The sequence below is a fragment of the Diadema antillarum genome, unplaced genomic scaffold (genome assembly GCF_040938485.1).
Source record: "Diadema antillarum isolate AM-2024a unplaced genomic scaffold, OU_Dant_1.0 scf00000014, whole genome shotgun sequence".
Lineage (NCBI taxonomy): Eukaryota > Metazoa > Echinodermata > Echinoidea > Diadematoida > Diadematidae > Diadema > Diadema antillarum.
This window is the reverse complement of record NW_027270903.1, coordinates 4882602-4954690: the sequence shown is the minus strand read 5'-3', so window position 1 is coordinate 4954690 and position 72089 is coordinate 4882602. Positions and strand designations below refer to the sequence as shown.

Here is a 72089-nt window from a genome sequence, read left to right as displayed (position 1 = left end):
CGATGGCACATGTAGATGACCGTGGAAAGGGGATACATGTACCGCCTGACTGCTTTCGCTTAGGTGGGGATTGCCAACCTGTCCGTTCTCTGTCGACGGGGAAAAAGAATCTCGTTTGGGGGTATTTTAAAACTCTAAAAAATTGCGGAAGGAACGGGTTATTATGGAACAGTATTAATGGAGATGAACATTTGGCTTTTAACTTTTTGTGAGATACCAAGAAAACACTTATGATAGTACGGAGCATACCATTTTAAGAGGAATTCAATTTTATTTGATGAAAATCGGGTTTGGAATGACTGAAACATCCAAAAACAAAGTAAAACAGAGCGATCGTAATAAAGCGTGGGTCCCACACTTTATTAAAATCGCTCTTTTTAGGATATCTCAGCCATTTAAAAACCAATTTTCATCAAATAAACGTTGAATTCCTCAAAGAATTACATGCTCTTTCACATTTCATAAGAGGTTTCTCATTATCTCACAAAAAAATTTAGAAACATGAAATTAGGTCTCAACCAGAACTATACGATCCCTTTAACGTATTCTCATTTATACTCATCACTTTCACCCAACAGGCACAAAATATGTCTAAGAAAGAGAAAAAGATGAGAAGCTGGTCTCGAATGAACAGACTTTTCCTGATACCGTGTGTGCTTTCTTCACTCGTTTCATCGACTTTGGCGGGAAGGATATGTGAAATATGTGACTGTGTTCCTGCTGTCAGAAGTGTCTCCTGCACAAAGGTTTTTGATGTTCCTTCTTCAAGGTGTCTGAACAATAGTTTATCAAGTGTCTACAGCGACGTTCAGAAAATGCCATCAGAAAAATCTCTGGAGCTTCTCCAAGAAATACCAGAAACCAGATGGCTTACGCTCGACCAAAATTCATTGCGGGATGTTCCAAGGAATATATTCTTGCCTATGAGAGAGCTTAACAGTGTATCGCTGGCCAGAAATCTACTTACTACGATACCGACGTTTTACAACAATACTTCCCTCCAATCACTACATTTGAAAGACAATGCAATTAGTGAGATTACGACAGAACTCCGCAGTGATGTTCCTAACCTACTGAACCTTTACCTCTCCGTAAATCGCATCAAGCATGTAAAGGCTAGCAATTTTCCTATCTTTCTTCGAACCCTTGATTTAAGTTTCAATTTGATTGAGAATATAAGCCAGCCGACTTTCAGTGATATGCTCCAACTCGAAACAATTAGGCTAAGGAAGAATCGATTAAAGTACATCCTTCCTGGAACCTTTAACCTTCCAAAATTGGGCAGAGTGAATTTGGGAGAAAATCAAATATCATGGATTGCTACCAATGCATTCCCACCAAACTTAACATACCTGTATCTCCGCGAAAACAAATTAAGCGAGTTTTCACCGATTAGAGGACTCCCTAATTTGCGATCCCTCAATCTCGCAAATCAAAGAGGTTCTCTAGTCCACATTTCGACTGACTTTGGGCGTCTAGAAAGTATCTATGTTGACGCGGGCCACAAAAGCATGCACCTTCTATCTCTCCTCCACAACATTCCAAGTCTAATATCTGTTTCGATTGCTGAAAGTCATCTTCAAATGATTTCCTTTAGTAACCATTCCTCCTTAGAGGTTTTCATGCTCTACTCATCTTCGGTAGAAGAGCTCCGGCACGTGTGTTTATTATCTAACTTGTCTGTTTTACAGGCTTTGAGCAATAAACTCCGCACCGTACCAGATATTGCCGGCTTGAAAATGCTACAAGTTGTTGATTTGACAGACAACAAAATTCAGTCGGTGCAAGCTTCGACTTTCCAAAATCTTCCCAGACTTGAACATCTTTTTCTCGGCGGGAATGAGATAACCTCAATAACTGGACAATTCCAAACTCCGCAGTTACAGTCATTCTCCGTCTATAAGAATAACATTTCTTCCATAAGTTCGGATGCATTTTCTGCCGTTCGTCTTCAGGTTCTGGATATCGACAAGAATAGCATTTGTGACTCGTTAGCTCTACCAGATATGATGTTTGTTAAGCGTCTTTATATATGCGATAATGAAATTGGTGTCCTGGATCAGCATACGTTTGAAAGGATCTATAGCCTAGAAACACTGGTCATGACCGATAACATTGTCATCGCTATTATGGAGATGCCGGTCTCGCCACAACTCAAAACAGCAAACTTTAACAACAACCCAATTACCTACATTCACCCGTTAGCGTTTTCTACGACTCTCCGAATGACTCACATCCACCTGCAAAATACGGGGCTTACGGAGATGGAAAGTACCATTCCCTCATTGATATCTCTAGATTTACGCGGTAGCAGGTTGTCACAGCTACCTCCTAAACTTGCATTTAATTTTCCACAACTATCCGTCATAGATTTCTGCAAGAACCCTATGGAGCACCTGGACACACGGGTTTTAGAGCACCTTCCAATCTACTCTGCCTGCCTTGGTAGCGATGGAGCAGTGTTTACATTTTCCGGGTTAATTAGGAATATGGAGCATATAACGTTGCTTCGTCTTGAGCTCTCATCCAACGTAGAACTCACCTGCAATGATATTACCGGCCTCACAAGAATACACTTTGCCTTGACAGGGGGAAGGATTAAAAAAAGCAATGAAAGCCGTTGTGTGTCGTCAGTTCCAAATACTATTTCCCTGAAGAAAACTGTTATCGATAACTTGATTTTTATTAACCTATTGACATATGGGCGTGTCATTTTGCTAGAAGAAATAACACTCTTTTCACCGCTTAGATTTCAAGCTACGTTGCCAGCTTTGTATGGAGCAACTTTGGCTGTGTTACAATATTCAGCCAGTGGACTGACTGACATTCCCAAAATATTTGCTCCGTTAGCTCTTTCTTTGAACCTATCCGGCAACCTGCTGAAACTTCTTGACATTGACATTTTCAGAAGTCTCTACCCACAAGTTCTGAGTATTGACTTATCCTACAATCAAATTACCTTTTTACCGAAATATACAAGGGAAGACTGTTTTCATCCATTAGAGAAATTGATCTTAAAAGCAAATAATCTTTGTCTGCTGGGGTTAAGGGATGATGAATCGTATCTCAAGATTTTTCCTCACCTCTCCTTACTTGATATTTCAAGTAACAATCTAACATATCTTACGCAAGGCATGGTTCCTACGAGTTTGAGGAATATGCCTTTGTTATACCTTACAGTGGTCTCAGAGAATAATCCACTCGTTTGTGATTGTAGTCAACGTTGGCTAACAAACGTCGAAGATATTTTGGTTTTCCAAAATGCTGTTTGTTCCACGCCATCTGTAAATGAGGGACGCTCTGTATTTGATCTGGTTGAAGAAAATTTTCCATGTCCACCGTTCATTGCGAGTGGACAGGTTTGCATTGCCAATAATTCGACAATATCAGTGACGTGCCCTATTATGTCATATCCTGAACGCAATATCACCTGGTCGATTACGAAATCAATTCCATCGGGTGATCATGTTGGTAATTTCAGCATGTATCGTCACACAACGGCTATAGATTTAGATGTATCAATCGTTGACCAAGACATCAATTTATCTTGTAGCACTGCAGACATTAGCACACACTTGGTGGTTGATATTGCCATATCTACAGACTTACCTATAGCAGATATGGACATAGAAGGTTTGCAAAACATATCGTTGGTCTGTACGGTAAAGAGGCGGTTCGATGTTTCCAAAACACATACCAAGATTGCTGACGGTTCGGAGATTGACATGAAAAGCTGTGCAATGAACTCCGCATTTTACACTTTGCAGTTTCTTCTTGCCTCTCTTATATGTTTTATATTTGGCGATATGATACTGATTTGAGCCATGGTACCAAATATGCTATGAATCATTAGGATATTGTGGGACCTAACGGCTTCCTAACTTTCAGGCTGCCGAAGCATCAATTACACGTCAGTAAAATTCAGTAAAAGATAAATCTTCATTTGGAAATTGAACGTTGTTGTTGTGCTTGGTACTTTAAGCACGCACTCCGTAAAAGGAAACAGCACGTTTTGTTTAGTATTCAAATTATGTGTATGGCCTCCTGTAGTGTAATCTCATGACATTGGCATGTGTAAAACGATTTCTTTTTTTTCCAACACCAGTTACAAAATAGGGACAACAAACTAACATGCACAAAACTTATCATAAACGCACCTAACTACGAAGTACATGTACGCGACGAAGAAAAAAATAAATCAAATTGTGCCATGGCAACATAAATCAAATTGCCTTTATCAACATGACAGCAGTCTTATTTATCTATGAAAAAGTTAAGTGTTGTGTACTTTTTTTTCTGATGTAAGAGACCGAGGTTATGGTAATTAATAACACATGTACTTTATGTCACAGATGTATGTGTAATCAAAATTGTTAAAATTGTAGAAACTAGCTATAATAAGTATGTATGTTTTATTATGTTGATTTAAAAAAAATGCAAGTGATGCCATACGGAAAATGGATTAATCGAATCAAGTCGAATCAATCAAACCTAAAATGGATCTACTTTATGAGTGACGGACTCTTTAATCAATACAGGTTTGAATTCATGCAATCTGAAATTTATTGCATATATACTGAACCGATGACATTTTTCAATGACTAGTCATGTTCATTCTATCATTTCCTGTCACTGTTATAGAAAGTGAGCAGATTTTGAGATAGATGTTACTGTGGAAAAATATGATGTTCATATCCTGGTTTTGACATAAACCTGGCTTGATGAAATTACACCGATTTAGTATTTTCCTCTTTCTGGTTTTATTTCTTTTTCTCGATCACGTATGAATAAAATGGGTGGTGGAGTCGCAGCATATACATTGTATAAAACACAATTTTCAACCGAGATGTCTCTCCGTTTCAGTCCCTGTTGGTATACAAATTGTTTGGATTTATATGCAACCTCCTTGACTCCCTCGGTCAATTTCAAGTATTATTTTGTGTACAGTATACTTTCCTCCCAAAAATCCAAACTCTGAATTATATTGATCATATCTTAACTAGTTTGGATTTTTTAGCTACAAAATATCCAAATACAAGTTTTGTTATAGCTGGAAATTTTAATGATTTGGGTGTCACCCAAATACTTTTGTTAGGGAAATTTAAGCAAGTTGTGAATAAACCCACAAGGGGTCGGAATATTTTAGATAAGATTATTACTAATTTTAGTCATGTTTATGACCCAATTGAGATTTTGTCGCCTCTTGGGATGAGTGATCACAATTGCATTCTGTGGTGTCCTTTACACCAACATTTTAAATCTGGATATTCGCTCGTTTGTGATTGTAGTCAACGTTGGCTAACAAGCATCGAAGATATTTTGGTTTTCCAAAATGCTGTTTGTTCCACGCCATCTGTAAATGAGGGACGCTCTGTATTTGACCTGTTTGAAGAAAAGTTCCCATGTCCACCGTTCGTTGCGAGTGGACAGGTTTGCACTGCCAATAATTCGACAATATCAGTGACGTGCCCTATTATGTCATATCCTGAACGCAATATCACCTGGTCGATTTCGAAATCAATTCCATCAGGTGATCACATTGGTAATTTCAGCATGTATCGTCACACAACGGCTATAGATTTAGATGTATCAATCATTGACCAAGACATCGATTTATCTTGTAGCACTGCAGACATTAGCACACACTTGGTGGTTGATATTGCCATATCTACAGACTTACCTATAGCAGATATGGACATAGAAGGTTTACAAAGCATATCGTTGGTCTGTACCGTAAAGTGGCGGTTCGATGTTTCCAAAACACATACCAAGATTGCTGACTGTTCGGAAATTGCAAATGGCATCAAAAGCTGTGCAAGGAACTCAGCGTTTTACACTTTACAGTTTCTTCTTGCCTCTCTTTTTTGTTTTATATTTGGCGATATGCTCCTGATTTGAGCCATCGTACCAAATCTGCTATGAGTCATTAGGATATTGTGGGACCTAACGGCTTCCTAACTTTCAGGCTGCCGAATCATCAATCCCACGTCAGTAAAATTCAGTAAAAGATAAATCTTCATTTGGAAATTGAACGTTGTTGTTGTGCTTGTTACTTTCAGCACGCACCCCGTAAAAGGAAACAACACGTTTTGTTTAGTATTCAAATGTATGTGTATGACCTCCTTTAGTGTAATCTCATGACATTGGCATGTGTACAATGATCTCTCTTTTTTTTTTGTTCAATACCAGTTACAAAATAGGGACAACAAACTAACATGCACAAAACATCATAAACGCACCTATAATACTACGAAGTACATGTACGCGGCGAAGAAAAAAATAAATCAAAAAGTGCCATGACGACATAACTCACATTGCCTTTATCAACATGACAGCAGTCTTATTTATCTATGAAAAAGTTATGTGTTGTGTACTTTTGTTTGTAATGTGAGAGACCGAGGTTATGGTAATTCATAACACATGTACTTTATGTCACAGATGTATGTGTAATCAAAATTGTTAAAATTGTAGAAACTGGCTATAATGAGTATGTATGTTGTGTTATGTTGATTGAAAAAAAAATGTAAGTGATGCCACACGGAAAATGGATACATCAACTCAAGTCGAATCAATGAAACCTAAAATGGATCTACTTTAAGAGTGACGGACTCTTTAATCAATACAGGTTTGAATTTATGCAATATGAAATGTATTATACTGAACCGATGACATTTTTCAATGACTAGCCATGTTTATTCTATCATTTCCTGTCACTGTTATAGAAAGTGAGCAGATTTTGAGATAGATGTTACTGTGGAAAAATATGATGTTCATATCCTGGTTTGACAGAAACCTGACTTGGTGAAAGTAAACCGATTTAGTATTTTCCTCTTTCTGGTTGTATTTCTTTTTCTCGATCACGTATAAATAAAAAGGGTGGTGGGGTCGCAGCATATACATTGTATAAAGCACAATTTTCAACCGAGATGTCTCTCCGTTTTAGTCCCTATTGCTATAGAAATTATTTGGATTTATATGCAACCTCCTCGACTCCCTCGGTCAATTTCAAGTATCATTTTGTGTACAGTATACTTTCCTCCCAAAAATCCAAACTCTGAATTATATTGATCATATTTTAACTAGTTTGGATTTTTTTAGCTGCAAAATATCCAAATGCAGGTTTTGTTATAGCTGGAGATTTTAATGATTTGGATGTCACCCAAATACTTTTGTTAGAGACTTTTAAGCAAGTTCTGAATAAACCCACAAGAGGTCGGAATATTTTAGATAAGATTATCACTAATTACAGTCATGTTTATGACCCAATTGATATGTTGTCGCCTCTTGGAATGATTTGCATTCTCTGGTGTCCTTTTCACCAGCATTGTAAATCTGGATATTTAGGTAACAGTAAGAAAAAAAAAAAGAGTTGTTCGACCTTTAACTGATAGTTGTATTCATGAGTTTGGCAGCTGGATACCACATCATAACTTGGGAAGAAATTTATACTACCACTGATGTTTCTGAAATATCATGTAGTATGTTTTTGCAGGTTTTAAAGCACTGAATAGATCAGTTTTAAGAAATAGGTATTCATGAGAATGATAAACCATAGATAAATTGTGAAATTAAGAAATTGATGAAAAAGGACAAAAAGCGTTTGTTGATAAGAATAAAAAATAGCCAAGGATAAATTTTATAGTGAAAAAATACAAAGGTTGAAAATTAACAAATCTGCTGTTTGGTACCGACACATTAAACTGATGACTCATGGAGTTAAATGTTTAATGCAAATTGATGTACCTGATATTAGTGTAAAGGAACGTCACAACTCTAAGTATGTGACGAATTATATAAACGGCATGTTTTTATCCGTAACAACTGATCTTCCTACACTGGATATCTGCCTTCATATATAATTGCGTAAGTTGAGTTTGCGAAAGACAACTGTATCCTATGATTAATCAGTGAGAATAATTCGTGAATTTGCATATTAGATATGATTGTTTTCCTTTATGTCACATTATTAATATTGCTTGCAAGCGAGGTATTTTCCCAAAATTCGTCCAGGAAAGTGTGTTTATTTAGCAGTTTATCTCGAACATTTTTGGTAGAATAGTGTCATTAGATGTGTCACAAAATACGGGACAGTAGAACTACACGACATGTATTGCACAGATTTTTCCCCAAAGCACTAACACTCGGTAGAAATATCCAAAAGGCATGAAGCAAGGAATGACAATTTGGAGTTTAGATAAAATGTGACCGGCCTCATAAAACTAACTAAAAGTCGCACTCCTTGATTTTACGTGAGGGCCCAAAAAAAGTTGACATGGGTCATTCTAGTCAATCTTGAGTTTCTTTTTTTTCATATTTTCTGAAAGAGCTATCCTTCTTCTACATTACTCTTTAGTCTAAGATCATAACATGAATGGGACAGTTTGTGCATTCGTTGTGTGCGTGCTTCTTTTCCAAAATTTAGATAGGTTAGGAGTCTATTTGACTTGACTTGTAAATCATTAAACATAAGCTTAGGGTCTGCTCTTTCAGAATCTGCTCTTCACTGAAAATTCATGTTTGGCACGCTTTTGTTGGTTTTGTGATGCAGGGACACAAATGTGAGAGAATGATATAATAATTATTTATTTAAAGATTGGTCAGAAATTGGTAAGTTAACATCTGCATTTATTGGTATTCAAAAACTGTAACTTTTCTTCGTAATTCTCTTTTCTGGCAGTTTCTTGAACTGTATCATTATTTTTTTTTTCACATAATGATGAAAGCATTATATAATGACCGTGCATCACAAAACAAAAGAAAAAAAGAAAAGAAAAAGTAGGAGGCAGTGATTACATTGTATATGTAAGGAGTCTGAATAAGGGAAATGGGTCAACCAAGTCAATCTTGAGCTTTTTCATATTTTCTGAAAAAAACCCAAGACTTCTATATTTTGGTAAAGTTTTGGATCATAAAACGAATGGAAAGTTATGTTTTGAGCAGCTCTTATGAAACACAATCTTGCAGAAGATTGTGATTAGGTGTGTCTAATACTCTCCTTTATATTACCCCCCCCCCCCCGGACAATTACCCCCAGCTGAATACTGGTTAATGGTAAGGTTAAAGTAAAGATTAGGGTTAGGGTTAGGATCAGGATTGGGGTTAGCAGTATGGGTTAGGGTTACGATTAGGTTCAGGATTACGATTATGATTAGGGCCACGGGGAGGGTCCGGGGTACTTGCCCAGGGGGTAATTGCTCTCGACCCCTTCCATGGCTTGGTAAGATTAAGCGCTTGTACAGCCCCTACACTTTCGAGCTACTTTTCTTAGTAAACACTTTTCAGAGTACGCATTTTTGTTTTCTTTTTACTTAGGCTATAGGAGAGTCCATTGAATTGAGTTATGAGTAATTTTAAAGCTTGAATTCTGCTCTTGTACAATCTGTCCGCATCATGAATTTCATATCTGGTGATTTGTTTTTCTGGTTTTGTGGTGCTGGTTCACAAAGAGTTCACTTAATATGTAGTAAGCTTATGTATGTTGTCTTTGGATAATACCGTCACTGACCAACTATCTTTTCATTCATTTTTTGAAGTTGTGATGATATAATGAGATCTCGTTTGATTATATTTTGCTTCACTTGAAGAGTTTGTTCGCAAAAACAGATAAGTGCATAATTGTCAAATGGAGATATTTGCGATTAAATGTCAAGAAAAATAAAGGGAATAATAAGAAAAATTTTCCTTCTTTTGAGCATAACTTCAAAAATATACCTTTATATGTAGTGACCAATGTATCACATGTATCGCTTTGTACTTTATGACAGAGACCGTACTTCAAAGTCTTCAAAAATGGACTTCTCGGTTTTTGCGAACAAACTCTTCATTTAACATTAGCATGTAACATCGACTACACTGGTTCACATTTTTAGAGTGGTTGTATTTATCCCCTAACTCACATTTTATTTTGAAGCACTAATGCTGGGTTTTTGCTTCATCTTCAAATGGTAAATAATGCCTTTAAACGAATGTAAATCCTAAAAACATATGTGTTCGTATTGTACAATTATCATTGTTTTGGAATTATCCCTGTCTCTTTACAATATAAGTCCTTGTGCAGTATTCGGTGTTATGACCACGAGACATGAATATCTCAATAAAATAATCATTTATCGAGCTATATGTGACCCTGCACCTCAAAACAAACAAAAAGTCGCCAGACATGAATTTTTAGTTAAGACCATATTCTGAAAGAGCAGAATTTACGCTTTAAAATGATGTATAACTCAAATCAAATGGACTCTCCTAACCTATCTAAATATTATAAAGAAAGCACAAACTCAGGAAAACTGTGAACTGAGAAAAGAGGCTCTGAAGTACAGAGTCTATTCAAGCGCATAATCTTTACCAAGCCGTGCTGGCTGTGCGATGAATGGGACAAAAAACAGGAAGTAAACCCCAGAGTAACAACAATGAAGGGATTATCAGATTAAACTGAAATTAAGCATGCCTCATTAACACATTCTGTCCATAATTAATGCAAACTTTCAAAGCAGTAGCGCTATCCTTTAAAAAGTTATTAGAGTTGAAAGTGAAGAGTATGGACAAGGTTTTTCTGAAATGAAAAAGGGATTTTAAAGACACACCTGACCACACTATTCTACCAAAAATGTTCGAGATAAACTGCTAAAAAACACACTTTCCTGCCCGTTTTATGATACCACATTTTAGGACAATGTAAAAGAAGACCCGCTCTTTCAGAAAATATGAAAAAGTCAAGTTCGGCTGGGTTGACCCATTTCACTTATTTTCAGTCCTCACGCAAAATCAGTGTGTGCGACTTTATGTTCGTTTTGAGGTGCACGGTCACATAATGTCTATTTACTATAACGATAACTATGATATCAAGTGTTAATATTACGCACGATGCTTTGTAACCATTACTTACAGTGATTTACTTTGTAATGAGTTTCAAATGTTTTTGGACTTTTGGAGACCGACAGAGAAGTACTGAGCAAATAGTGAAATGCGCGAGCACGCAGTATGCAAACACGTATGTGTGTGTTTGTCCGTTTGTGTGTGTGTGTGTGTGTGTTTGTGTGTGTGTGCGAGTGCATACCTGTAGGGTACAGGACGCAAAGAATGCTATCTGCCCAACCACGTGATGAGGCAGCATTGATGCACAACACCCACACCCACAGATGAAACACATGTATCAGTTACATGTAAGTATCACTGTTCTTTAAACGTATTCTTTATGAAATAAAAGGTAAAAACAAGTGAAATGTCGTGTACTTAGGGATTTTGTCGGCCCGATATTTTTCCAAAGGCCTTTTAAAACTGAGATCATACGATAGTAAGAAAACAAACAAACAAACAAACAGTAACACTAACCACCCAACCAAGAAGCCTCAAGTAAGGGTAATAATAATGCCATGGCCCTGTGCTAGTTTATAAACAACACTGAAAAGGCTGCGGTGGCTAATAAAAAAGAACAAAGAATAAGAAAAAAAACATAAAGCTATTCATTACAGTGTTGAATATAGAGAAAGCGATTCTGATGGCATTTTCCCCCTTTCATTAAAATATTAGTTATATTCACTTATCATCGTTATGGGATTTTGTCATCACCGTGCAGTACAAAGATTCTATTTTTGTGTTATTGTTTCTTGTTTCTATTTGACAGGCAAAAAAATTATATTGAAAAAAGAGAGGCTCTTCAGACCGGAGATAATCACTTTCTTATCACTCATATTCACCGGTGTCCATTTTTATTGAGTGTCGTTAGCATGACAACGACATGTACACTTGTGCGCAAACTGATAAGAGTGGTCTACACATTTTCAAAATCTAATGGAAAAGGCTACTTTGTCCTTAATAGTAGAGCAGATTTCAAACTATCGGTCGCTGGCTGCAGTTGGTGAGCAATTAGTGATTGTATCTCCTGGTAGATGTATACTGTTGCGATGGTTAGACAAAAGTGGTCGTAAGATACAATAAGAAAAATCCAGCGAAATTTGAAAATGATTGCATTTACAGAATTTGGCGTAGAATAAACAGTTCTGAACCAAATTTAATGATTTTGGTATCATTGTCTTCTGCGGAAGATGCTCTTTCTAATGTTGTCATAAAATGTATCACTTTTAGAACGCAAGGTACTGAAAATCCACCGTTCCGGTTTTTTTTTAGGACACCCGGTGTGTATATATATATATATATATATATATATATATATATATATGACCGCGCATCACAAAACAAACAAAAAGTCGCACTCCTTTATTTTACGTGTGGACTCAAAAAGGTGAAATGGTTCAACCAATTAAGTCAATCTTGAGTTTTTCATATTTTTTGAAAGAGCTATCCGTCATCTATATTATTCTTCAGTTTGGTATCTTAACATGAATGGGAAAGTGTGTTTTTAGCACTTTCCTACAACCCCTTCTTTTTTCTTTTTCTTTTTTGAATGGGGGGGGGAGAGTAGAATGATCTGGTATGTATTAAAGGTCGCTTTTCATGTCGTGAAATCCTTTGCACTCTCTTCACTTTCAAGTCTAATATCTTTTGAAAGGATGACGCTACTGCTTTGAAAGTAAATCATGGGCATTAATCATGGGCAGAATGTTTTAGCACATGCTTAATTTTAGCTTAATCCGATAATCTCTTCATTGTAGTTGCTCCGATGGTTTACATCCTGTGTTTTGTCTCTTTCATGGCACAGTTAGATTGGCTTGGTAAAGATTAAACGCTTGAATAGACTGTGTTCTTCAGAGTCTCCTTTCTTAGTCCACACCTTACCAGAGTGTGTGCTTTCTTTCCAGTATTTAGGTACAATGTAGGTTAAGGGAGTCCATTTGAATTGAGTTTTACATCATTTTAAAGCTTAGAGCCTGCTCTTTCAGAATCTGCATTTAACTGAAAATCCATGTCTGGCGACGTTTTGTTGGTTTTGTGGTGCAGGGTCATTCATATAATGAAGAGCTCGTTAGCAAAAACCGATATTTTGGTCCATTTTTGAAGATTTTGCAGTACGGTCTCTCTCATAGTGTACAAAATAAAACCTTTTAAATGATATATTGGTCACTGCATATAGAGGTATATTTTTGAAGTTATGGTCAAAAGAAGCAAACATTTTCTTATTATTCTCTCTATTTTTCTTGACCTTTAATCGCTAATATCTCCATTTGGCGAATATGGACTTGTCGGTTTTTGCGAACAAACTCTTCATATACATATATCCATAGAGAGAGAGAGAGAATGTCCCAAAAAATGATTTTGGATTGTTGCTTTGATAACACACAATGTGTTTAATCGTCTTAATGCTACTTCAGGGTCTTAAAATATAACTTCTTAGCTCTATTTTACAGAAAACCCCATTCAATTTGGTTAAGCGGTCACAGAGAAACGTGGATTGTTGTAAAGCATGTCATGAGTCTGATTCTTCCAAGTTTAGCACTTGGATGCTCTTGGAACTGCATATTAATGCGAAAACACAATAGACAGAACTTAGAGGGAATGGATTCCTGACATGCTCTACAAAAATCCTGATTTCCCTTTAACCACTAAAGCAAATTTAATGGGATTTTCTGTAAGATGTGGGCAATGAGGTATAGTTTCATACCCTGAAATTGTGTGTGGATTAATGTACTAATTTAACTTAAAGCTACAAAACCAATAAAAGTCGCCAGACATGGATTTTTCAACCAAGGGCAGATCCTGAAATTGCAGACTTTACACTTTAAGTTGGTTATAATGGACCCGCCTTTAACCTACATTTATATGCTCAAACAAAAGTGCTCACTCTGGGATGGTGTGTATAAAAATAAAGGAAGCCCTAAAGTATCCGATTTATTCAAGAGGTTAATATTTCTATTGAAGCCAAACGACTCTCTGCAATAATTGGAAACACTACCAAGCAGGATGTAAACCTTCTTAGGAACAACAATCAATTGATGATAAGATTAAGTTGAAACTGAGCAATTCTTAAACACATTCTATTCACGACTGATGCAAACTTTCAAAGCTGCATAATCATTATTTCAAAGGCGGGCACACTTGATTGTAAAGAATGCGTTGAGGGTTTTCGTGAACTGAAAAGGATACTCTCAAATAGTACCTCATCGCATTTTCTTTTAAAAAAAAAGGTGTTACAAAACCGCTGAAACGCAAGAATGGCTCATACGCAAGAATATAGCTCATTCAGAAACTAAACTAGAAATGTCGCTTTGGCGACTGGTATGCCTCCGCCATAATGTATGATTCTCCTAATGGGTCTATAGTACATGTGGACAATGTGTGATTACATATTCACAAAATTGGCAAAATATTAAAATGACATATTTGTCACAAATGTATCGAATGTTCACCTTCCTTGACCTATGTTTAATTGGATGAATAGGAGAGCATGTATTTGGGGATTTAAGAACTTTAACTTCGACTTTGACCCTTTCATAAGTTTACCCACTTGAGTAATTTTCAAGGTATGGAGAAAAAGTGCAATTTCTATCTTGATCTTCAGTAAATTGTTATCATTTTCATCTGGCCTTTGATTCATAAGAGAATCACTGTCAGGCAGAACATACATAAGTATATACTAAGTTTAAAGATAACTTGAGCCACTTCCGAGATATGGAGAAAGAAGTAAGTTCTGCACTTTCACTTGATCTTTGACCTTTTGACCTTTGACCTTCCTGGCCAAAAAAAAAAAAAAAATCCCAGAGAATCTCTGGTGGGTTATACATGCATACATCAAGTTAAAAAAAACTAATCCTGCTGGCATTGCATAAATATAAGGAAAATAGTTAAATTTTGAAGTATTGCCCTTAAACTTTGACCCATGACCTTTGACCCCATGAACCCCACATTCCCTAGATAACCACTGCCAGTCAGTACATGCATACATACTTTGTTTCATAAAGATACCTTGAACAATTTCCAAGATACAGAGAAAAAAGTGAAATCTTAACATTTTACTTGACCTTTTGACCTTTGACCTTTTGACATCATGGCCCCAAACTTTCATCAGAGAATCTTAATTGGGTAATACATGTATACATTAAGTTTCAAGAAAATATCTTCAGGCATTGCATAGATATGGGGGAAAAGAGGAAATTTCAAGCATTTGACCTTGACCTTTTGACCAAAAGTTGATAGGCACAACTTCATCCCCTAATACACATACATGCAAAGTTTCATTAGGATACCTCAAAAGGTTTTGATAGTTACCCTGTCCACACAATTCATTACGGACGGACGGAAGGACGGACGGACGGAAGGACGGACGGACGGACAACCCGAAACCATAATGCCTCCGGCACCACTTCGTGGCGGAGGCATAAAAAAAAATACAAAACTGAAGGTTGAGTAGGCTGACCATTTAAAGACCTTGTTCACCTTTATGAGTCCTCACACAAATTCAGTGCATGCAGCTTTTTGTCGGTTTTGTAATGCACGGTCACAAATGTCTGAACACGATAAGTAAATTCGCGGCAAGACCGCTATAATAAATTCATGACTTAACGTTAATAGTAAAATGGAAGACTAATGACTAATAGAGATGTTGAACTAATGATCAAAACAGTGATGTTTTCGTATAAAAGATAATACAATATGTACATAATATGCACATCTCTACCAAGTTCAAAAAGGGTTCAAATGAATAGAATTATTTGAATCAAACGTCGTGGGACACACTTTTTCTGTAGCAAAATCACATGTGATGGCATTTGTCATTTTCATAGATAAAGCAAGAACAAGAACTTCATCTGTTGCCACAAATGTTACTTTGCCGCTGCAATGAAAAGAAATATATAGAAGTGGATGCAGTCACTAAATAATTTTCGAAACATAAACAATTTCGCAATTTGTCTACTTACCAATGCTTAGGTTATTGGTTTTATAAGTTATTTTGACGAACGTTGCGTAAGCACGTGATGTCAAGCAATTCCGTTAAACTCATTGGAATTCAGAATTTCGTTTCTTGTTATTCTCTGTGCTTAAACAAAATAAAACTCTTGTCTGTGTTTGACTAATGGACTCAGTAAAAAAAAAAGAAGGCAAAACAACGTGTGCCATTGTACTATATCCGTGAATAGGCATATTCTTCGATCACATTCCCATTTTTTTTAAAGTTTTTGTGATGAATATTTCTCTATTTTTTTGTTGTTGTCCACATTGTCATGATATGTATAATTATTATACAGGGATCGATAAAAAAGGGAAACACGCCGTATAAGTGTGTTTGCTACGGTGTTTCTGTACTCCTTCTTAACATTTTTTTTTCTTATTCATTTATGTGCTTTTTTGTTTTTGTTTTTTCAAGAGCCTCCCACAGTCGCAGGATGATGACGGCGATAGGGAAGCTTTTTATCATCGCATTCCTAACAGGTATATCTATGTTAAGTAAACACTGACAATTATACACTTTCGTTTTATGTGTATAAAGAGCTTGCTTCCAAAAAGCGCTAAATCAATAATTGAAAAATGATGGATTTATCGAATTTAGGAAGCAAGCTCTTCATATAAAGAGTTTGTTTGCAAAAACCGATAAGACCATTTTTGAAGATTTTGAAGTACGGTCTCTGTTATAAAGAATACCTTTTAAATGATATACATTGTATTGGTCACTACATAGAAAGGTACATTTTGAAGTTATGGTCAAAAGAAGAAAAACATCCTTATCTTTCCCTTTATTTTTCTTGACCTTTAATCACAACTATCTCCATTTGCCAAATATGAATTTATCGGGTTTTTTTTCAAACAAACTCTTCATATATATATATATATATATATATATATATAACATATAAATATATATAATACACTCAGCAAAAAAAAAAAAGAAAGTAAACACATTCGAGATCATATTTTACATAGAAGATTGTGATGAAAATTAATGTATTATATACCATATTAAAGGTAATCTTATTGGCTATTAAGCGCATAGGTTGATAAAAAAAAGAAAACTTCACGCATGAGTGAGCACATTCGTTTTTGTCCTTCAAAGCACAAAATTAAAAAAATGCAAAAATTGGCATGTTCTCTTTCATTGGCAAATGCCCTTCACAATAACGTTGACAACAAAAGACCACTTTAATACAATGAGAGACATGAGTGGAATAGCAAAAACAAGTTTTCATTCTCTTTATAACCTCTGAGAAAATCAAAATGGGAAATAAAAGGGGGAAAATAAGAATTTGTCTGCCAAATCAAACTAGCATACAGATGATAAATTGAACAGAATTTCTTTATTTATTTCGTTTAATCTAGTGGTTTAAGAATTTATGAGACAAACTCAAGAACCACATTTCATATACAATTTCCTAATTTGAAAAAAAAAAACCTTCAAATTTTTACCATTTTTGTTAATTATTACATTTTTTTAATTTCATTTAAATTCAAATTTGACATAAGATTCTTTACTTTCCTCCTTTATTTCTAGCCTTCATTGAATATTTGGGCTTAAAAGTTATGATGCAGATAAACAATTTATTTTCGCAACCTAATTCATGATTCCATTTGTGTGAAATTTGCTGTTACGCAAGAATGACAACTTGTTCAGTTTTGCAATTTTTACTTTTCTGCCCTGGAAGAGATAAACAAAGGTGTTCACTCATGCATAAAATTCCCCTTTTTGTTGACCCACCAGGTTGATAGCAAATTAAATTACCTTTAATATGGTATATAAAACATCACCTTTCAGCCAAATGTTATATTTGAAATATAAACTTGAAAAAGCGTTTTCTTCCTTTTTTTGCTGAGTGTATATATATATATAAATATATATATATATAAATATATGTGACAGTGCACCTCAAACCGAACATAAAGTCGCACACACTGATTTTGCGTGAGGACTGAAAATAAGTGAAATGGGTCAACCTAGCCGAACTTGACTTTTTCATATTTTCTAAAAGAGCGGATCTTCTTTTACATTATGCTAAAATTTGGTATCATAAAATGGGCAGGAAAGTGTGTTTTTTAGCAGTTTATCTCGAACATTTTTGATAGAATAGTGTGATTAGGTGTGTCTTTAGAATCCCGTTTTTATTTCTGAAAAACCTTGTCCACACTCTTCAATTTCAACTCTAATAACTTTTGAAAGGATAGTGCTACTGCTTTGAAAGTTGGCATTAATCATGGACAGAATGTGTTAATGAGGCATGCCTAATTTCACCTAAATCCAATAATTCCTTCATTGTTGTTACTCTGGTGGCTTACTTCCTGTTTTTGTCCCATTCATCGCACAGCCAGCAAGCGGTTTGGTAAAGATTAAGCGCTTGAATAGACACTGTACTTCAGAGCCTCTTTTCTCAGTTCACACTTTTCCTGAGTTTGTGCTTTCTTTCCAATATTTAGATAGGTTAGGAGAGTCCATTTGATTTGAGTTATACATCATTTTAAAGCTTAAAGTCTGCTCTTTCAGAATATGGTCCTAACTAAAAATTCATGTCTGGCGACTTTTTGTTTGTTTTGAGGTGCAGGGTCACATATATATATATATATATATATATATGTGTGTGTGTGTGTGTGTGTGTGTGTAAGTGTGTGTGTGTGTACGTGTGTGCGTGTGTGTGTATAATGACATGATTATATAGGCAGTAACACTCGAGACCGCATATGAACGTAGCGGAATTACATTTTGTACAAACTTACGAACCAATAGCAACCGTTTATTACGTACTGTGCTACAATACGTAAGAAACTTAATAACATACTTTCGACCCCATTCCTTCAGATCTAAGCAGGAAATATCAATTTTGAAATGATTGTCCGTTCTATGAAGGTTTGGATTATGTTAACTTTATATCAATATATTCATAATCCCCAAAATACACAAACAGATATCAATATTGTATACAATTTACCATGCTAAGTATTACTTTGTAGAAAGGTATTATGCCATCATTATGTTTCAATCCACTTTTTTGGTTTCACGTCAAAATTGCTTCTTTTAAATAGCGGAGAAAAAATGAAATACACGCTATAATTTCATGCACTACTTATCATTCAAAAAGAACATTATCTTCGCCCTGTGAGGTTCCTTCATTTATGAAAGTCCTCTCCAGAGAGTTGTTGATATTTTTGATGCGGATAATTTAAGGAAAATTACCTCTTGAGATGTGTATCTTTTGATGTTTTAGTTTGACTTTTCTCTCAGAGTGCTCGTAGCATTTGCACATTTTCATTTCTAAACGAGGAATGGTTTATTTTCGTCTTTTTTTAACATTTAAAACAGACCGTGCATCACAAAGTCAACTTGAAACATTATGATCTTTCCCGAGGAATCAAAATAGATGAACAGTTTAAGCTATATTATCTAGAGTTTTAGATATTTTCTTATAAAGGATTATTTTTTTTTTTCCAATACTCCAACCCTTCTTATAAGGCAGTCGGGTTAGGTATGGTTGAGTGAAAATTTACCTTTCTGATTATGAACAAGGCAAAAATGATGTCAGGTGATTTTTACTCCGCATATGAGCTTGCATTCAGAAGGCGATAAACGCATTGGTAAATGATGGATTTACTGCCTTTTGGAAGCAACTCTTCATTTTTTTCATTACGTATATATACATATATATATATATATATATATATATATATATATATGTGTGTGTGTGTGTGTGTGTGTGTGTGTGTGTGTATGTGTGTGTGTGTGTGTGTGTGTGTGCGTGTGTGTGGATATGTATGTATTTCATAATTACCTCGACAATCATGGGAATTGACGGCTGTACAAGCTTGCTTTTACGCAGGCTCCACCATATCTTTCGCATCATGACCATAGCTCAATCTTAATGTATGCAGACCTTCGTGTTTATATCGGAACAAACTGTTGTACTTTCCGGTAAAGTTCCATCCTATTCGTGGCTTATATAATGTTGGTATTATATAATCATTTGTTTATATTTTTTTCTATGCTATCAGTGAGAAATATAGAAATGATTTGAAATTTAATTTGAAATTGAAAAATCTTTTTATCATCAATCGTGGAGAGCATTCAACAGCAAGCACCATCAAATATCAAAGCGGACATCCTATATCATGCCAGCCGATGCTCTGCGATGATGATGACAGCTTCGAACCGGTTGTGAAGCAGATGGCAGGATTTAGCCATCGCTCGCTGGTTTACTGTGAACAAAGAAAGTGCGGGAATTTATCAGGTATTCTCAGCTTCACTGTGCTCTCTGATAATGAAGTAATTTAAGGTGGTTTTTGTTATCGTTCTGTTGTTTTATTGTTACTGTTTTTGATCGAAAACATTAAAAAAAAAATGTTTATATGCCGATCATTATTTTGCACGTAATTTCGACATGTCGCATTACCAAGTGATTTTTTTAAAGGAGATTTGCAGATCGTTGATTGCTTGTAGAGCAACTGGCAATATTACCGGGCAATGTAAAATACGAATCACAGTGTCAAACTTGTTTCTTTGTACAACAATGAACTTGCTACGCTCTCAATCTGAAAATATTATCATTCTCATATTCATTTTCGTTACGATACGACGCATTTCATATTCTGTGTTTTCCTTATCTTGATGAGAACAAACTACTTATATCGTAAATGATCTGCTAGATTTCTTATCCAGTCATAATCTAATTAAAGCAATCGTGATAAGTATTATAGTTGAAAGGCCGATGCAAGTACAGACCAGTTTATTAAATCGTCATAATTTTTTGTTGGACTTGAGGCTCACTTTTATTTTTTCATCGTCAGCCTTATTTTGGTAAGAATATTACGTCATCCACCATTTGTGTTTTCTTTTGAAAATAATTAAATGATTTCCCTCAACACGAAATAGCTTAAGCTATACAAAATACCCTTGAATTTAGGTGTGGCAAGTTCTGAAAACGAAGACTTGGTGATTTTGGCCAGTAAATCTGGATTTCTCGTGAGTAAGCCAGACGGATCTGTCGTCAGAAACATGTCCTTCCCCACGTCGCATGTTTGGGACATCGTCGTTGACCAGAAAGAACAGAAGCTGTACTGGACCAGTCAGGATTTCGTTATCTTTAGAGCTGGAATTTTCGATGATGACTTTGAGATTGTTTACCGTAAGCCCGGAGATTATTTTTCTATGCATTTACAGGTATTTACATGGTGAGCTTGCCTCTTTATATGTAGTCCCTGCTAATTGTTGTACATTTTATAAACAATAGTAAGACCCGCCAAAGGATCCGAAAATCGCTGACAGCTAATCCAAGAAAACCGTTAGAAGTCAGATCATGAAAATCAGTGAAAACCATCGAATTCATCCATTTTCAAGAAAATAACGTGTTTTTTTTCTGGGTCATGATTTTCTGACTTTCTGACTTTCAGCGGAACTTAAAATGTCCGAAGATTTGGATTTAGTGCTGTCGGTAGACTCCCCCCCCCCCCCCCTAGCAATGTGACAGTCGTTTTATTGGTCAATGAGTGACATCCTGGTTACTGATTGGTTGTGCATAGACCGCTAGCGCTATGCTTGAATGAACATCGCGGAGGTTGCTAGGAGCAGACCTTCTATTGTCAAGACGTAAAAGCTGTCTTACCTCCATTTGATCACGATTGCGTCTGAAAGAAAACTTTGAAGGCAGCTTTCTAGTAACGCTAATTTCTAAGACCACTCAACATATAGTCTCATAAAATCATTGATATCTCCGCAACCGAGCACTTGTATAAGTTGTGTTATTTATGAAATTAAAGCGGAAGAGTACGGAAATAATGTCATGTAATTTTCAGAAAATCGACCTCTCTCTACTTTCGGACAATTTTGTTGTAGCGGGTCGCATGTGATCCTAATCACAAAAACAACAAAAAGTCGCTAAACATGGATTTAAAGTTAAGGGCAGATTCTGAAAGGGCAGACTCTATTAAAGCTTTAAAATGGTGTATAACTCAATTCAAATGGACACTCCTAATCTATCACTCTGGAAAAGTGTAAACTGAGAAAAGAGACCCTGAAGTACACGGTCTATTCCAGCGCTTAATCTTAAACCATGCTAGCTGTGTGATGAATGGGACAAGTGTGTTGGTGTGTTTTGGGGTCTGCTTCCCTTTAAATTGTATACACGGTCTCCTATATTTTCAAGGCTATTTACACGTATTAAACTTTGCTTTCGTTACTTTTAATGTTTCCTTTGTGGCTTTCTTTCAAATTTTTGTTATGGTAAGATTGGCAAATGTAAGAATAAACGTGAACTTGAGAACAAAATTGAGAACAATTTTCGAAATCAGTATAACGCTACTGTATGTTTATGTGCGTGAAATATTTTCAGCCTGAAGTCATTAAATATGTTTCATGATTTTAATAAAATGTTTGAAAGGATTCCTATCCTAGTATATACTTTAATATTCTACTACCAGAAGGGCACAGTGGCCTGCTTGCCTTGTCCGAGAAGAATCGAATCATCTTTAGCTTCTTTGGGGGCAAGATGACCCCAATCACTTCGGTATCTCTGGAGAATATGACGGCACTGGGAGAGTTCGCCATTGTGAGACATGACGTGATGTCCATGGAAGCAAATGATAAAGATGGGTAAATTGCAATCAATATTTATTGGGAAGAAATCATTTTGTCGGACCTTCGTGGTGGTCATACTTGGCTACGACGTTGTGATCGGCCATCTGGCATATAATTATATCCATGCCCTATGAACACCATTGGGTATTTTTGAAAAAAAAAAAAAACGTGCTTAACGACATTGAGAAACTAGAAAAAAAAAGCAATTTCATTTCTGTTTTTTTCTTATAGAGAACGACTGTATTTTCATCAGGAATAACTTTTACTTTGACAAGTTTGGACTGACATCCACGTCGAACAGTTATTCAAAACCTTTCGGAGAAAAATTCTACCCATTACGCCCCCCCCCCCCCGTCTACTCGAATGGCATGCATCTATATAGAAGTTTACGTGTGTGTGTTTTGTTTTGTTTTTTTAATGGATGGAGGTAATGGAATGAGTTATGATAAACATGATGTATTCCTTATATTCCCCTGTGAATGCAGGTACTTGTATTGGACAGACGGAGGAGCAATCTACCGCAAAAGAATCACAGGCCTCAGTACCTCCGAAAATAGTTTCTTATATGGCCTTATGGACTATTCTTTCTACGGACTACATATTGGAAGTGGAGGTAACGTTTCGAAGAAAAATGTGTAACTATTATGCTGTTTCATCTTTCCATGCAAGGTGAGCTCTGGCTTGCAACGTGTACAACCTAATATAAGTGGCACTTTATAACTAATTTAATGGGAAAAATTAAACTGCCTGCTGGTTTTTACACCAAACCATATGGACTACAGCAACGTCTTCCTTGATTAAAAGTAGCGTTACGAGGAATTAAAGGGATAGTACAGTATTGGTGGAGATGAGAATTGGGCTTTTAAGCTTTCGCGAGATACCAAGAAAACACTTATGATACAGTACAGAGCATACCATTTTAAGAGGAATTCAAAGTTTATTTGATGAAAATCGGGTTTGGAATGAATGAAACATCCAAAAACAAAGTAAAACAAAGCGATCGTAATAAAGTGTGGGTCCCACACTTTATTAGAATTGCTCTTTTTTGGATATCTCAGCCATTTCAAACCCAATTTTCATCAAATAAACGTTGAATTCCTCATAGAATTGCATTCTCTTTCATATTTCGTACGAGGTTTCTCATTATCTCATCAAAAAATGTTAGAAACCTGAAATTATGTCTCAACCAAAACTGTACGATCCCTTTAAGGTTAGAGAATAAAATGTATAATGTAAGAATATAACACATACGAATAAATTGTTGTGTGTAGTTGTAATTGTTTGACCTGAGTGAAAATTGATGTTTCTCTAGTGAGTGTATGCATATATTTCATAGGTATCCTTTTCTACGGTTTTCTTGATTATATAATTTACAGGGATCAATGAGGTTTTGATAGGTATACATGTGCCGGGAGTTAGGGGAGGTATTCAAGGAAATTATTCCTGAAACATGGCAAGTCTACTATAGTATCTCTGTCAAATTTGCAGGACGTCATCTTCTTTACAACACTCTCGACAATATGTTCTTGTACCCGAATCTATCCACATTGACAAATTCTGGTTTCAACACTGATGAGATTGAAGAGCTGGACTATCTATTCCCGTCGAAAGGAATAGTAGACTTCGCCGTATCCCATGAAACACTCTACGCTATTGGCTATGACGCTGGCAAGGTGATTCTCCGAGTGATGCGAAACTACGCAGAATCTAGCACCTCCTACCAAGTGCCCCTACCGGGCGAAGACAAGTGGCAGGCCATTGCCATTTCGAAAAGAGATGACATGCGCGGACCTGGTCGTGAACATGACAGATCTTAATGATCTACGAACCTGACGCTGTTACGACATCTGCGCTCTACTATGGAACGACGCTGCGCGCAAGACACGTTGATAGGCTATTGAGCTCGATATCTAGGCGCGCAATTGGTGTTATTAAAAGCAGCCAGCGGCCATTTTAAAACTCCCATTCCCACTATTTTCTCCCTTTCCAGGTATTTTCGAAAAATAACGAATGCACGCAGGTGCGCTGCGTGTGATTGTATGCTTTTGTGTACACCCGGCCAGTCAAGCAGTTAGTGAGTGTGGTCTGTACGCTCGCTTTAATAGATTAAAAACAGCGAACGCCGGCTTCAATGTACTGCAGGCTATGTTCGTTCCACAGTAGAGTTCATTGGTGCCGACGTATTATGTATTATATCCCTCATGTAAAGCTTCTTACCATAGGATTGTGCAGAGCACGAACATGGTGTAGTTTTACTAGCTAGCTACGAGCAGCTGGATGCGGTGCAATTGGTTACTAGCCAGCGTGATATAGTACTTTTGGGAACATAGCACTGTTGAGACATCACCTCGGTGCAAATAGTTTTACCATCTCCCTCTGCAGCAGTCGATATTTGTATACTACAACACGGCTTGGAGGGCAACTAATGCACAGAAAATAATGTTATCACATCGTTTTGTCAATATATCATAAGACACCATCCATTATGACCACGTATATTATTTTGTTTTGGTTGTTGTTGTTGTTGTTGTAATTGGATAGAGTTACAGAATTTTAGAGTGTGCACAATAGATGAATTTAGCTCGTGAAACATGTAATCAAAGATACATCCGAAATCTGAATCATTAGCATTGAATTGGATTGAATGTAAAAGCATTATTGCTGAAATGCATGTTTAGATATGAATGACGCAAAAGACCAATGCTGATTGCTTGGATAGTGAATTTCAATGACCGATTTTTTCATTTGATAGCTGATTCTGTGCTTCGAGAGTAAAACATTCCTAAAATTAAAGCTCAGAATAAGAACAAGAATGACAAAATCATGAAGTTTACCTGGAAACCAATATTGTAAACACTGTGTTGTTAAAAAAAAAAAATGTTCAAACGTTTAGGACTTAATTCAGTTCAGTGTATTTTCGGTGATGTTACATAATGCTAATCTAGTAATTTCTATATGATTGAAGAAGTTTAGCTATTTTCAGTGTATGGCTTGCTTTGTTATTCTTTTGTAAAAATAAAATATAAAGTAGGTACTAATTACATGTTATTCCTCACTTTGCGTACGTAATATTACAATAACTTGTTCATATGATTTCAGAAAATTAAGTGACTAGGTTCTTTGTGAACGTTCAGCGACAGGATACTATTTACCCCCAAAAATGACAGTTTCATGACATTGCCATTATCTCAAATGAGATTACTTCCTCGACTACAGGAGTGCGTGTTTTGTTCTCTCTTTCTCTCTCTCTCTCCCTCTCTCTCTCTCTCTCTCTCTCTTACTCTCTCGCTCTCTCTTCATTGCATGATGTTATGCTTTCATTTACAGTCCACTGTTGTACCGGTATTGCAGTTGTTAGTATCGAATAAAACACATTTCAGCAAACAATGGCTGCGTTTATCAACTTTCCCCAGTTTAAACGACTTTCGAAAGCCCTTTCGATAGCCCTTTCGATAGCCCTTTCCATAGCCCTTTCGAAAGCCCTTTCCATAGCCCTTTCGAAAGCCCTGTCCACTCCCTGTACTATTAATGTGCCGCTTGTTTTCGTCGGCTGCGTTTATCAACTTTCGATAGCCCTATCGATAGCCCTTTCCATAGCCCTTTCGATAGCCCTTTCCAAAGCCCTGACTGCCTGTACTATTAATGTGCCGCTTGTTTTCTAAGAAGGGACGGAGAAAAGCAATTACCATCATAAAGACATAATCTTCCTTTGAGAGTGACGAGTCATGATACAATGCCACATGAATCAATTGACTTCCTATCTGTGAGGCAGCTCCAGTTTAGCACATACTTCAAATATTTCTGAGTGGCGGCATGAGACATGGGATCAAAGGGAATGAGACTGTTGTTACTCTATTTCTCAAACCTTGTTGGTGAGAGAAACACCTCCTTGTTCCAAGCATATGAGTGCATTACACCATTTCCTCTCACCTCCCTGATTACACACAGCTGTATGTATACACCTGTGTACACGTACTCGTGTGCACTTGCGCGCGTCTTTTCAGAAACCGGAAACGCATGGTTGCGTAACTGCAGTAGGGCGACCTAAAGGGCTTTCAAAACAGCTTTGCGTTTATCAACTTCGAAAGGCTTTTACAAACAGGTTTCTGAGAACCTGTTTAGGAAACCTGTTTGGATCGTCACAAATTTTGGGCTTTCGAAAAGGCTTTCCTAAAGGGCTTTCAAAACAGCTTTGCGTTTATTAACTCGTGAAAATTCCTTGAAAGCTGTTTGGATAACCTGTTTCTGCCAAGAAAGGAGAGTTGATTAAATGCACCCTTTCGTAAAAGGCTTTCCTAAAGGGCTTTCAAAACAGCTTTGCGTTTATCAACTCGTAAAAATTCCATGAAAGCTGTTTGGATTACCTGTTTATACCGAGAAAAGGAGTTGATAAACACAGCCAATGACGAAAGAACAAGTTTCGTTCTCATGGTAATCAGCAAACGTTTGGGACTCCTACAGAGAAACTAATTATGTATGGTTCATATTATAAGTGACCGACCTGTCACGACAAGAAGGATCAGAAAGTCGCTGAGTACGTGTGAGCCTAAAATATCGAGTTTGAAGGCAGATCATCAAAATCGGTCAAAATCATTCAATTTCTGTCTTTGCATAAAATTTTAGAGTAGTGTTTTGTGTATCATCTGCCGAACTTTCGACCCTAAATTCAATGATCACAGGAATGGCAAGAAATTAGCGGGTTTTTTTTTTTTTCTAGACCATGATTCTTCGACTTTCAACGGACCAGAAGGTCCGAAGATTTGAATTTAGCGCCGCGGATAGACTCCGTCCCTAGTAATGAGGGAGTGATCTTATCTGTCAGTGCGTGGCATCCTGGTATCTAATTGGTCGTGCGATAGACCGCTGGCGCTTAGCTTCAATGAACATCGCGGAGGTTGCTACGACAATCTATTGTGAAGAGGTGAAAACTGTCTTACCTCCCTTTGATCACGATTGCGGCGGAAGTAACTTAGAAGGTTGTGTCCTCGAAACGCAGTTCGCTGGTCTAGGAAATCAGCAATATCTCCCCAATCATCAATATCTCCGCAATCGAGCGATGTTCATTCAAGCTTAGCGCCAGCGGTGTACGCAGGACTAATCAATAAAATGATGCCACGCACTGACCAATAAGATCACTCCCTCGTTGCTAGAGACGGAGTCTAGATGCGGCGCTAAATCCAAAACTTCGGACACATTTTTCTGTTCCCTTGAAAGTCGGAAAAGCATGGCCCAGACAAACGCTACCCTCTTGCCTTTTCTTTGATCATTTAGATTCGGAATTTTGGCAGATGATGGAGGATAATACATTCCACTACAAAATCATGCCAAACACAGAAATCCGATCGTTTTGAACAATGTTGATGATCTGACTTCAATCCCGACTTTCTCGGGTCAGCCGACAGGGACGTAAAGATCATTTTGTTGTAGCAGGTGATATACAATATATATATATATATATAATATATATATATCATATATATGAAGAGTTTGTTTGCAAAAACCGATAAGTCCATTTCTTGAAGATTATGAAGTACGGTCTCTGTCATAAAGTACAAAATAATACCTTTTAAATGATATCGGTCACTACATATAAAGGTACATTTTTGAAGTTATGGTCAAAAAAACAAACATTTTCTTATTATTCTCTTTATTTTTCTTGACATTTTATGGCAAATATCTCCATATGACAAATATGGACTTATCGGTTTTTCAAAACAATAACTCTTCATATTATATACATGTATACAAGTTTAGAGATGCAAAGCACAGTTATTTGCGTGTGTGTGTGAGTGTGTGTGTGTGTGTGTTTGTGAATTTCAGCTTGATTAGCCGAAATACTACGTGTACATGTATTTTTTCTCGTTCGCTTCACGGTCAACCCTCACCTATATAGTTACGAAATTTCATCTGTGTTAATTTATGATAAATGTAATAATGATATTATCAAAGCAATGGAAAAACATGTTTATGCTTTTCAAAACTTGAATTTTGCAAAACCAGTGTCTGCACCGGGTTCAAAAGTAACTTATCATACCTTCTAGCCACCACCCTCCCCCCTAAAAAAAATAAAAATAAGTAAACCAAAAAATTGAAACGAAAAAGTTGGTGTCGAACTTCAAAACACGTATATATATATGACCGTGCGCCACAAAACAAACAAAAAGTCGCACCCCTTGATTTTACGTGAGGGCTCAAAAAAGGTGAAATGGGTCAACAGAGTCAATCTTGAGTTTTTTATATTTTCTGAAAGAGCTATCCTTCTACATTATGCTTTAATTTGGGATCATAACATGAATGAGAAAGTGTGTTTTCAGCAGTTTTTATACAACCCTTTTTGGGGGGAGAGTAGAATGATCAGGTATGTTTTAGAGGCCCCCTTTCATTTCTTGAAATACCTAGCACACTCTTCAATTTCAAGTCTAATAACCTTTGAAAGGATAGCGCTACTGCTTTGAAAGTTGGCATTAATCATGGACAGAATGTGTTGATAGGACATGCTCAATTTCAGCTTAATCCCTTTATTGTTGTTGCTCCGGTAGATACATCCTGTGTTTTGTCCCTTTCATGGCACATCTAGCACTGCCTGGTAAAGATTAAGCGCTTGAATAGACCCTGTACTTCAGAGCCTCTTTTCTCGGCTCACATTTTTCCAGAGTGTGTGCTTTCTTTCCAGTATTTCGATAGGCTAGGGGAGTCCATCTCAATTGAGTTATACATCATTTTAAAGCTTAGAATCTGCTCTTTCAGAATCTGCCCTTAACTAAAAATCCATGTCTGGCGACTTTTTGTTCGTTCTGTGATGCAGGGTTACATACGTGTATTGTGCTGCAGTTATCCAGCATCGGCAGATGCGATTGTTAAGTAAAGATTATTTCATTTCCAGATTTATCAAACTAAAAGTTATGATAAAAAAAGAAACAGAACAAAAAACAGCTAATTTTACATAGAACTGAAAGACATTTTCTGATTCCAATAGACTACTTCTGCAGCATTAATGACGTTTACAAGTTTATAAAACCCCCTTATTTCTATGCATCCAAAAGCGGAAATTGTTCTCTTTAGCGTCTATAGTCAATTTATGTAGTAACAAAATGTATGCAGTGTCTCCCTAAAGGTGACACGCAGGCCTATGTATATTGATATATATGAATATAACAATCTCCCACAAAATCATCAAAAAGTCGCCCCACGGGGAGTATTAGTTAGCACAAATTCTAAAAGAGCAGATGTTAAGCTTTTAAGTCATTTGTTACTTTTGATTTCAGTGGACTTTCTTCATACAAAATCAAAATAATGCAAAGAAGCAGACACTTTGAAAACGTGTGTAGAGCTCACTGAGAAAAGAGGCTCTGAAGTTTAGGGTCACGCAATGCCGTGCACTGTGGCATTACTGGAACAAAAATATGGATGTGTATAACTCCACAACAACAACAACAACAACAACAACAACAACAACAACAACAAGAACAATAAAGGAATTATAAGATTAAGATGAAATCACGAACGACTTATTAACACATCCTTTCAATGACTAACAGAAATTTTCCAGGCGGTAGCATCTACCTTTCAAAGGAATGAGTGTAAAGTCAGGAGTGTGTCATATATCTTTAGAAATTGACAGCGGCCTCTGAGAAATAAACTTGAAAAAAAAAATCTTAAAACACTATATATTTTTTGAATCTCCGCGTCATAGTTTCTTTCAAGGCGTTCTTATTTTGCAGCGATTATTCAACGAAACACAGGGACGGAGTGTGTGTGTGTCTGCAATGCGCTATGCATGAATCGCGTTAACACAGTGCACGCACGTACCGTGCGTACGTGAGCGCTGTTACCGCTGAGCTTCAACGTCTATGGGAATTGTGGTAGCCTGTCATGTTTTTGCCGATATTTCTATCAACAATTCAGTTATTTTTTCGTCAAATGATCAGGAGTTGGTGAGAACTGGTATTGTACTTTGATAGTCCGGTCCCGTAAACTCCTGGTTTGCCCGTATTTCTGTGGAATGTCCGAATGAAAAGAGCAAGAGACGGAAGGCACCGCCATCGTAGGTGTTGCATGACGCTGGAGCTCTCGCACAGCCGTCGAACGTCAACTGCGGACCGCCGGAGCTCCGGGGTTCTTTCTTTTGCTACACGACCATCAGTGTCCTCACACATTCTTGCTCTCTTGCGATCATGCTCACTGGGTTAAAAGTTACAAGCCTCATGCAACCACAAGGTTACCTCATCTAGATCATCACAATATCACACGTACACTATCACGGTAATGAACCAGGGAACTATATTGCGACATCCACCCTCACCTTGTCTCTAGAAATGTTTGATCAACACGTCACAATCACATATCCTTTTAACTAAAATAGTTGAAATTGAAATAGAGTTAATAGATGATAATTACCTCTCACTATTAGTCTTGTCTTGTGAAGGTTTTTGTTGTTCTTCAAACTTGCATGTCTCTTCCTCGTGCTCTATCATAACTTCGATCAAAACTTAGGTCTGCACGACCATGCTCCGCCTTCCATATGTCGATGTGCATGGTCAATTCACTAGCTGTTTTGTTTTGTTTTTTTGCCATGGGGGTCGCGAAATAAGGTAAGTGATTGGGGATTTTGCTTATCAGCATCATCACTGATCACGGGTATGCAGCAACAGAACGATGGAGGAGAGAGGGGGAGAGAGAGGAGCGCTAAAAATAGCTACACACAACGATCCGTCCTCCAACTCGATGCGGATGACCCTCCGTGTGTGTACGCTCGCGTGTGTGTACATGTGTTTCTCTCTCTCCCTCTCGGTGAATTATTCTCATAGCGACTGGAAAAAGAACATCTGTAACGGTTCGCTCTGACCACATCGCGTCGCTCCGTTACGTAACATCTGCTCGCGGTTCAATGTTCCCTCTTTCGGGGGATTTCATTCTTCCCTCAAAATAGGTAGTCTCCCTGACTGGTAATGAACACAAAGCATCCGATGCAAAGAAACCCTGAGATTTGGGTAAATGCTACTTTGATGATTTGTGCAAAAGTGTTCATGCCGTTACCATATCAACCACCCTTTTAATGGATCCTTGTTGTTGCTGCTGTTGTAGTAGTAGTAGTAAGTGTTGGGTTTGTGTTTTTAAGTGCGAGTATTTTTTTTTATTATTATTATTATTTTTTTTTTTTGGGGGGGGGGGGTCAGACTCATCACGCTATTTGTGTCTCCTTTCCGCAGGATATTGGCCTGCTTCAAATATCGTGTCCCCTGTGAAAAAACAAACAAACAAACAAACAAACAAACAAGAAAGTGCTCATATCATCAAGTTTCAGGGAGATGGCGATATTGCATCGCATAGAGATATTATTTTCACGAAACTGACAGTTTGCCCTTTGTGTATTTGTTTGTGTGTTTATGTAGGGTATTATTCACTTGTAAAAAACCTATAATTAACAAATGAAACGTCTAAATGTCCAGGATTTTTCAATTCACTGCAATTACTACCATAATTATGTCCTACGATAATCACCTAGATTTCATAGTCTTATATATGTATACATTAGAGGGATTTTCAGAATGGATTGCACAAATGCCATTTTCGTCAACTGAACAGTAATGAGCATTTTACCAGTTGTCAGAGAGATTGATTCAATCTAATCTGCTTTCCAGTTAATGATAAAAAAGTGTCTACCGTTCACCATCAAGCAATATGGTGTGAAAGCGACCAAAAAAAAAAAAAAAAACATGAGGCGGGGGTGAGGTGGAAAACGTAATACAGTGTACAACATATTGTTGTGCTCGGAACATAGCAAATTGCATTTGATAAAGTTTGTTTGTTTGTTTGTTTGGTTTATTTCTGCATTTTCTTTCTCCGAATACAATTGCAAATGAAAACAAAATGATACAGATACATACAAATCAATACAAAGAAAAATCATTTGCATAACAACATTTGAATGAAGAATTATGAATCAAAATAACATATTAAGGCATACTGTATCTATTAACAAAGGATAAATCAATACAGGGGACCGTCATCGTAAGCAGAGCTTGACGTGGATGAGGCCCTATCTGAATATGTGATACCAATGTAATACAACACCAATTATATATATAAGAGATGCCGCATAGGACGCGAACACCACGGATATAAGTAACGAACAGTAATGAATTTAATGTTAAAGAAAACTGCCAAGAATAGAGATACACAGTGTAAGCTACATGCATGTACTAAACAAGAGCTCCACTCTTAGATTTACATCACTATTCAGTTGTGTATTACTTTAAGTACATTCAAACAAGGCACTTGTAGAAGATACAATAATTAACGCCTCTTTCAATAACATAATGTTCTTTTTCTCAACGGATTAACAAAGAAATCTAGCTTTATAGTAGGTCCTCAAAATATATGCAAAAGAGAATGTGTTTCCATTCAACGTGACCACTGTTTCATTTCCTACGCACTTTTTCCCTCTTTTTGTATTTGTTACAGTTTTCGTATATCATTTCCACGTACAAATGTAGATTTGTTTTTGAAGAGTTAACCTTCCCCCCCCCCCCCATCTTGTTATTCCTTATCATTTTAGCAATGTCATGAAGGATTTTCAATAAATATCTTTTTCTTTTTCTTTTTTTCACTTGAATAACTATTCATTGAAAAATATTTTGCTGGGATTGAAACGAAAGCATAATAATGGGCTTAATATAATGAACTTTACACACACACACACACACACACACACACACACACACAAGATACAATTGAATTTTACTCCAAATATAAGGACTACTTGAAATGCATACAACTAGAAATACACAGAGGCAAGCAAGCGATCAAGAGAACGAACTAAATAAAGATCTGTCGATATTCTTTAAGCGACCTCCTGTAAGTTACATTAGGCAGTGCCCGCATTGTCTAGCAACTATGTCTGCCCTTCAACGAAACAAAGGGAAAACACGAGAATCGTTAGAGATGACGAGGACAGTCTGCCAAGGACATAATATGTTCACACATTTACTCTCTAAGACATTGGATAAAATAATTTGCAACAATGAATTTCATGGTTATCTTTGTTACCCCCCCCCCCCCCCGCGCCCCCAACAACATGCCCATGTAGTCTACTCAAGCTTACCATTGACATAACTGCTCATAAGAAAGACGACGTCTCGATACAATTGTATGTACTGGTATTTCCCAGTTTTCACGATGCTTTAGTTCCTTGTTGTCCCGTCTCATATATCTATATATATATATATATATATATATATATATATATATATATATATATACATATACTCTCTCAGCGAAAACGGTCTGTGTGATATCATACTAGGAAAGAGATAAGCGAGTCCTGCAGAGTCAGTCACGAACATCAGCGCAGCAGGAAAGTAACAGAGAATCCTTACCAACGTGGAAGGTGGAAAAGGACACCAAGAATACTCGTTTGCGCAAATGGCAGAAGCGCACCTGTTCGCCGAAAACAACGTCAGGATAAAGATGGCAGAAGGGGGCAGTTACGGTAAGACAGAGGGACGAAAACAGAAACTACGCTAAAAAAAATGATAAAAATAAACAATACAGTCGGAAGACTTATTGCGCTCTTCTCCGTAAAATCGAAATTGAAGCAGTGGAAACCAAAACTTTAGTAACTGGTTATGCGATGTTTATTTCCTGGACGACGCGTTATATCATAGCTTAATAATGTAGCTCCAGTGTTCGGAGCATGCATGATATTTCCAACGATAATCAAAATCTCATGTTTGACCAAAATGCAAACATCTCCATCAAACGGCAAGATCCCGAAAAGGGAATTTAGACCAAGACGAGGCAAGTGAAATTAAGTATTTACCAAAAAAAAAAAAAAAAAAAAAAAAATGACGCCCGCTTATAGTTTTTTTTTTTCAACGCTCCAAAAAAAAAAAAGACTTCTTCATACTATGAATGTTATTCACGAATTCCAGCAGTTAAAAAAAAAGTAAACTAAATCGCAACCATTTATTTTACGCTCACAAAAAAAAAAAAATACGGAACTATTTAAGACTAAGATGTTATTCACACCATCCAGCAATTAAAACAGAAGAAGAAAGAATTCAACTAAATCGTAACCATTTATTTCAAAAAGACCAATTAACTGAGAAGAAGAAACAGGCAAGGACATGGAAAAAATTGCAGTTAGTTCTTAGTTCGTCTATTCATAATCATTCAATAACCAATATTTAGAAATTGGAGATTTCACAATGTTATTAGTTTGTTTCTTTTTCTTTCAAATGTTCGAAAGATACCCAAGGCTAAGATTTTTCAGCCGAATATTGCTATAAAACAGTGTCTGCCTCAATTCATGCTTTACAAAAACAAGTTTATCATTTCTTATATAAAAGTTGGACAGATTTTGTTCTTGAGATCATGTTTCATGATCACGAAGTTACGTAACTTTCCATGCTCATTTCTATGTAAGAATTTATATGATTTCTTGGAAATATATCGTGATATCACGCGTTTATAGCAATTTGCACCATAGCTTGCTACACAGTATACAATAGTAGAATTAATTGTATTTTTTTTCACTTGCTTTCCTTTTCCAACACCTTTTTAAATGTTGTATTTACTTCTCTCTCTCTCTCTCTTTCTATCTCTCTCTCTTTTCTTTTTTTTTAACCTGTTACATTTGATCTTTTAATAGGTGAGGTATAACCATGTCGAAATTGACGAAATCCAAACTCGAGTACTGATGTTATCGATCCATCACCTTTCGTGCGAAATCTCCTATGTATATGTTTCACACGGTATATCTGTGGAGTTTCCCCTTTACTCATACATCATGTTTTTGTTTTTTCTTCTTCTTCTTTTATATCTGCAGACGTTGGGGAAATCAAAGTGCCTGTCTTTCCAAGAAAAATTGCCGATTTAGACAATGCCGCTAAAAGAGTTTTGACTTATGGCGCTGAACTCGATGCCGACCATCCGGTATGAATTGCTTAAACTTCATTTCGTTTAAGAATTTGAAACGTAACCATGCATATTAACAAAACCAATAAAAAGTCGCAAGATAAAGATATTCATTAAAGGCTATACTCTGAAAGAGCGAAATTCAACCCTCAAAATGCAATACCAAGCTGGGATTTCATACAAATACAATGGCAGGGTTTTTACTTATGCCTAATTAATCACATGATAATGGAAAGAATATACGCACTCTCAAAGAGTGTATTTATTTAGTGACAAAGGGAGCTTTGAGGCTAGGAACCGTTCTATGTGCTTAATCTCGGACAGCGAAAGATGTTATGATATTATAAATATGAATACAAAACAATGTAAATATGTGACCCTGCATCGCAAAACCGACAAGAAGTCGCCAGACATGGTTTTTAGGTAAGAGCAGATTCTTAAAGTGCCGACTCTAAGCTTTAAAATGATGTATAACTCAAACCAAATAGCCTCTCTTAACCTATATAAATATTGGAAAGAAAGTAAACACTCTGAAAAGATGTGGACTGAGAAAAGAGGCTCTGAAGTACAGGATCTATTCAAGAGTTTAATCTTTACCAAGCCGTGCTAGCTGTGCAATGAAAGGGACAAAACACAGGATATAAACCACCCGAGCAACAACAATGACGGGATTATCAAATTGAGCTGAAATTAGGTCTGTTCTATCAACATATTCTATCCATGATTTATGTCATCTTTTAAAGCAGTAGACTCATCCTTTCAAAAGTTATTGGACTTGAAAATGAAGAGTGTGTATCAAGAGCATTTCTTGAATTGAAAAGGGGACTCTACGACATACCTGATCATTACTCTCCCCCAAATAGGGTTGTAGAAAAACTGCTGAAAACACATTTTCCCATTCATCTTACGATCCCAAATTAAAGAATAACGTAGAAGAAGGATAGGTCTTTCAGAAAATATGAAAAAATCAAGATTGACTCAGTTGGCCCATTTTACCTATATATATATATATATATATATATATATATATATGAGTATATGAATATAAGAACGACCCAAGTCCATGGAATATCATTTCGAGTAAACTAAAACAAAAATTCATATCTTTTCTATTTGTCCAATAATATTCTATTTAACTGTGAAGGGAAGGCAACATTGTATATACAAATTAGAACATATATTATTATGACAATTAACATTTACATTAATTGTGGAGAGGCCATTTTGTGTGGTGGACTTGGGTCGTTCTTTGATTCATATGGACTTGGGTCGTTCTTTGATTCATATACATGATATTTTGCTATAGAGATGGGGGAAGGAGGAGAGAGGGCGCTATTATATGAATGTAAGAAGACCCAAGTCCTTCATTCTTACATTAATATAAGATTTAACTCATTCATTTCAGGCACTTCCGGGGGTAATTAGGATTTATCATTAAACACACAAGATGAGTCCATGCATAAGCTATATTTTCCCATGTCAAACTAAATTTGGCCAAAAATTGGACTTGGGTCGTTCTTATATTCATATACTCATATATATATATATATATATATATATATACGGGGTTTTTGTCATATAATTATATATGTAATTATATATATATATATATATATATATATATATATATATATATAATTATATGATAAAAAAACCCGTAGCAATCAAAATGAACATAGTTAATTAATCAAGCAGTAATTAGTCATTGAATAAAAAATCCCATTCTATTCCTCAACGGAACCATCTTAAAAATGAAGTAGCATTATCCTTTCGAATGATGTCATCGTTGACCAATTAATACAGTGTATCAAGGGTTTTTACAAAAACAAAATAAAAGGGAACCTTTCAGACATACCTAATCAAAACGTTAAAGTAAAGATGTGCCAGAAAAATGGAAATCAACAATAAAAACACTGAAAAAACACATTCTAATTTAGTGGCTCTATTGTATAATGTATAATAGACTACTGTTTTTTTTTCTCAGAAAACAATGTATACGCCAAAAAGCCTCGTATAAAATCAGGAATTGCGATTGCATTGCATTGCATTGCGATATCCATTGTCTCCATATTTATCTTGTGTTACAGCAACATTTGGACCACCAAATGATACATTTGCTTGTTGATTAAAAGTCACATGCACATTACATCTCTCTTCACAATAAGGGTAATGATAATTTACACTGACAAGGATGATTGAAGAACGAGCAATAATTGCGTTAATTTTAGCACGATGTTAAACTTGTTTGTTATGAATTATAAAATTGTTCTTTGCTTTCACATTGAAATACGTTGGCTTTCTCTGCCTATATGCACTTTGCTACCAGGGCTTCAAAGACAATGTGTACAGACAAAGACGGCAGTATTTTGCTGAGATCGCCTTTAACTACAAACAGTAAGCAAGTTTCTTTAGCCTTTGCAAGATAAAGACTAAAGGTACCCTAACAGCAAATTTAGGAACAGACATTTAAATATCGTGCATGTTTGGAAGGCATTGTATAATGTTGTGCATCATGTATAGGCCCTGATATCAATAATGTCCTCTAGTAATCTGTATTTTTCTTTCTTTATTTTTCTAAAGGGAAATTGTGAAAAGATGATTTGACAACAATATCATATTCCCATGTACCCTCACGTTCATACATTTATTATTCATTATAGATCCACAATATCTGTATGAATGAAAGTTGCAAAGGTAATATATGGCAAAGTCATTATTCTACATCGGTGCTGTCGTCCAAACATATATCAATAAATCCGTATGGAATTGGGTTTAATATCAGAGTGCTGGAAAGAACGTATGTCATTTGTGTGTGCGTGTGTGTGTGTGTGTGTGTGTGTGTGTGTGTGTGTGTGTGTGTCAAATACCTCTTATAATTATATATATATATATGTTCTGTGCAATCACTCATTAATCAAACCGGGGATCTTTTTGACTGAATATCGAACGCTTTGAGGGAATAATGCCGATCGGCAGACTTGATTTATAGCATTGTGCACACTGTCCAAAGTCCTCATTGAATAAAGGGTTTTATAACTCGGGACAAACCAACAACTGTCCCTTAATTCAAGGGATGCTAGGATATATCCCAAAACAGTCTTCCACTGTGCGATACACACTGTGAAACACAGTGTAAACACTGTGTAAAATGTCTCCACACAGATAAATCCAAGCGTTTTAACTTTGTAAACACAATGTCGATTGATAATTGAGTATATGAATATAAGAACGACCCAAGTCCATTGAAGACAATTTCGAGTAAACAAAAACAAAAAATCATATCTTTTTTATTTGTCCAATAATATTAAATTTAGCTGTGATGGGAAGGCAATCTTGTACATACAAATTAGAACATATATTATTATGACAATTAACATTTACATTAATTGTGGAGAGGCCATTTTGTGTGGTGGACTTGGGTCGTTCTTTGATTCTTATGGACTTGGGTCGGTCTTTGATTCATATACATGATATTCTGCTATAGAGATGAGAGGAGGATGAGAGAGGGCACTATAACATGAATGTAAAAATGACCCAAGTCCTTCATTCTTACATGAATATAAGATTTAACTCATTCATTTCAAGCACTTCCGGGGGTAGGATTTATCATTTATACACAAGATGAGTACATGCATAAGCTACAATTTCCCATGTCAAAGTGAAATAGGCCAAAAATTGGACTTGGGTCGTTCTTATGTTCAGATCTGCTATTCCCACTGTAAAAAAAGAACAGTACATGTGAACACTGTGTGAAAAAAAAAAGTACATGTGAACATTCTGTGAAAGAAAAAGAAATATATGAAGAGTTTGTTCGGAAAAAACCGATAAGTCAATTTTTTAAGATTTTGAAGAACGGTCTTTGTCATAAAGTACAACATAATACCTTTTTAATGATATATTTTTTACTACAGTATAAAGGTACATTTTTAAAGGTATGGTCAAAAGAACCAGAAATTTTCTTATTATTCTCTTTTTCTTGACCTTTAATCGCAAATATCTCCATTTGGCAAATATGGACTCATCGGTATTTGTATACAAACTCTTCATATATTATTATGACAATTAACATTTACATTAATTGTGGAGAGGCCATTTTGTGTGGTGGACTTTCTTTGATTCATATGGACTTGGGTCGTTCTTTGATTCATATACATGATATTCTGCTATAGAGATGAGAGAAGGATGAGAGAGGGCGCTATAATATGAATGTAAGGATGACCCAAGTCCTTCATTCTTACATTAATGTAAGATTTAACTCATTCATTTCAGGCACTTACGGGGGTAATTAGGATTTATCATTTATACACAAGATGAGTCTATGCATAAGCTACAATTTCCCAAGTCAAACTGAATTGGGCCAAAAATTGGACTTGGGTCGTTCTTATATTCAGGTCTTCAATTCCCACTGTAAAAAAAGAACAGTATATGTGAACATTCTGTGAAAAAAAAAAGAAACATATGAAGGGTTTGTTCGGAAAAACCGAGAAGTCAATTTTTGAAGATTTTGAAGAACGGTCTTTGTCATAAAGTACAAAATAACACCTTTTGAATGATATATTTTTTACTAAATATAAAGGTACATTTTTAAAGGTATGGTCAAAAGCCTTTTGACCTTTAATCGCAATGTCTCCATTTGGCAAATATGGACTTATCGGTTTTTGCGAACAAACTCTTCATATAATCATATATATATATATATATATATATATATATATATATATCTCACTATGTGAACTCATTGTGAAAACACTGTGGTACATTTTGTTTCCTCCAGCAAATTATACGAAATATCTTTATGCAAATGAATGGAATTGTCGTCGCATGCATGGCTTTGCAACATTTTGCAACCTGTGAAAAGAAAAAAAAGTGATGATTATTTAAAGATTAATATATTTTACGACTGTTGTTTTGTTTTTGTTTTAATTTCATGAAGCTGTCCGTTGTGTGATACATCTACGGTTGAGAGAGAGAGAGGGGGGGAGAGGGAGAGGCAGAGGTATGAAAAAATAGAATGATAATAATTTATGGGTGTGACATGTCCATAGCATCGAAATTTGACCTTGCATTATCATTGTATACTACAATGATTACTAGACTTATCATCGTAATGGCAATTGAGTTGTATGCGGGCTACCCTCTTATTTTGTGTGGGGTCTTTAAAGTTTATTTACCATTATTTGACATTGTCTTATGGATACAGCGGTCAACCCATACCACGTGTGCAGTATACAGAAGAAGAAACAAATACCTGGTATGAAAGCCTTTACGTTTTGTATTGTTTTTTTTTTGTTACTTTCATTATCAGCCTCGTTTTCGTCTCATTCCTTCTCTCTTCCTTTCTCCACTGCTACTTATCATCATTTTCAAAGGATTTTAAATATACTATCTTTACCCAATACACACTTTTTTGTTTTTCAATGCCATTTCGATGTTTCGTATTAGCTGTTTAATGGTGGTAAGATGAATATGATGCACATGTATGAGTTATAATATTTGTTCCCTGTTCACCCATACGAATGCAATAAATTGTATTCAGGTTAGTATACAATATCATGACATAATACGTGTATATTCCTGTCTGGCATTGAATAGAAAGTTGCAGTAAAATCCTTAAGGAACAAACCCGGGGGGGGGGGGGGGATATGTTCCATAGGCATCAGCTTTCAAATTTGAAATTGTGCCCTGAAGGAAACACTCCTATATGCGTCACTTTGTACGTATGAATTCCTGTGTATTCATTGAATCCAACATATCATTTTTTTTCAAAAGACCTAAACTGATTAACCCGTTCCATACTGAATTCTGAAACCCCCATAGACTTGATACACAGGCCACCAGGTTCCCGTATGGAACGGGTTAATTCGGCTGATTTAAAAACAAATCTCGAAATCCCACGATTTATTTTTTTTTTCACATACCCTTTTTGTTTTGTTTTGTTTTGCTTTTTTCTTTCTCAAGTGAGATATTTCAGAGAGCAGAAGTCATCATGAAATACGAGCGGAATAAATCGCGAAAAGTATCCAAAAATTGTTCGAATCATTGATACAGTAATCAAAACCAGCTGAAAACGCTTCCTGCTTGACAGATCTTACAGCAATTCACATACCACTGGATTGGTAGATTCTTTAAAAGATCAGTTTAGTAAATTTACGGGTTATATCTTCCAACCTGCAGGGGTCGTGTGTTCTGCGAGCTCAGCAAACTGTATCCTTCTCACGCTTGCAAGGAATATCTGCAGAATTTCAACCTTCTCAAACGCGACTGTGGATACAGGTGAGGACACAGGAGGCTGCCCAGATGGGTCCGTGAGATTGATTTATGAACGTCTGAGTGTCAGTTTCTAATTATGCGTGTAACAAACAAGTTAAACATTCAAGGTGTAGTGTAAAACTTTCGATCTAATAAAGATAACATCTACCAGGCTTTCGCATTGACACCCTGATGACTTCAGTGTGATATAGACGAAACCTCTTTGACAATTTGCTATCAATAAAAAAAAAGAAACAGAAATGGTTTCTATCTTGCAAAGCTTGATCACACCTTCGTGTTGTTGTTGGTATTGCTGTTGTTGTTTTTGTTGTTGTTGTTGTTGTATGTTTATATACAAAATGCACGTAGAGAGTCACGTAAAGTTCGAAGCTGTCAAGGAGGCTCTTGTTGCTCGTATATTTCACAAAACAGCACAGCACACCAAGTCTATGATCAGGCGATTTGATAAACATGGACCTTATGGATGATATCAACGGGTCTCTATACCGATGACAGTATGTTACTAAACGCTCCAATATCTTGGTGTCGGTCTCGTGAGCCTCTTTTGCGAAGTGTCGGTCTCGTGAGCCTTGTGTGCGTGGCGTCGGTCTCGTGGACCTTTTAAGTGTAGTGTCGGCCTCGTGGGCTTTGTTTGCTTACTGTCGGTCTCGTGAGCCTTTTGTGCGTGGTGTCGGTCTCGTGAGCCGTATAACTCCTGGGCTTATTTTACTTGATGTCGAACTCGTGGGCTTTATTTGCTCGGTGTCGAACTCGTGGGCTGTATAACTGGTGGGTTGTATGACTTGTGAGCTGTATGACTCGTGGGCTGTGTGACTTGTGAGCTGTGTAACTTGTGGGCTGTATGACTCGTGGGTGTCGGTCTCGTGACGTGCACCCCTGTTTGTTTGTTTGTTTGTTTATATGTATAGGTCTGTTGTGTTGTACACCGATATATTATGTCTAGCTAATTGCTTTTTGATGTTATTTAGTCTTTTTGTCCACGAGGAGACTGCAAAATACAAGCTTAGCTTTTTAGCATGTCTCCTCCATTTCCTGCAACTTTAGTTTCAACTCAATTTTCATTGTTTACTTTGCTTTTGTGATGCGTAGTATTGTCAACTTCACGTATTTTTCTTTGTTACTACATTGCATTGATGTTGTGTTATTTTGTGTATGAAAATGTTGTTGGAAATGAAATAAATGAAATGAAATGAAATGAAATGAAATCTTCCTTAGTTTTTTTTTTCTTTTAATTCTGTATTCTTTCTCAGAGTTTATTTAAAATGAAGCTGATGCATAAAATCTCAGTTCTTGTCTGACAGTAATGTTGTTTTATTATGAAACACTCGTAGTACTGGTCTAGGTTCAAGTAGTTCTTCTATGCTCCGCTCTTCCTACAGAGAGGACAACATACCTCAGTTAGAAGACGTTTCAACATTCTTGAAAGGTATTTGCAGATAACATAAAAATGAAATAACCCCTCCATTTTTCTTCAATGTCATGACATTTTGTTGAAATTCCAGACAAGCCCTGATGCTCTCTCAAATATTGTGACATGAAATTTAATTTGGATTTTAAAGAATGCTAACATTTTGAGAGTTCAAAAGGAACCGTAAGGCCTCTAGTAGTGAAAAACAATGTAGTGCACTAGAAAAAAAAAAACCATCGTTACAATCATGACTTAAATGAAGTACTCTATATATATAGATGAATGGATAGATGGATGTATGTTCAAATACATGATAATACTTTTATCATAGTAAACAGATACAGAGATGCATGTTTGATAAGGAAATGTAGACAGAGACAAAAATACAAATAAGTCATTACAACATGCCCTTAATAGTTGAATGAATAGATAGGAGGTAGATGATCTATAATATATGTCTATCCATCTATTTTTTCAATGTAATGACGTACGATGATGACGAATGTAATGATGTGAGCCTGTTACTTTGTCTCACCTTTTTCTCAGACCGAACAGGATTTCAGCTAAGACCTGTTGCTGGATACTTGAGTGCCAGGGATTTCCTGGCTGGCCTTGCGTTTCGCCTCTTTCACTGCACTCAGTACATCAGACACTCTTCCGACCCGCTGTACACACCAGAACCGTAAGAAGCTTCGACATGACTTTGACACACTGCCAATAAGATTATTCCTCCCACTGGAAGAATTACATTTTAGTTATGGATTGAGCTATGGGTGTTTTTTTTTCCAGCATTTTACGGTGCGGACTTTCACTAGTTTTGATTCGGGATTTGCATAATTATTTTCTTTTAAAGGCACACCCACCTTTGCATGCAGATGTTTGAGAAGATGTAGTACAATTTGAACGCCAATATTCAATGATATTTGTCTTCGAATTATCCATCTCATTGCGAACCCTTTCATTGATATTATTTTGATTATTATGTAGATACCGTAAATCCCCAAATTCTTCAACTAAATCTCGTTATGTTTGTTATCGAAATACGCTGACCTCTACGTTAGCTAAGCAACAGTATTTTTACTCGATAGTTCGATAGATGCAAATCTGACATAAAGAGTACGTGGAAGGTGATCAACACAGCTTTAAAATCCAGCACTGAGGCGAATTCCCCAAATCGTATTCTAAAAGAGGGTCGAGTGATAGACAATCCAGGGGAGATGGCAGATGTATTCAATGACTTCTTCGTTAACCTTGGGCCAGATCTTGCCAAGAAAATACCTCGCTCCGGGACACCTTTTCATTCGTTTCTAAGGGAAAGGAATGCACACACTTTGTTTTTTGTTCCTGTTATCGTGGAAGAAATCAAAGAAATTGTTCGCAAACTAAATAACAAGAAAAGTACAGGTGATGACGGAATTTCAGTTGTTTTTTTCTGATATAATAACTGAAATAATTACTCCCCTTACTTATATCTTCAATCAATCTTTGTTAACTGGAAAAGTTCCTGAAAAGATGAAAATTGCTAGAGTCGTTCCAATATTCAAAAAGGGTGCTAAAGAATCTGTTAGCAATTACCGTCCAATATCTCTTTTAGCTTCAATTTCAAAAATTTTGGAGAAACTTGTTCACAAACGAACTCGTAGATTCCTTATCAATTGCAATATTCTTTCAAATTTTCAGTTTGGATTCAGAAAACAGCATAGCACAACCCACGCTTTGCTAGCTTTCATTGATAAAGTAGCCCGTGCTTTAGATGAAGCTTCCCATACCATCGGTGTTTTTCTCGACTTCTCAAAAGCGTTCGATACGATAGACCATGATATTTTGCTTTATAAGTTAAGCCATTACGGCATTCGTGGGACAGCTCTAGATTGGTTTAAAGACTACCTTAGAAAGCAATATGTTTATTTAAACGGTCATGAGTCTCTCTTGAAAACAACTTCTTGTGGTGTCCCCCAGGGTTCCCTACTTGGCCCATTATTATTTATTTTGTACAAACGACCTCCAAAATTCGTCTCAGATTCTTTCTTGCATATGCTTTGCTGATGACACAAATGTATTTCTTTCACATCGTAACTCTAACACGCTTATACATATGTTAAACAATGAACTGAAACTTGTTCAGTCCTGGATCCACGCAAATAAGTTGTTACTAAATATTGATAACACTCATCACATGGTGTTCAGCAATTCTCTGCAATCTGTTTCTGATTATGTTAAGATCAATGGTATCAATTTAAACCAGGTAGATAGTATTAAGTTTCTAGGACTTTACATTGATAGTGATCTATCCTGGAAAACCCATACTTATTAACTATTTAAGTAAAATTTTGTCCAGAAACATAGGAATTTTGAATAAGCTGAAATATTTTCCCCCATACATATATTACAAATTATATACTCAACAATGATTTCCCCTTACCTCAACTATGGAATTCTTGCATGGGGTAATTCGTCCAGATTTTTGCTTGATTCGCTTTTCATCCTCCAAAAACGCGCCATCAGAATTATCAATAACGCTGGATATCTATCTCATACAAATGAATTTTTTCAAAAGAACAAAGTTTTGAAATTGCCTGACTTGTTTGATTACAACCTAGGTATTTTCATGTATGAATATTCCACGAATGATCTTCCTGATGTTTTTCTTCACATGTTCAAAAGAAACTACTCAGTTCACAATTATCCCACCCGCCAACGGGACGCTTATCACCTTCCATGTACTCGAACAATTTTCGCGATGAAAACAATTATGTATGCGGGACCGAAATACTGGAACGATCTCCCCTCTGAACTCACAGGTTGTTTATCACTATCATCATTTAAATGCAAATTAAGACAGTATTTATTAAATAATTACATTAATTCAGCTCACTGAAATCTGTTTCGTGCTGTACAGGACTATCCCGCTGTACCGTACTCCAGGGTTGTTGTTATGTTAAAACCAGCTATTAGTGCCCTCAAATTCTGTCAATGTGTCTATGACCTACTGCATTTTCTTCCTTCTCTAAGACATTTTGGGCGAGGTAACAGCTGGTATTTTAATTCCTTCTGCACTGTAACTGGTTGTTGAATGTCTTCTTTTTGGGGGGGTGGGGGATTTGCAGGTGCATGTGTTCCCTCCTTAATACACGCAATGTATAAATCTTTAATATTTTTTAACCGTATTATTGTTATCATACATTGAGTCATATTGTTATTATCGCCAGAACGACAATGATTCATCCGCCTACAGCATGTGGCTTATCCGATCCCAAATCTGCATTAGGGAAGAATTTGCTACATAACTGTATAAATGTACTTTTTTTCTCTATGTTTCGGTCATTGTTGTACCCGTGCTCCCCATCTTAATCTTTAACTCGATTTTAACTGGGACCTACGCTCAACAAGCTCGCTTTTAAGTAGGTTCCTTCATATTTCTTTAGCATCCATTCACAGATTCAAAACGTCATAGATCGACCACTATAAGTTTTATATATTTGCAATATTTTATGTATGTCTCCAGCTTGATATCATGTACTTCATTTAATTTTGTTATATTTGATGTATTTTTTCATCGAGAAATATGAAAATAAATCGAAATCAAATCAAATCAAACATATAAAACTAAAACATGGTACGTTTGCATATTCTACATCAGCCCTCAACCGCATTCACCTTAAATGTGCTGTTAGCGCATTTGGAACAGCGATTTCAGAAAATACTTTAGTAATCACATTTAATGCATATGTGCAGGTCTGTTCTATCACAAAACATCGTAGTAATGAAGATTTCGCAATAAAGCATAAGGTATATGAGATATCTCTATTTTCCCAATAAACCGTAACTGTAGACGGTGTGCCGATGGAAAGAGTCTTTTTTTGAACTATTGTTCAAATTTTGCATATGTAATCGCTACTTAACGTTGATTATACGAATTGTGTTTTTTTTTTTCCTTGGGTTGTTTTGAAGCATTAAAGTCAGGTTTTTGTTTCATCTGCAATTGGTAAACAATGCCTTTGATAACAGTAAAGTTGATAAACTTAAAAAGCAACAACAAATCAAAGCAAATCAGTTGACTACCTGTTTAACAATGGTACCTTATTCATCCACGCGAGTCCTTATCAATACATTTTGGTCAGGAGAGGCCATAGAGGTCGGGCCGTGGTCATTACCCATTGTGTATATTTGATAGAATGCACTCTGATGCCTTTTATTTCCTAACATTTACAGTGACTGCTGCCATGAGCTATTGGGACACATGCCCCTCCTGGCCGACAAGAGCTTCGCTCAATTCTCTCAGGTGAGAATAAGCAGAACATTCAGGTATGATTCAATCACTTCTGCTACTGTATAGTCGGAAATGATAGAGTGAAAATGTAACAGGGTAGGGCCGTCGCGTTCGTTTTCTGGTGTGTTGATGGTGTTGGGTATAAAGTATCAAAATCAATTAACTACAACATTGACGCAGTATAACGATACCTTTTTTTTCAGAATTCACACATTATTCCCGTCTAGCCAACAAGATGTTTAGATAATAAGGTCTTGTTGGTAAAGGAAGCGTGTATGAAATAAATGTGCTTGTTCGTTTGTTTACTTTGCTGTGTTCCCATAGGAAATTGGACTAGCCTCTCTGGGAGCTAGTGAAGAAGAAATAAACAAGCTCGCAACGGTAAGCACCAGATTCTTCAGTGAGACCCCAATGCACAATACAAGATCAAGACGTTCAAATTCAAATTCAAATTCAAACTTCGACGTTGAACATGTCGAAGTGAAATGATAACCAGAATATTTATGAGCAAATTGAGAAACTCAGATATATATGTAGAAAATATCAGTGCAATTTTAGGAAGATACTTATGAGGACCCGCTCAATTTTTAGTTTTAACTTTTAGATGTTGTTTGTTTGTTTGTTTGTTTGTTTTTTTTTGTTGGAGGGTGTTTTGGTACGTTTGTGTTTTGTGTCAAAGCTTTGTTACGGCCATCGCTGAATAAAAAAACATTACATCAACGTATGATGTCACAGTAAGACACATTCATATAAAGATTTGAAAAAAAAAGAAAGAATGACAACATACAGATAATAAACAACTATTTTGTGATACAAAGAAAAAAACAACAACAAAGGATCATCTTCTACTAATGTTTCTCATTCCCCGCCTTCTTAACTTTTAAGTTTAATATCGCTGTCCTGCTGTGACGCCAGATCAGTTTTGTTTTCCCTTGTGACAGCAAGCAATCTTGTCGGAACCTTCAACATTAGAAGAGGTATTCTCTGGACGTTAACCAGATCGAGAAACGGTTGGTTTTTTTTTTTCGGCACAGGCACTGTATGTAGGCCTACTCAAATTTTCAATATCTCTTCCCCAAGTGTTACTTCTTCACAGTGGAGTTCGGTTTGTGCACGCAGGACGGGCAAACCAGAGCTTACGGAGCAGGCCTCTTGTCTTCGATTGGTGAGCTAAAGGTGAGCTGATACACGATTGAAACACGGTGGACACATGGTTATAACACGGTTGAAACACGGTGGACACATGACTACAACACGATTGAAACACGGTGGACCCATGGCTACAACACGGTTGAAACACGGTTGAAATAAGAGTGAGATACGAGTGAAGCAATGTCGAATCACGGTTGAATTTACGGTTGAAATCAAGCACTTCATCCCCTGTTTTTGTTTGTTGGTTTTTTGTTTTTTTTTTTAGGGGAAAGGGAAACATAGATTTTGCGCAGACTAGCACGTTATAGATTCGGGGCTAACATGTAACACTTCCAGGTAGTGTTCATTCAAGGAGGTTCGAGAGATGGAGTTACAACTGACTATAATTATGCAATCAGCTGTCAGTTTTCTATGGATGGACAAAAGAATTATACAGGTGCATTTGTGCCTTTGATGTTCGATGCTTGAAGCTGCTATCTTTCTGAGCAATCTGAAGATTCATTTTTAACGCTAACATAATTTCGGGTAGAAGCTGCTCGTTTGTTTTATAAAATGCAATGAAATTTCACCTAATGATAAAGAATATAAAACAAAAGTCAATATTCCGTCCGAAAATGTGTGCAAAAGGGTAAATCTGAGCTGTATTTTCTGAAAGTGTTTGAAATTTTACCCTCATGGAAAGCCGGTTTTATCACTTTTCTCCTTATTACCGCAAAATGAAAGTATTTAATGGTATCATCTTCAATTATAGTTCTTTATAAATCAATATGTCAGATTAACGTAAAATCACGTACATTTGAGTGATTTGGCAACTTCTATTCGCGCACCCCCGTGCCTTTACCATTGTCTACAGCCCATCGTTTGTAAGTAGGGATAGCGAAAAGTAATTACCAAATACAAAGACGTATCTTCCTTGGAAAGTGGCTGGTGATTATGCAATGAGACACGAGTCAATTGTCTTCGCATCTGAGCGGCAGATCATCCAGTTTGACACATACTTCAAATAGTTTTGAGTGGCGGCTTCGAGCATGGGATTAAAGCGAATAAGATTGTTGTGTCTCCATTTCTCGAACCTCCTTGGTTCATTTATGGATTATTTTTAAATTTGTACTATCCTGTAGCTGTTTGCTGAAGAATACTTGTTGTTGTTATTGTTATTGCTCTTGTTGTTTTATTAGTTTGTTTTATGTTTCTTTTATTTCCATACCTAGCTTTGTACTAGTTATCACAATATTAAAGGGAGCTGAAATCAAAACACGAAAAGACTAATCATCTATGATGTTGTTATCTTCCTTTTTAATAGCACGCCCTCTCTCCAAACGCCAAGGTGTTACCATTTCATCCCCACGTCACATCCAAACAAACATGTATAATCACCACGTACCAAGACGTCTACTTCATTTCGAAAAGCTTCGAGGAAGCAAAGCACCAGATGAGGTAAAAATGCACATTTCAAGGCGACATGTGTCTTTTTGCTTGCGTGCAGGGTCATCAACCGTTCCCCTAATGTTGTATGAATGTTTATCTACTGCTGTCACAAGGTGACATGTGTCTTTTTGCTTGCGTGTTGGGTCGTCAACCGTTTCTCTTATGTTGTATTCGAAGAGAGGAAAAAAAAAGAAGCGGGAATACAATCCCAATATTTGTGATTATTTTCAAGACTTAAACTTTTTTTTTTCAGTGATCATAGATGAAATAAAACATGATATGTTCCTGAACACAGCTAAGTGTGCTCAATCGTATAGGCAAGAATATCTAAAGAGAGAGAGAGGAAAAAAAAAAAAAAAACGTCACAGAATGCTTCAACAAACCATACGTTTACATATACGATGTTTTATAATTTATTGGAGCTTTATAGTGACCCGACAACCCATCCAATGAAGAAAGGATATCTGCTTTGTGTATGAAAAAAATACACACACACACACACACACACACACACACACACACACACAATGAGGACGAGAGCACTGAGAACGGAACTGCTATTACATCTTGCACGTACTTCATTTCAAAACCTGCCCTCGTGTTCAATAGGCAATTTGCAGCCACCATCAAGCGTCCATTCGAAATACGCTATGACCCCTACACATCGAGTATCGAGGTCCTGATCTCACCCAGTGACGTATGCAAGGTCATCGAATCCGTCAGAGACGAACTTATGGTCCTCGCACACGTTCTAAGCAAGTTGCAGTGCAGAGTTGACAAGTAGCTCGAAAAGAGGATTTGAACTTCAGGGGAGGAACGTCGCCATTCCCGCAGTCAATTAACGTACAATAATATTTCAAATATTCATGTAAATTGTAAAGCATTATTAACATTGTGTAAGTTTAAGAATATGTCATGTGTAGTTAGAATAATCAAAAATTCTACAAAGCTTTGTCATAATATGTCGAATATTTTTTTTTTTTTGTATGCAGTATTACTTGAAAGCCACGATGAGGTATTCGAAGAAAGAATTTAGTCAAGTTTATTATTCAAATGAAATGAAGCCATGACAGATATCGCGTATACAGTGGTGAATAATTGTATTCATCTTCTTAATAAGACGCTCTCGACATAATTACCATGTGCCTCAGTCAGTTGTTGTTTCGCGTTCTCCAAATGGCCGGAATTTAAATTTTCCTTTGAGTCCTTTTTTTTTTTTTTTTGGGGGGGGGTGGGGGTGGGGGCAGCTAAAAAGACGTACTGCTGTATTTTACATGAATACCCATGTACAGTAACAAACAATCATACATCTCGTTTTTCATTTGAGGTTTAATCTGCGCCATCTATTTCCACAATCACAATCTATATCATAACCGCTATCATGGCGTGTGTATGCATACAACATAACAATTATACAAATGTATACTTGATTTTAGAACGCTCGAATCTGGAAATGACATTGTAATCATACACCTGATGTGCAGTCATTCTTTTATTGTTATTATGACAAGTATTTTACCGCTGATGTGACAAGTTTCATGATGCATGATAATACATCTGAAAGCTTTTAAAGCTAAAAGTCCGGTATTTGGATATTTAAAATGTTGAACTTTAACTCTCTTATGAGTATTATGATATCTTTCAAAGCACTTCAATAAAGTCATTGGCACATCGTAAGACTATGGTGTATAAAGCTGCTTACTATGAGGCACCATGGTGCACAACAGGAATCAGTGGCTGTCTGTTAAATATATGCTTGATTTTGGAGGTATAGTATATGAGGTATTGTCATCCAATGAATGTGAGAGAAATTATCCCAGTTGCGGGGCGATTGTCATTACCACACTAGAAAAAAAAATACCCCTGTAACAATCATCAAGATACAAAGGTCCCGCCAAAAACTGTTAATTGCTCAGTACTTTTACCAGTAGCGTAAAGTAATAATGGTTGTAGAAGGGGAAGAAGAGAAATTAAAAAAAAAAGGAAAAGGAGAAAAAGACCTTAAAATTGTACGAAAAAGGCGTTTTGCCGTCAGTCAATAAATTTCCTCCTTTGACTCATACAATTATAGTTTATATGTTGTATTTTACGCATGGTTGATGACATGTAGTGTTTACGAGGTGAAAAACAAATGGCTTGAATTTTAATAGCAAAAATGTACACACACATAGATGTAACCGTATATCTGTTTACTTTAGTTTTTGGTAAAATCAAGTTTGTATAGAGCTCGTATAAAGCAAAGTGGCAGGAGATACTGTAGATAGATAGTAGTGATGGACAACTGCAATTCACGGAGTAGGTCCTATATTGATAATGCAAGACAGCTGAAAATCCGGAGAGTATGAGAGGATGGTCCCTTTGCGATGTTGCTATTTTTACGAATGTTACGATTTTAGGATATCCATTTATTGCTCACGTATAAACGTTATGTCACATTATTTCCCATCCATGCATTGGTTGATGGGAAATCACGTAGGGACTAATGCTAGATCCCCATGCATAATTTGATTTGTTATTCATAGTTTTGTGTACCTACGTATGTATGTAGGTATATATATATATATATATATATATAATGCATATATATAACCACTCACAAAACCAACAAAAATTCGCACCCCTTGACTTTACGTGAGGACTCAAAAACGGTGAAATGGGTCAATCGAGTCAATCTTGAGTTTTTTAATGTTTTCTGAAAGAGCTATTTTTTTTTACATTATTCTTTGGTTTGGGATCATAACATGCATGTGCGTTTTCACCAGTTTTCTACAACCCTTTATTGGGGGAGAGTAAAATGATCAGGTATGCCTTAGAGCCCCTTCTTATTTTTTGAAATCCTTTGCACACTCTTCACTTTCAAGTCTAATAACTTTTTGAAATGGATATCGCCACTGCTTTGAAAATTCATTTTAATCAAAGTGTGGGAACATTACAAATTCACGTACATGAAAATACAACAAATCGATACAACATTAATACAACATAATATTTTATCCTTGTTTTTTTTTTCGATTTTCATCAGGACAAATAGTGCAGTGACCTAATACGAAAATTGCAGTAGCACTCGTTCTGCTGCGAGTGTTTGTTTGTGTTTGTGTGTGTGTGGAGGGAGGAGAGGGCGTTCATCCATGACGTTTAAAAAGTCACATTGTTTTTTCACCCGGTGCTCATCATATGACTTTCGCCTCAGCTGATGACGCAAAATGAAACTGTCCGACAAAGCGCTCCATTTCATTCAATAATCTCCTGGCCTTGACGTGGGATAGAGCGTCCCATCTTTTTATCTTGTGCGAAGATCTGTACCATTGCATTTGTAATCATTCCCCTTTTGTTTTACTGTGACCATACACCACAATTATTTGCTGTAACTGGACATTTACATGCGTTCTCCCTGTTGGTTTGGCGTGTGACGAGATCTCAGTAACGAACTTTAAGAAAGTAATAGATCTAAAACAAACAAACAAACAAACAAACAAACTTTGTCTAGGTAAGGAAAGACAAGTGACTTGGACGTACTTTGTAAGACGTCGGTAACCATGGGATCACTTGGTAGGATTTTTACCGTGCATCTTGATGACTGGAAATCGTCATGTGGAAACAAAAAATGTTTAAGGTATAGGTGAGATATTTTGCCACATTAGTTGTTACGACATGGTGATTTGATGGTCTAAAGCCGCGAATACGGACCCTTTCAGAACCTGTACTGCAGATAGTTATTTCTACCGACTATAGTTACGCGACATGACATTTGCTCTTGCAACTTTTGCACGGTCTTATTTTCTCCAAGGGCCTTTCGTTATAGGGTCAGGGTTGTGAAAGAGTTTCTTTTCGGTGTACTTCAAGACCGTCTATTTGGCCACTCGTATTCCTTATTTACATAAATCATAATCATTCTCAATTGTCTTCTTAAATATTGCACTTTATACTATTTGCTAATGATTGCAGCATAATTAATAATACCATTCTAACTCTTGTTAACTCTTCAATAAATGAAACAGTGAAGTTATTCTTCTTGAATTTGATAAAAACCATTAAGTTATCTCTAATTAGAAATACTTCATAATTAGGGTTTGCGTACTTGAACTGATCTTGCAATCTCATTATTCTTAGATGATTTTCCATATGTGACCGTGCATCACAAAACGAACAAAAAGTCGTATACACTAATTTTGCGTGAGGACTGAAAATAGGTGAAATGGGTCAACATAGCCGATCTTGATTTTTCATATTTCTTGAAAGAGCAAGTCTTCTTCTACATTTTGTTAAAATTTGGGATCATAAAACGGTCACGAAAGTGTGTTTTTTAGCAGTTTATCTCGAACATTTTTTGTAGAATATCGTGATAAGATGTGTCTGTAGAGTCCAATTTTCATTTCTGAGAAACCTTGTACACACTCTTCACTTTCAATTCTAATAACTTTTGAAAGGATGACGCTACTGCTTTGAAAGCTGGCGTTGATTATGGACAGAGTGTGTTAATAAGGCATGCACAATTTCAGTTCAATTTGATAATCTCTTCATTGTTGTTACTCCGGTGGTTTACTTCCTGTTTTTTATCCCATTAATCGCATAGGCAGTACGGCTTGGTAACGATTAAGCACTTGAATACACACTGTACTTCAGAGCCTCTTTTCTCAGTTCACACTTTTCCTGAGCGTGTGCTTTCTTTCCAATATTTATATAGGTTAGGAGAATCCATTTGAATCGAGTGATACATCAGTTTAAAGCTTAGAGCCTTTTCTTTCAGAATCTGTCCTTAATTAAAAATCCATGTATGGCGACTTTTTGTGTGTTTTGTGGTGCAGGGTCACATCAACAGTATATGAATATATATATATATATATATATATATATATATATATATATATATATATATATATATATTGTAGTTGTTCCGCGTATTGGCAGTACTAGAAATAGCAATAATAAAGTCACAACAGAGGAATGCAGGGAATGCATTAATAGCCAATCTTGATTTAATGAATTATCCGAATTTTCGAGGAACCTTCCTCTTCTTCAGGGATGACAGTGCGAATCATCAAGTTGGCATTAATCGTGGACAGAATGTGTCGCTATCAGCTTAATCTGATAATTCCTTCATTGTTGTTGCTCAAGTGGTTTATATCCTGTCTTTTGTCCCTTTCGTGGCACAGGCAGCACGGCTTGATAAAGATTAAGCATGTACTTCAGAGCCTCTTTTCTCAGTTCACACTTTTCCAGAATGTGTGCTTTCTTTCTAGTATTTAGATATGTTAGGGGAGTCCATTTAAATTGAGTTATATATCATTTCAAAGCTTAGAGTCTGCTATTTAAGAATCTACCCTCAACTAAAAAACAATGTCTGGCGACTTTTTGTTGGTTTTGTGGTGCAGGGTCACAATTGGTTCCGTACAATATTTCAATTCAATTCAAAATGTCAACATTTTCTCTATAGCACAGCTTGTGTCATAAAACAACAACAAAAGCCCTCTCCTTTTTTCGATATATTCCAACTATGAAAAAAGTCTTGATTCAAAGCATGAATCATTAAAGTCAGAGGAATACCAATCAATCGATTGTCAGGATACAGGTCTCATACATACTTTAGCACACATGGCGAGGAGATTCCGCTTGTTCTATATAATCGGGGTGGTCTTTTGTAGTCCTTGTTTGCTAGTCTATAGATGGCTCGAGTTTTATGCGCTGCTGGATTGAACTAAAGTATCAAATAAAAGTTGACTCCCTTAGGTCACAGGTTACGGCATTGCCGTACATTTGACCCGTTTAAGCGTGGAAACTTCCCACAAAGCCATTGTACTTTCTAATCGGTAGTGCCCGATGACATGGTGGTGTAATTTCCAAAAATATGTCTAGTACTAACCGAAAGTTTCGAATTGCTAATTTTGCCATTACACACACACGTTTTGGGTCGTAATTTCTGTACTCCCAATGGCCGTCCTTCTGCAGCATTTTCTCATGCTCCCTGCGAACTCAAGAGATTCAGGCAAACAAATAAGTACTGCCGTTTATCTGGAGGAACTGTACCCCTGCTTGCCCCGAAACAAAACCTACCTTCTGGATCTGCTCTCAGTTGCCAACAATACGTGTGGCTTTGTCGAAATATGGCAGGATTGTCTCTGCTGCTGTTCAACGAATGATACCTCGAAGTGGGAATTGGAGGATCGGATGAGAACGGGGGACTGGCTGTGCTCGCAGAAGGACGTGCGGAAACGCCGTCGTCTAACATCACTCTACACGGACCCACTTCCGGGTAATCATTCCCTAAGTTGTTTACGTAATAAAAACAACGCATATGAAATATCGATAATGAAAGTAGTTATAATCACAACTCTTTATTCATCCAGAGTAGCTAATTCGCTATCACCACAATCGCTCTACAAGAGAGTGCTGTCATATAACTTTATAGCCTTGTCACGTAGTCCTACCCAAGTATAACACTTCGGGCTGAAGGACATGACAATGTCGAGATACCACTAGGCCTAATGCATCATTGACCAATATGTTTATATTTACTCAGGGACTTAAAAGGAAAATAAAACGTAGCAAAAAAAAATACATACTTATGCACACTATACATTATTTCCGTCAACTACAAAAGCGCATGCGAGACACTCCGCAATATATTGTCTACCCGTAATTGTTGAGGATTTTTTATCATTGAAGGTCACTTTTTAACTCCTTCAAATTTTCGAAAGAAACTGCCGCTGGTTATGCGATTCTATGCAGGTACATTCTTCGGTTAGTAGTGAGAAATAATGTTGCTTACTAAAGGCTTTCGTGTATTCCGTGTTATTTTTTTTTTAATTTCCTTATTTTGATGAGCTGGACATCCAACATCAATTCACTTAAATGATGGATATGTAATGTACATTATGTTTTCTGAATATACAAGCGATATAAACCAAGCTCATTTGTTAAAAAACAAAACAAAACATAGTTTTAAGGAAATGCATAAGCAAAGTTTAACTGAATCGTATAAGTAAAGTGTGTCGAAATGGAGGGAACTGCTAAAATTATAGCTTACAGAACGAGTCCCCTAATGAGCAGTAATCAATAGTAATGGAAACAAAACAAATACGAGACAATGACTGAGAAAGAGGGGAAACACAGAACAAAGCATACGTATACAATCGTACACAGAGAAAAAAAAAACTTATCCTATAATGGATTTTTTGTTTTCGTTAAGATTTCACCTGTTTGTCTTGACAAAATTCTTGCATGGAAGTGTCATGTGGTAAATTATTTCGCGCAACACAGGTGTTATGCTTAAGTTTAAATGACATTTGCCTTTCTCTGCTTTAAGGCTCTTTATTTAAATTTAGGAATAGCGTATTTAGAATTATGGAATGCTTGCCTCGAGCAATATGCATCAGACAATGGTAGAAAAAAAAACTGTTTCTTTTGTTTTCAATTGATTGCTTTGATAAAAGCTTGGGAATTGGCGGACCGTATCTATTTCAGCTTAGTCAGTTCATCTGAAATCATAACTGTAATAATTTACTTTAACAGAATATCTCATGAATTATTTTATCGAAATTGTCACATACACAGTATTTTATCACACAACACAATCCAATGAATTTCATATCCCCTAGTGAGAACTGTAATTACTCAAAGCAGTTGTTTATAATGGATCTAGATCTTCCAATAATCTAGAAAACGGTTTAAAAGACTCTTTGATGTTTCATGCATTTAGATGTAAACTAAACCTTTGAACCTTTTGAACCTTTGACCTTTGACCTTTCCTGATGATGTGACACATTCACAGACCGCTCTACCTTTTTTTTTTTTTTTCTCTCTCTCTCTCTCTGTCTGCTCTCCCTCCTCCGTCTCTCTTTTCCTCGTTAATTGCGCTGTATTTTTTACAGCTCACAGTTTTCTGGTACAAAAATGCGTCATCTCCTCATGATTGTATTTTCTTTCCTGTTTTTGCATACTACAATTTCGAATCAGGTTTTATCACCATTCTGTCTCTCTCTCTCTCTCTCTCTCTCTCTGTATATATATATATATATATATATATATATATACATATATATTCTGTTTGTTTATATATCTTGTAATATATATATATATATATATATATATATATATATGAATGTACACATATGTTTTCACTGTGTTGTTTGCTCGCAGATTATCTCCAAAACCCAGGTATGAAAAACCTAGTGGTGAGGAGTGCTGCCTCTGGAGAACATGTAGAATTTATCGCTGCCTCTAATCAACACAAGGGATTTGTTTGCGTGGAGGACGACTGAGGGCGCACTCGGTGTTGCTGGCCACCTCCACCCCCCCCCCTTCATCCTCGATGATGTCTGTCCACTTTGTTGTTCATTCGAGAACTTGTGCTCATCGGGATAGACCTAGATGCATATGACCCGAAAGTCCCTGATGGCTATTGAAAGCAAAAAATGAATAAATAAATAAATAGATTAAAAAATCGAGTGTGAAGTAAGATCATCAAAATCGGTCAAATACGTCCAATTTCTGTTTTCGCCGTAATTTTGTAGTCTTACGTTTCTTCTATCATCAGCAGAAATTTTAAACCCAAATGATCAAAGGAAAGGCAAGAAACTAGCCCTGCGTTTTTCTGACTTTCAAAGGAAGAGAAGCGTGTCCGTATGGCAAGCCATATTACTTTTTAAAAAGATTTTCTGATATCACGAATTCCCTTTCGTGATATCAAAAATTCGAATTTCTGATATCACAAATTCAGTTTTTGATATCACAAATACCCATTGGTTTATCACGTAAAACCAATTTTTGATATCACGAAATCGAATTAGTGATATCACGAATTCAATTCGAGATATCACGAATTCAATTCGAGATATCACGAATTCACATTCTTGATATCAAGAAATGCATTTTGTGATATCACTAATTCCAATTTGTGATATCATTAATTTACATGGAATTTCAGCACATATCTTTCGCAAAGAAATCATTTGATTTCGAGCATTAGTTTTGCGCTGAAATTCAACCGTAAATTCTAGCCTTAGTTGAGGGCAGAAATACACAGGGAATTCGAGCTTTAGTTCAGTGCAGAAAACCAACGGGAATTTGAGCGTTAGTTGAGCGCAGAAATACACAGGGAATTCGAGCATTAGTTTTGCGCTGAAATTCAACTGTGAATTCGAGCGTTAATTGAGCGCAGAAATACACAGGGAATTCGAGCATTAGTTTTGCGCTGAAATTCAGCTGTGAATTCGAGCGTTAGTTGAGCGCAGAAATACACAGGGAATTTGAGCATTAGTTTTGCGCTGAAATTCAACTGTGAATTCGAGCGTTAGTTGAGCGCAGAAATACAAAGTGAATTCGAGCATTAGTTTTGCGCTGAAATTCAACTGTGAATTCGAGCGTTAGTTGAGCGCAGAAATACACAGGGAATTCGAGCATTAGTTTTGAGCTGAAATTCAACTGTGAATTCGAGCGTTAGTTGAGCGCAGAAATACACAGGGAATTCGAGCATTAGTTTTGCGCTGAAATTCAATTGTGAATTCGAGCAATGTGATTAGGAATTGGTTTTAAAATAATCGATAAAAATAATTCGTTTAGCAACATATCTAAAATGCCATTATTGATATGTTGTCAATTACTTCAAAGTCACAAGGATTATATTCTTATTTTTTCCATTTCTCGCCACTGATTTGGCAGAGACTGGTTGACTTACAACTTTTGTTTGCGTTTCTCTTTACTCTGTCACGTGAAAGATACTCTCTCCCGACCTCCCCCTGTTACTCCTCCGAGTTAATAAGAGAAATTTCTCATTGCGCAGATTAACAAAACTGAAGTCCTTCGGACCACCGCTTTTTTCTTACTACAAATTTTAACTGTTTGTTTGTCATGCATACTGCTGCATAAACTCCTCTTAAGATCTGGATATCTTCACTCTTCTTGCTCTGGTCTGAAGACTTTTGGGCTTGTGCATTCCAGTTTTGTTCTCCCCGGTTTTGGTTCTTGAATAAACTTTCCTATAATAAATTACACTTTAAATTATTTTACAAAATCATGAACATATTGGGGCAGGCAAACTGTACACCTTACACTATTGGTCTTAATGGATACACCCCTTTGTTCTGGAGGACTGATTTTGAGGAGTGAGAAAATGTCTTTAGGAGAAACACGTTGCTTTATGTGACCACCAGCCGACACCAGTGGTGGACATTTGGCAAGTTTACGACTCCCTCTCGCACCCTGCATGACTCACAGTCTCTCTATCTTATTCTCCGCTGCTGACATACACAGACCAGAGGGGTGATTGCCCTTGGTCGGTCCGCCGCAATACAAACACATGGTATGCTTTTATAACACACATACACATACAACCACACATAATTATCATCGATTTGGTGGAAGAGTCTTACTGTAAAGGGGATTACCACATGAAAAATGAATTATAGTTAACAATAATGTAGTAATAGATGACAATTTGAGGACGAAACGATAAATTAAATGTAGGCCCTATGTGTACAAAGTATCATTGAATTCATGATAACATGTTGCAAAACAATTGATTTGTATCAATAATTCATCGAATATACCTTGATGATCATTTAGGGAATGATGGATGTGTAAATCTCTCATATATAGTTATTTGTATGTTGAACATTGTTCTAAAAAAAGTTAGTAGTAGTGTAACACCTTTATTTTGTAGCGTTGTTATTCTTCGATGGCGTTTGGCGTTGTTACATTGGTAACGTTTCTCGACAGCACACAGAAGAGACCAAGAGACCAGTTCATATCATAAAGTATACAATTCCGGGCTCTTTATTTAATCACGGTAGGATATAACGCTTAGCAGAGATATATATTAACAGGTACTCCCCATCAAACGGCCATATATTGCCCCTAAAGAGGGATGGCAAGGGAGACCAACGCTTTGTGTGTCTCTACCCGAAGAGGGTGAAAGAGAGAACTCTTTTCAAAAGCACATGGTCACCTTTATAGTACATCTATTCTCAAAGGAGGGGCTTAATCTAGATAATATTCAAATATTCAAAACAGAGGGATTCCGATTATGAAAAAACAAAGGAGTAGGTTAATAATGACCACTGTCAATCCATGGGTCACTGACACCAGTGACTCACATTTTACATGATGGGGATGATGGAAGAGAAACTTAGCACTGCTAGACAGTGGGGAGACGAGTTATCCAGAAATGTTTGTGGGAGAGGTTAGGCTCCTAGGGAGGTAGGGTGTGTAGACTGACCACAGGATGTGATGACCAGTCGGGTTGGACAAAATTCTGAGAATAGCACTGAGGAGTTTTCCCTCAAGTCTGTAGTGGTTGAAGCTCGGGTTTGCGGCAACAACACTCCTACATTTGATATATTACAGTAGTATACATTCCATCTGAATATCAGCTCAAAAGTAATGTTCCAATTCTCTGTGTATTTCTGCGCCAAAAAAAAAAAGACCGCTCGAATTCACGGTTGAATTCCAGCATAAAACTAACACTCGAATTCCCTTTGTATTTCTGTGCTAAACTAATGCTCAAATTCACAGCGATTTTCTGCACTGAACTGACGCTCGAACTCCCTGTGTATTTCAGCGCTCAACTAACGCTCGAATTCACAGTTGAATTTCAGCGCAAAACTAACGCTCGAATTCACTTTGTATTTCTGCGCTAAACTAATGCTCAAATTCACAGCGATTTTCTGCACTGAACTAACGCTCGAATTCCCTCTGTATTTCTGCGCTCAACTAACGCTCGAATTCACAGTTGAATTTCAGCGCAAAACTAACGCTCGAATTCACTTTGTATTTCTGCGCTCAACTAACGCTCGAATTCACAGGGATTTACTGCACTGAACTAACGCTCGAAATCCCTGTGTATTTCTGCGCCCAACTAACGCTCGAATTCACAGTTGAATTTCAGCGCAAAACTAACGCTCGAATTCACTTTGTATTTCTGCGCTCAACTAACGCTCGAATTCACAGGGATTTACTGCACTGAACTAACGCTCGAATTCCCTGTGTATTTCTGCGCTCAACTAACGCTCGAATTCACAGTTGAATTTCAGCGCAAAACTAACGCTCAAATTCCCTGTGAATTACTGATATCACAAATTCGATTTTGTGATATCAATAATTCAATTCGTGATATCACAAAATAGAATTTGTGATATCAGAAATTCGCATTTGTGATATCACAAATAAGAATTCTTGATATCACAAATTCAAATTAGTGATATCAAAAATTTATTTCGTGATATCACAAATTCGAATTTGTGATATCAAAAAATCATTTTGTGATATCACGAATTACCATTGGTTTTTCACGTGAAACCTATTTTTGATATCAAGAATTCGAATTTCTGATATCACAAATTCATTTAGTGATATCTCAAATTGAATTTTAGATATCACAAATTCGAATTTCTGATATCACAAATTGAATTTGTGATATCAAGAATGGATTTTGTGATATCACAAATTCGATTTCTTGATATCACAAATTAAGTTCATGTGCTACACTTACGGGAATTTGTGATATCACAAATTGAATTCTTGATATCACAAATTGAATTCTTGATATCAAAAATTTGATTTTTTGATATCACAAAATGGAATTTGTGATATCAGAAATTAACTTTAAATGTAAAAAAGGCTTGCCATACGCCCGTATGGCAAGCCATATTGCTTTTTAAAAAGATTTTCTGATATCACGAATTCCCTTTCGTGATATCAAAAATTCGAATTTCTGATATCACAAATTCAATTTTTGATATCACAAATACCAATTGGTTTAACACGTAAAACCAATTTTTGATATCACGAAATCGAATTAGTGATATCACAAATTCAATTCGTGATATCACGAATTCAATTCGAGATATCACGAATTCACATTCTTGATATCAAGAAACACATTTTGTGATATCACTAATTCCAATTTGTGATATCATTAATTTACATGGAATTTCAGCACATATCTTTCGCAAAGAAATAATTTGATTTCGAGCATTAGTTTTGCGCTGAAATTCAACCGTAAATTCTAGCGTTTGTTGAGGGCAGAAATACACAGGGAATTCGAGCTTTAGTTCAGTGCAGAAAACCAACGGGAATTTGAGCGTTAGTTGAGCGCAGAAATACACACGGAATTCGAGCATTAGTTTTGCGCTGAAATTCAACTGTGAATTCGAGCGTTAGTTGAGCGCAGAAATACACAAGGAATTCGAGCATTAGTTTTGCGTTGAAATTCAACTGTGAATTCGGGCGTTAGTTGAGCGCAGAAATACACAGGGAATTCGAGCATTAGTTTTGCGCTGAAATTCAGCTGTGAATTCGAGCGTTAGTTGAGCGCAGAAATACACAGGGAATTCGAGCATTAGTTTTGCGCTGAAATTCAACTGTGAATTCGAGCGTTAGTTGAGCGCAGAAATACACAGGGAATTCGAGCATTAGTTTTGCGCTGAAATTCAACAATGAATTCGAGCGTTAGTTGAGCGCAGAAATACACTGTGAATTCGAGCATTAGTTTAGTGCAGATATTCCTATGGAATTTCAGGTGTTATCTTTACATTGTATATAACGATAGTTACAAAAAACCTAAATGAAGAGTTTTGGCAACTCGTCTTCATTTAAAGTGATTAGGAATTTGTTTTAAAAGAATCGATGAAAATAAATCGTTTAGCAACATATCTAAAATGCCATTATTGATATGTTGTCAATTACTTCAAAGTCATTATTATATTCTTTTTTTTCTCAATTTCTCGCCACTGATTTGGCAGAGACTGGTTGACTTACAACTTTTGTTTGCGTTTCTCTTTACTCTGTCATGTGAAAGATACTCTCTCCCCACCTCCCCCTGTTACTCCTCCGAGTTAATAAGAGAGATTTCTCATTGCGCAGATTAACAAAACTGAAGTCCTTCGTACCACTGCTTTTTTCTTACTACAAATTCTAACTGTTTGTTTGTCATGCATACTGCTGCATAAACTCCTCTTAAGATCTGGATATCTTCACTCTTCTTGATCTGGTCTGAAGACTTTTGGACTTGTGCATTCCAGTTTTGTTCTCCCCGGTTTTGGTTCTTGAATAAACTTGCCTATGATTACACTTTAAATTATTTTACAAAATCATAAACATATTGGGGTAGGCAAACTGTACACCCAACACTATTGGTCTTAATGGATACACCCCTTTGTTCCGGAGGACTGATTTTGAGGAGTGAGAAAATGTCTTTAGGAGAAACACGTTGCTTTATGTGACCACCAGCCGACAGCAGTGGTGGACATTAAATTGGCAAGTTTACGACTCCCTCTCGCACCCCGCATGACTCACAGTCTCTCTATCTTATTCTCCGCTGCTGACATACACAGACCAGAGGGGTTGATTGACCTCGGTCGGTCCTCCGCAATACAAACACATGGTATATGCTTTTATAACACACATACACATACAACCACACATAATCATCATCGATTTGGTGGAAGAGTCTTACTGTAAAGGGGATTACCACATGAAAAATGTATCATAATTAACAATAATGTAGTAATAGATGACAATTTGAGGACCAAAACGATGAATTAAAAGTAGGCCCTAAGTGAACATAGTATCATTGAATTCATGATAACATGTTGCAAAACAATTGATTTGTATCAATAATTCATCGAATATACTTTGACGATCATTTAGGGAATGATGGATGTGTAAATCTCTCATATAGAGTTATTGGTATTTTGAACATTGTTCTAAAAAAAAAGTTAGCAGTAGTATACCGTCCATCTGAATATCAGCTCAAAAGTAATGTTCCAATTCCCTGTGTATATCTGCGCTAAAAAAAACAAACAAACAAACAAACAAAACCGCTCGAATTCACAGTTGAATTCCAGGGCAAAACTAATGCTCGAATTCACTTTGTATTTCTGCGCTCAACTAACGCTCGAATTCACAGGGATTTACTGCACTGAACTAACGCTCGAAATCCCTGTGTATTTCTGCGCTCAACTAACGCTCGAATTCACAGTTGAATTTCAGCGCAAAACTAAGGCTCGAATTCACTTTGTATTTCTGCGCTCAACTAACGCTCGAATTCACAGGGATTTACTGCACTGAACTAACGCTCGAAATCCCTGTGTATTTCTGCGCTCAACTAACGCTCGAATTCACAGTTGAATTTCAGCGCAAAACTAACGCTCGAATTCACTTTGTATTTCTGCGCTCAACTAACGCTCGAATTCACAGGGATTTACTGCACTGAACTAACGCTCGAATTCCCCGTGTATTTCTGCGCTCAACTAACGCTCGAATTCACAGTTGAATTTCAGCGCAAAACTAACGCTCGAATTCCCTGTGAATTACTGATATCACAAATTCGATTTTGTGATATCAATAATTCAATTCGTGATATCACAAAATGGAATTTGTGATATCAGAAATTCGCATTTGTGATATCACAAATAAGAATTCTTGATATCACAAATTCAAATTAGTGATATCACAAATGTATTTCGTGATATCACAAATTCGAATTTGTGATATCAAAAAATCATTTTGTGATATCACGAATTACCATTGGTTTTTCACGTGAAACCTATTTTTGATATCAAGAATTCGAATTTCTGATATCGCAAATTCATTTAGTGATATCTCAAATTGAATTTTAGATATCACGAATTCGAATTTCTGATATCACAAATTGAATTTGTGATATCAAGAATGGATTTTGTGATATCACAAATTCGATTTCTTGATATCACAAATTAAGTTCATGTGCTACACTTACGGGAATTTGTGATATCACAAATTTAATTCTTGATATCACAAATTGAATTCTTGATATCACAAATTGAATTCTTGATATCAAAAATTTGATTTTTTGATATCACAAAATGGAATTTGTGATATCAGAAATTAACTTTAAATGTAAAAAGGGCTTGCCATATGTCCGAGGATTTGGATTTAGCGCCGCAGATAACAGATAGATGTCATTCCTTGAAATTGTTGAGTTTGGAATGGTTTTTCAAAGTAACATAGTAATTGACGATGTGCATGATGTACGTAAAATAATTATGTTGGCCTACATGCATAAACCAAACTGCTTTTAAGAATAGAGATATCATGAGATGATGATCTGACATGCGTCTGTAATTAAGAATGTCATGAGTGGCTTGAGAATGTCTTGACAGTCGATTAATTCATATATCTCATCGACATTCATGAAACGTGTGGTTTTTAAATTTGTATCACGTATATTCAAACATATAAAATTATTGATTCGTGCAATTTTGTGTTAATCAAGTAGTTCCTTCGATATTTCATTTTTATCTGCTTATTTTCTATTTGCCTAATACAATGTGCATGACCTGCATTTAACATGAATAATGACATGCGTATAATGCAATCCTATAAGATAACGTGCGACGTTTAATGATTTTAATGTGCATATAGTCAAAGTTCTGTCCAACAAACGTAGTTTATTTAAGTGGTAGGTGTCCTCACATTCCTCTATACTCATAAAAAAATGTTTCAATTTTATGAATGCATCGTGTATTGTGTCTCAAGTTTGAATAAGGTCAGACGTTTAAAGGGATCATACAGTTTTGGTTGAGACCTAATTTCAGGTTTCTAACATTTTTTGGTGAGATGATGAGAAACCTCTAACGAAATATGAAAGAGCATGTAATTCCATGAGGAATTCAATGTTTATTTGATGAAAATTGGTTTTGAAATGGCTGTGATATGCAAAACAGAGCGATTCTAATGTGGGACCCACATTTTATTACGATCGCTTTGTTTTACTTTGTTTTTGGATGTTTCAGTCATTCCAAACCCGATTTTCATCAAATAAACTTTGAATTCCTCTTAAAATGGTATGCTTGTACTATTTCATAAGTGTTTTCTTGGTATCTCGCAAAAAGTTAAAAGCCCAATTCCCATCTCCACCAATACTGTATCATCCCTTTAAGCTGTGGAATGACAACTTGTGTCTGTCAATAAAGCGTTGTATCTTCAACACGTTTCATTGCCCACAGGCATAATGGACTACTTGATAGGAAATTGAACATAAAGTGACTGCACTTTACAAGCTCAGTTCAGTTCAATTCAGTGGAATTTATTTCCAGCATACATACATACGTAAAGATACCAAATGGATCAATCTGCCAATGCTAAAAAAAAAAGGGGGGGGGGGTGCGCTGAAAACAGTTTGTACTGAGGATGCGTGTCCATAGTCACGGACTGTATAGCCAGTGTAATTGGAGTGGTGTGTGTGCATTGGTGCGGTGACAGTTTGATTATTGAACGTGAATTTCAAGTGCTATGAAACACCGCACACGCAGTAGTTGGTGCATAGGAGCTCTCTCGCCACACACCAGGTCCTCTCCCTACGTATCCCCCACCCGTCTGTCTGTCTGTCTGTCTGTCTGTCTATCTCTTTTCTCTCTTTATATACAGGCCCTACAATGAAAATTAATTTCATGTATCGTCTAAGCACTTTATAATGGTTATATTATAGCTTAATTAAAGTAATTGTAACAACCTCATCAATGCATTACTGATATTTCACATGCTTGGGTGGGGGCACTTCCCTTGTTTGATCAATATTAGATGCTTCCTCAGCCCCTTCATAAAGGTAAACGACTCGTGCTTTCCCAGCCGAATGATTTTCTCATTAACTCAACTCATATTCATGAAATCCGTTGCCAGGCCAACTGAATTATGGTTCAACCTCAGTTCGTAAAAAAGAGAAATTCCACGGGCTTATAACATTATTATTTTCCTCGAGGAAGCGAACGATAGTTTGTATATCGAACAGTTCTACATCCCCCCCCCCCCTAAGTAATTACGTTATGCTGAACGCCATTCGAGAACATCATCACGCGAACGTCAGAATGAAGCGTTTTAGCTAAAAGAAAATAATAATAATATTGTTATGGTAATAATTTGACGTTTTCAACGTTTAATAGCTACACGGATACTGTATATGTGACAGTGCAGCTCAAAACGAACATAAAGTCGCACACACTGATTTCGCGTGAGGACTGAAAATAAGTGAAATGGGTCAACCTAGCCGAACTTGACTTTTTCATATTTTCTGAAAGAGCGGGTCTTCTTTTACATTATGCTAAAATTCGGTATCATAAAACGGGCAGGAAAGTGTGTTTTTTTAGCAGTTTATCTCGAACATTTTTGGTAGAATAGTGTGATTAGGTGTGTCTTTAGAATCCCTTTTTCATTTCTGAAAAACCTTGTCCACACTAATCACTTTCAACTCTAATAACTTTTGAAAGGATAGTGCTACTGCTTTGAAAATTAGCATTGATTATGGACAGAATGTGTTAATGAGGCACGCTTAATTTCAGTTTAATCGGATAATCCCTTCATTGTTGTTACTCTGGTGGTTTACTTCCTGTTTTTTGTCCCATTCATCGCACAGCCAGCACGGTTTGATAAAGATTAAGCGCTTGAATAGACATTGTACTTCAGAGCCTCTTTTCACAGTTCACACTTTTCCTGAGTTTGTGCTTTCTTTCCAATATTTAGATAGGTTAGGAGAGTCCATTTGATTTGAGTTATAAATCATTTTAAAGCTTAAAATCTGCTCTTTCAGAATGTGGTCTTAATTAAAAATTCGTGTCTGGCGACTTTTTGTTTGTTTTGAGGTGGAGAGTCACATATCATACAATATGATATATTGATAGACACATTAAAATATATCATATATACTGCCCAATAGTAACTCCATTTAACTAAACTATAAAAAACACAATGAACCCTAGTATACACATGATGGTGCCCACAATACTTCTGTATTCATATCTATATCTATATGCAGGAACGTTGTTTGTTATTTCCATTTTCATTCAATTCATTTTCATTCTTCTCTTTTTTCCAACAGAACACAACACAGTATGATTTAGGAATTATATCACAAACGTATATATATATATATATATATATATATATATACATCAATGCAAATGTTTTCATATGATGAAATGAAGTTATATATATATATATATATATATATATATATATATATATAATGCATCCATACTTGCAAAAATAATACCATAATATAATATTTGCAATATTGGGTAGCTTTTTCCCTCTGTTCTGAAGAATTTTCCACTTATTTTCTTTCCATTCTAATTCATTTCTCTGTCTTTCCCCACCTACCTCATCTAGTCATCACTGTTCATCATATGTGCATTTTGTTTGCCAGAATAACGCTACACGGGAAGTGAGGACAGAGGGCGCTATAATATGAATGAAATGCTGACCCAAGTCCTTTACTTGGGTCGTTCTTACATTAACGTAAACTTACACTTTCGAGTTGATATTACTGTGAGTATTTGTATACACAGAATGAGCCCATGTAAACGACACAATTTATTTCTCATGTCAAACGAAATTTTACCGAAAAAAATAAATTTGTCTGTATTATATTGTCAAACCTTCAATTTACCCAGAATATGATGTATTGTAGAAGATAAACCATTTCAAGGTACCTGTATAGAAAAAAAAAAACCCTTGTATGACGTTGTGTATAATTGTCAAATATGTGAGACATATGAGAATAAATTGAAAATGAAATGAAAAACACTTATTAACCATTTGAATGTTTTGAGTACCAAAAACAAACAAACAAATACGAAATGCACTGTACCAAATGCACAAAGTCCCTGGTACAGAAAGGGTTGGTTAAAGAAAAATAGTTAGTGAGGTTAAGTTCTCACTAATTCCACTTTTATGAACGTTGGATATATAGTGCGAATCAGCAAAGGCGCCCTTTATGATACAAATGACGCACAGGTCTGAGTGCGTCAGTCGGAATTGTGTGCATAAGGTAACTATGGAATGCTTAATTTCGCCTCGTGGGTTTAGGCTAAATTCCATAGTTACCGCATGCACACTATATTCCGACTGACGCACGAAAAGACATGTGCGTCATCTGATTTATAGAATGGGTAATTTTCTTGTCAAAAACTCATTTTTCTATCGTGTTACCCGATGACAAAATTACTGGATGCATTTTCTTTTGGCTTGCCGTAAACAAGCATGCATCAGTATTTACTGGACGCATGGCCAACCTGAGTGCGCGAACGCTTGCTTAGTGCGCAAACCTTTGTTACAAGTACGCGTACTCTTGCTACAAGTGCGCGATAACATGTTTACCACACGGTGACTCAGCGTACGTAGCGTGCGGCCAGTAAAAATCAACACATAGCTCTCGACCAATCAGATCGCAGGATTCTCGCTACCCATTGTATAATGTCATTTGTTAACTGATACACCATAGGTTTTCCCGGTCGACTGCATTGTTTTGTCATTCAATTCAAAATCAGAAGCTTTCATTTTCGTCAAGTTTGTTCAAGCATCGAATTAATTTCAATAAAATCGTTTTTCTTCGTTCAAATTTACTAATTTGGCAACCGAGTTTTCATTTGTTCATTCTAATTATAAAATTGGCAAATATTTTCGGCAATGATTAATTAAGTTCATTTCCACAAGTCCACCTACCGCCACCTTTTTCCGAGCATTAAAACTGGCAGGATAATAGGCCCCCAAACCCCATTGTACTGCATCTTAAATTGAATGTTAAAACGCTCACTTGTAGATCATGCAATGATGCAATAATGTGTAAAATAAAGATCATAAAGCTATTTGATTATCATGTTTTTATTAAAGATGTCAAATAGAAATTATGAAAAAATAACTTAATGAAAATAAAAATGCAGATTAGAGATAAAGAAAAAATAGCTGCCATGTGATGGCATGACGAAATGAGGATTTTGTATTGAAATAAACATGACTATTCTACAAAACCAAAGAAAAATAGGGATGTTTGAATGAACGAAATGTACAAAGTAGTATATGCATTACGAAATTGAATGATCAGTCGTAAAATTTGCTTGATCAGAAACGAAATTGCAAGTGAGATGTTAAGTGCTTATTGAGCCCATCGCGCGAAATTGAATGCACATTATAGGAAAATGAGAAATTGGACGGGAAAACCTATATCATCTCCGTACATGGATTCCTTGAACACAGAAGAACACACAAGCATTAAGAAAACAGTGGCAGATATTAATATCCTCAGATGTTCCTACACAATCAAAATTCAAAAAGCCATGCTTAAGATTGCGATACAGTACAATAAGTGTGCAAACCTGACGAGTCGATTCGCACAGGCTGGTTTCTAACTGTAATAGACCACAAGGCATTCCTTCATTCAAACTTAAACTGGTTTAACTTTCATCTCCACAAACGTGAGCGGTTGACTGCCTGTGGGCCAGGCGCTCCAGAACAGATCTCCAGTATTCTGAGATCCTCCGGGGTAGACACCATTGAGATTGGACTGTCCACACCCATTATACCACCATCCACCTGACGGGCAGCAGGAGCCGCAAGCCACATTCATCATGCTGGGGTCGTTGGGTTGATCCGCAGTGCTAAAGGGAGATCCACTGTGAGTGGTCAAGGAATCTCCTGAAAAAAAAAAAACACAACAGCAAAATAATAAATGAAAAAAAAAACCCGAACAATTCTTCGTATCAAGATTAACATGCCAGAAGGTCGCTGAACATTTTGCCTTGAGAAATTCTCTACTGAGTGAGGGCAAAATATGATTTGAACATAAGTACTGAATTAACAAAGTCTCTCCCTGTGTTTCTACACCCCTGCCCCCCCCCCCCCCCCCCCCCCCCCCCCCCTCCCCCATGTCTCTCTGATACTGACTTTGTTTGGCTCAGGCTTTTGTAGAAACCGTTTCTAATTGTTCTCTTCCCATTAACAAATTCTTCTTTTTTTCCCGAAAAAAGGGACACTCTCTTCCGTACCTATGTATTCAATAAAAAGAACATAATTATGTGTTGTTTGAAGGTTTGCATGGTGAAGTAAATGAGGAAGAAAGATTTGCGGTGACACCATGTGTATGTAGTCCTTAATCGGATCGCTGTTTGGCAGAAGAGCCTAGAAAGAGGAGAAACGAAGAGGGAAGCGACATATGGGGGTTGTGAGGAGGGCAGAAAGTGAAGAGTGGGAGACAGTAATGGGCTAGAGGTTGAAGTTGCACTAGTGGAGACGGTAGAGAAAGGAACACAGAGAGTGGTAAGGAAGAATAGTGTGAGAATCAAGTAGGATGTTCGGACATCGTTAGAAGGGGAAAGATGAAATAGAAGGGAAGAGGAAGAGGAAGGAGTTGAATGTTGGAGAATCATGGAGATAGGAGAGAGCAGTAAAGATTCATCAAA

The 72089-nt window shown here is 36.4% G+C and overlaps 1 protein-coding gene across 1 annotated transcript; it reads left to right on the top strand.

The window, feature by feature from the left end:
- The first annotated feature begins 33862 nt into the window (after positions 1-33862).
- LOC139722158 (tryptophan 5-hydroxylase 1-like) lies at positions 33863-50668 on the top strand. The gene is made up of 13 exons (XM_071633471.1): positions 33863-33929; positions 34476-34511; positions 35286-35374; positions 37683-37750; positions 40557-40607; positions 41531-41629; positions 43006-43052; positions 43581-43716; positions 47247-47316; positions 47629-47685; positions 48385-48480; positions 49760-49893; positions 50494-50668. The coding sequence occupies exons 1-13, from the start codon at positions 33863-33865 to the stop codon at positions 50666-50668; spliced, it is 1125 nt and encodes a 374-aa protein (XP_071489572.1).
- Positions 50669-72089: the final 21421 nt, after the last annotated feature.

What these genes read in the sequence shown, in the direction of transcription:
- LOC139722158 (XM_071633471.1), top strand. Translation starts at nt 33,863, where the DNA reads ATGGCAGAAGCGCACCTGTTCGCCGAAAACAACGTCAGGATAAAGATG. An exon ending in ATCGCCTTTAACTACAAACA is followed by an intron (nt 37,751 to 40,556) that starts GTAAGCAAGTTT and finishes TTATGGATACAG; the next exon opens with CGGTCAACCCATACCACGTG. An exon ending in GCTTCGCTCAATTCTCTCAG is followed by an intron (nt 47,317 to 47,628) that starts GTGAGAATAAGC and finishes GTGTTCCCATAG; the next exon opens with GAAATTGGACTAGCCTCTCT.